At 38.7% G+C, this 72,089-nt stretch overlaps 1 protein-coding gene across 4 annotated transcripts; it reads right to left on the reverse strand.

Moving 5' to 3' along the window:
* Window positions 1-11,198: 11,198 nt before the first annotated feature.
* On the reverse strand, window positions 11,199-43,479 carry PAQR5 (progestin and adipoQ receptor family member 5). 4 transcript variants are annotated; one of them, XM_053718491.1, is made up of 10 exons: window positions 43,370-43,392; window positions 42,818-42,880; window positions 42,189-42,320; window positions 41,976-42,103; window positions 41,616-41,821; window positions 37,407-37,533; window positions 35,073-35,117; window positions 30,385-30,481; window positions 15,522-15,666; window positions 11,199-12,336 (listed from the first exon to the last, which is right to left on the reverse strand). In XM_053718491.1, exons 2-10 carry the CDS (start codon window positions 42,839-42,841, stop codon window positions 12,095-12,097), a joined length of 1,146 nt encoding a protein of 381 aa, XP_053574466.1. In that variant the 5' UTR covers window positions 42,842-42,880; window positions 43,370-43,392; the 3' UTR covers window positions 11,199-12,094. The 4 variants fall into 4 exon arrangements, with proteins under 4 accessions (XP_053574466.1, XP_053574468.1, XP_053574465.1 ...); XM_053718493.1 differs by lacking the exon at window positions 42,818-42,880 and having other exon boundaries at window positions 43,370-43,479; XM_053718490.1 differs by lacking the exon at window positions 43,370-43,392 and having other exon boundaries at window positions 42,818-43,336.
* Window positions 43,480-72,089: the final 28,610 nt, after the last annotated feature.

Below are 72,089 nucleotides of genomic sequence, written 5' to 3' on the forward strand. Positions count from 1 at the left end.
AAACACATCTTCCTATTATTCTCCACAACATTCTATGCATTCTACGAGAACGAATAATGATAGTTATAATAGACCTGTTTGGCACAACTCAAATTCTAGGAGCGACACTGATAACAGACGAGAGTTTAATAGAAGAGATTCATATGACCACCCCATATGTCCTAATATTCCAATATCTAATAGATTTGAAATATTAAATGAGCCCATGGCCCCTTTAAGGGCTGATATGGGAAGACAAACAATATCAGCGAATAATGAGACTTTTAATGAGAGGACCCACCCAATAGAAGTAGAGAATACTGTTTTTTTAGAACAAAGACAGAGACCACAATCTTGGTCTCAGAGAAAAATTGCAAGTTATTTAGAGCCAATTACCACGCAGACTCAATTCCAAAAAGGAAAACGACCTTACACAGACGGGGGTGCAGAGGGCGTGGGACCACCCACAAAAAAACAAGACTACAAAAATTAAGTAAGGGTATATACAATTTATCAACTCATAACTTGACTGACGATGAGATACGAGTATTGGGAAAGGGATTATCTTACAGCCCTTCAAACTTGCATAACCCCTTTAATTTGTTTGTGGATCTAAATAGATACATACAGAAGCTCACAATGCAAAAATATTTCGCTGAGAAGAGTCTAAAGGAATCTAATGCTTTACCTATCTTGACAGATACTATGGAAGCCAGAATTACTTCTGGTTTTCCAACTTATGAACCAGATACTCTTTTGGAACAACTAAATGAGGGCTTTATACAGACAAGCTTTAGAAATAAGTCAAACTTTAACCCACAGATTTCTAACGACTCTTATATTGAAATTTTTAAAGAACTTGTCCTAGAAGAGTTAGAACAGCTTCCCAAAAACATTTCTAATCGAAATTTATTTCCAAATGAATTAAAAGCTTTAGATACCTTAAAAAATAATACCGAACTGATAATCCGCCAGGCCGACAAAGGGGGCGGCATTGTCTTACAGAATCGTAGTGACTATATAAAAGAAGCTAATCGTATTTTGGAGGACAAGACCTATTATTCACTTCTTACAGAAGATCCTACACCTAGGTATTTACAGACTCTCACGGGCTTAATTAATTTTGCCCATCAGGAGGGTATAGTATCCAAAAGAGAGAGTGAATTTTTGATCCCAAAGGAACCTGCCTGCGCATTCTATTACCACTTGCCGAAAATCCATAAGGATACGGCTAACCCCCCGGGAAGACCTATAATAGCGGGCATAGGCAGCCTCACAGAAAATGTATCTGCATACATAGACTTCTTCCTCCAGAAATATGTCACTAATCTCGAATCATATATTAGAGATTCATCTGACCTTCTGGAGAAACTTACACATATTCCCATCACAGATGATCTATTATGGATAACCTGTGATGTAGAAGCGCTCTATTCCAACATCCCTCACAATCAAGGTGTAATAGCAATTTCCAACTACTTGGAAGAAGATCTATACATTCCACCATTGCAAAAACAATTTATTTTACAATTCATTTTATTTGTTTTACAACACAATTATTTTTTGTTTCAAGATAAATATTTTTTACAGATTAAAGGAACCGCCATGGGCACCAGGTTCGCCCCTAGTTTTGCAAATTTGTATATGGGAAGTTTTGAGAATCAATTTATCTACCAATCTGAATTCGGGGCGAACCTGGTGTTCTATGGTAGGTTCATAGATGACCTTATATTTTTGTGGAATGGTACTAAAGACAAAGCAGTAGAATTCACAAATCATTTAAATAACAATGATAGGGGACTTAGATTTACAAGCTGTATTCATTCAGAGAGTGTAGTCTTTTTGGACTTGAGTTTGTGTTTTAATGGCAACGGTGGAATCGACAGTTCTACCCACTTCAAAACTGTGGATAGTAACAGTTACTTAGATTACTCAAGCAACCATTACTATCCTTGGAAAAGGAATGTCCCATATGGGCAATTTAAAAGAATAAGGAGAAATTGTAGTTTACTAACAGATTATGACAAACAAAGCCTTATTCTCAAAGAGAGATTCAAGGAAAAACATTATCCTATGGAACTTATTGAGTCCAGTTATCAAAGAGCAAGAAATGAAAGAAGGGAAAATTATTTTGTCCAGGTAAAGGACAATAAACAAACAAAATTAGGAGCTGACAAACCAATGGAGATTAGATTCATTACACAATTTAACAATAATCATAAGGAAATTAAAAATATATTCCAGAAACACTGGAGAATTCTAAAGAGAGACCCCATTCTTAATGATTTGATTGGTGATAGTCCATCTATAGTATACAAAAGGGCCCCTACCCTGAAAAATATTTTAGCACCTAGTAAGGTTGTCAGACATCAAACTAATAAGGCTTGTAAAACCACGCATAGACCAAATAATAATCAAAATAATAGTTGTTCAATTATGAATAGGGGTGCTTACAAATGTAGGATCCCTAGATGTAAAATGTGTGACCATATTGGTCATGGCACACTCTATTTTCGTTCTCATGTAGATACCAAAACCTATAGAATTAAAAGTAGGATGACCTGTGCTTCCAATTATGTTATATATTTAATATCCTGTGAATGTGGGGTTCAATATATTGGTCGCACAATCAGACGTTTGAGTCATCGTTGGTCTGAACACTATTGTAGTATCCTTAGAAACAAGAAATCTCATAGTGTTATTAAACACTGCTACAAAAAACATGGAGGAAATCCCAACTGTTACACGATAGTGCCGATAGAGGAGATTGAACCCTCCAACTTATACAGTAGATTCCTGAGGTTGAGGCAGAGAGAGACATACTGGATTCACAAACTGAAGACCATGCATCCTCTGGGTCTCAATCTTAATGTGGATCTAGCAGCTTTTTAAGATCCATCTACTCACAATCTAAGGTGTGTGTCTCTCTCTGCCTGATCCTGCAGGTATTATCATCATACATTATATTTTATCTTCTATTCCAGATGTTTGTTTAGAATAGCTTGGAATTGGTATCCCCAAACACATATATATTCTGAATTACACATATATATATATCATACACAAGTATATTCACAAAACACATATATATTCTGAATTACACATATACATATTATACACAGGTATATTCACAAACTTTTTTACCAACTTTTTTACCAATTTCTTCTACCAAGTTAACTCAATGTCACACTATATGGACATTTCACCATACACTCTAAACCATTAGACATTTATAAGTATAGCAACACTAATTATTTGTTGCATCACTTTTTTGTAATTTTTTCACAACACTCTAATCATCATCAGACACCACCCATTTTTAGCTATATATTTTTTTTTATTTTATTTATTATTATTACTAGTAGTAGTATTTTACAATTCCTTGGTTACACTTAGAATTAATTAGCACTACCCTTAGATTAATGTCACTTATAGATTCACTACATTAAGGGTACATACATTAAATTAGGGTCCATTTTCACACAACCCCTATAACCTTGATTCACACTAACATCTAGAATATTTCTTCTTCGATATTCACTACACAGAGGATATACTTTTAGGTATAGGTTTTATAGGAATTATAGTATTATATCATAGAATTTCAAACCTCATTACAATGTTATCGATGCTATTACAAATTTATTAAAAACACGGAGGGCTCGAAACTGTAATTTGGGAACAGTTAGAATTTTTTATTATTGTTCAGAATTTTTTATTATTGTTTAGATTTAAATAACAGAATGTTATTATCTCCTAAACTAAATTGGTCTAGATCCAAAATATTTAGAAACATATAGAGATCTATTACATTTAAAACGAATATCATAACATTTAATTACCATCTCAATACATTATGTTATTAAGTAGAAACCGTACCTGTATGATGTATGGCATCATGTATGTAAGCATTATAGTAATAACACAGTGAGGGTCTTATACACGCAGAGCATATATATATATATATAAAGCAGGGGTGATCCCCTGAAATTCAGAATCTAGAGGACATTTACTAGTACATATCATGTATATAAAATTTAGACCATTGTACATATGTCGTGTATTAAATATAAGACGAGTCATTATGTCTATCTGTAATACGTCGTTTGATGTTGCTAAAAATGTATATATTGATATGTTATTTGTTGACAGCTAAGATATAATTCTGTTAGTTATTTAGTATTTGTGAGAGACGTAGCACCTAATTAATTAACACACATGTTATGGTGGGTGTGTAACATATAAACCATCTCCATTGGTGGGAGAGTTATGGTGGGTGTGTAATACACAAACCATTCCCATTGGTTAACTCAGCCTTTTTAAGACAGCAAGGTAGTTCACTAAATTTATGAGCCTGATGAAACGGCGTGCAGCCGAGAAACGCGTAGCGAAGTTTTAAGTATTTTAATAAAAGTTTTTATATTGTTCTACCTTGCTTTGAACTATTCTTTTCCACCGGATGTTTGAGAGTACCAGCTATCTTTTTGGGAAGTCAGCCGAACGGCTTTATAAAGTTTCGGTCCGCTCGATATTGCACTGATTGTGCATACACGTTTGTGAGTATATACATTTACCCACTGTTAGCAGTCCCATATTGGTAAGGGTTATCTGCACCAAAGGTGTTCTATGCTTCATTTCTCCTAGGGGCCTGAATACTGCCGGGAGCATATCGGGAGAGAAAGAGTCAGCCGAACGGCTCTGAAGTTTCGGCTTGTGGATTATTGCACTGGAAGTGCAAATACCTTTGTGAGTACTAGTATTTTTTCTTTTGGAATTCTCACTTATTATTGTTGGGTTTATCTGCACCAGAGCGCCTCTTCTTTTTTTGTCATTCCCAGGACCAAGTTTTATCTTCACGTACATTTTGGAGAGAGCTGCTGTTGTTCTGGGGATATCTACATTGCACTACTCCTCAGGAATTGTGGGACTTTCAGTATACTGAACATATATGGACATTTCGTTTGCTGTATATCAATACTAAGGAATCTATTAAGTACCCATTTGTTATTATTGATCATTTATTATATATATATATAATTTTATAGTTGTATTATTGTTGTTTTATATATATTTTTCACACAAAAAAACAGAAAATATCATAATTAGAACCTCCAACTTAGGAATAGCATTGAATAGGCGCACCTCTCTTTTTTTCTAAACACACTTTGTTAGTGTTGTTCCTTCAATACTGTACTTGTTTGTGTATGCAATACACATGTATCTAATAGGGTTTAGGTCTGGAGACATGCTTGGCCAGTCCATCACCTTTTCCCTCAGCTTCTTTAGCAAGGCAGTGGTCACCTTGGAGGTGTGTTTGGGGTCGTTATCATGTTGGAATACTGCCCTATGGCCCAGTCTCTGAAGGGAGGGGATCATGCTCTGCTTCAGTATGTCACAGTAAATGTTGGCATTCATGGTTCCCTCAATGAACTGTAGCTCCTTAGTGCCGGCAGCACTCATGCAGGCCCAGACCATGACACTCCCACCAACATGCTTGACTGTAGGCAAGACACACTTGTCTTTGTACTCCTCACCTGGTTGCCGCCACACATGCTTGACATCCTCTGAAACAAATAAGTTTATCTTGATCTCATCAGACCAAAGGGCTTGGTTCCAGTAATCCATGTCCTTAGTCTGTTTGTCTTCAGCAAACTGCAGGCTTTCTTGTGCATCATCTTTAGAAGAGGCTTCCTTCTGAGACGACAGTCATGCAGACCAATTTGATGCAGTGTGCGGCATATGGTCTGAGCACTGACAGGCTGACCCACCCCTTTAACCTCTGCAGCAATGCTTGCAGCACTTATACGTCTATTTCCCAAAGACAACCTCTGGATATGACGCTGAGCATGTGCACTCAACTCCTTTGGTTGACCATGGCGAGGCCTATTCTGACTGGAACCTGTCCTGTGAAACTGCTGTATGGTCTTGCCCACCGTGCTGCAGCTCAGTTTCAGGGTCTTGGCAATCTTCTTATAGCCTAGGCCATCGTTATGTAGAGCAACAATTCTTTTTTTCAGATCCTTTGGCATGTTGTGCCATGTTGAACTTCCATTGACCAGTATGAGAGGGTGTGAGAGCGATAACACCAAATTACCAAATTTAACACACCTGCTCCCCATTCACACCTGAGACCTTGTAACACTAACGAGTCACATGACACCGGGGAGGGAAAATGGCTAATTGGGCCCAATTTGGACATTTCCACTTAGGGGTGTACTCACTTTTGTTGCCAATGGTTTAGACATTAATGGCTGTGTTTTGAGTTATTTGAAGGGGACAGCAAATTTACACTGTTATACAGGCTGTACACTCAGCACTTTACATTGTAGCAAAGTGTCATTTCTTCAGTGTTGTCATATGAAAAGATATAATAAAATATTTACAAAAATGTGAGGGGTGTACTCACTTTTGTGGGATACTGTATAAAAAACATAATATCTGCCAAAAGGGCACCTACCATTTGTGTATTGAGGAGGAAACATGTCTGCATGGTTTTAAATATAGAATTTCTACATTGTCAAATAATCATAAATACACTGCTGCATATTGCAAAAAAACAAAATTTATGCTTACCTGATAAATTTCTTTCTCTTGTGGTGTATCCAGTCCACGGGTTCATCCATTACTTGTGGGATATTCTCCTTCCCAACAGGAAGCTGCAAGAGGACACCCACAGCAGAGCTGTCTATATAGCTCCTCCCCTAACTGCCACCCCCAGTCATTCGACCGAAGACAAGCAAGAAAAAAGGACAAACTATACGGTGCAGTGGTGACTGTAGTTTAAAAATAAAAAACACCTGCCTTCAAAGTGACAGGGCGGGCCATGGACTGGATACACCACAAGAGAAAGAAATTTATCAGGTAAGCATAAATTTTGTTTTCTCTTGTAAGGTGTATCCAGTCCACGGGTTCATCCATTACTTGTGGGATAACAATACCAAAGCTTTAGGACACGGATGAAGGGAGGGACAAGGCAGGAACTTAAACAGAAGGCACCACTGCCTGCAAGACCTTTCTCAAAAATAGCCCCAGAGGAAGCAAAAGTATCAAATTTGTAGAATTTAGAAAAAGTATGAAGCAAAGACCAAGTCGCCGCCTTACAAATCTGTTCAACAGAGGCCTCATTTTTAAAAGCCCATGTGGAAGCTACCGCTCTAGTGGAATGAGCTGTAATTCTTTCAGGAGGCTGCTGGCCAGCAGTCTCATAAGCTAAACGGATTATGCTTCTCAGCCAAAAAGAAAGAGAAGATGCCGAAGCCTTTTGGCCTCTCCTCTGTCGAGAGTAGACAACAAACAATGCAGATGTTTGATGAAAATCTTTAGTAGCTGGTAAATAAAACTTTAAAGCACGAACCACATCAAGATTGTGTAATAGACGTTCCTTCTTTGAAGAAGGGTTAGGACACAGTAACGGAACAACAATCTCCTGATTGATATTCTTATTAGATACCACCTTAGGAAGAAACCCAGGTTTGGTACGCAAAACTACCTTATCTGCATGGAAGATCAGATAAGGGGAATCACACTGTAAGGCAGATAACTCTGAAACTCTTCGAGCCGAAGAGATAGCTACCAAAAACAGAACTTTCCAAGATAAAAGCTTGATATCTATGGAATGCAGAGGTTCAAACAGAACCCCTTGAAGAACTTTAAGAACTAAATTTAAACTCCATGGCGGAGCAACAGGTTTAAACACAGGCTTGATTCTAACTAAAGCCTGACAAAACGCCTGAACGTCTGGAACATCTGCCAGACGCTTGTGCAGAAGAATAGACAGAGCAGAAATCTGTCCCTTTAAGGAACTAGCTGACAATCCCTTCTCCAATCCTTCTTGGAGAAAGGATAATATCCTAGGAATCCTGACCTTACTCCATGAGTAACCCTTGGATTCACACCAATGAAGATATTTACACCATATCTTATGATAGATTTTCCTGGTGACAGGCTTTCGAGCCTGAATCAAGGTATCAATGACCGACTCAGAGAAACCACGTTTTGATAAAATCAAGCTTTCAATCTCCAAGCAGTCAGCCGCAGAGAAATTAGATTTGGATGTTTGAATGGGCGTTGGAGTAGAAGGTTCTGCCTCAGCGGCAGAGTCCATGGTGAAAAGGATGACATGTCCACCAGATCTGCATACCAAGTCCTGCGTGGCCACGCAGGTGCTATCAAAATCACAGAAGCTCTCTCCTGCTTGATCTTGGCAATCAGACGAGGGAGGAGAGGAAATGGTGGGAACACATAAGCCAGGCTGAAGGACCAGGGCACTGCTAGAGCATCTATCAGCGCTGCCTGGGGATCCCTTGACCTGGATCCGTAACAAGGAAGCTTGGCGTTCTGACGAGACGCCATCAGATCCAGTTCTGGTTTGCCCCATAGTTGGATCAGCTGGGCAAATACCTCCGGATGGAGCTCCCACTCCCCCGGATGAAAAGTCTGCCGACTTAAAAAATCCGCCTCCCAGTTCTCTACTCCTGGGATATGGATAGCTGAGAGATGGCAAGAGTGAACCTCTGCCCATAGAATTATCTTTGAAACCTCCAACATTGCCAGGGGGCTTCTTGTTCCCCCTGATGGTTGATATAGGCTACAGTCGTGATATTGTCCGACTGAAATCTGATGAACCTGACCGCAGCTAGTTGAGGCCAAGCCTGAAGAGCATTGAATATCGCTCTCAGTTCCAGAATGTTTATCGGAAGAAGGGCTTCCTCCCGAGTCCACGAACCCTGAGCCTTCAGGGAGTTCCAGACTGCACCCCAGCCCAGAAGGCTGGCATCTGTCGTCACTATAGTCCACTCTGGCCTGCGCAAACTCATTCCCCTGGACAGATGGACCCGAGATAACCACCAGAGAAGAGAATCCCTGGTCTCTTGATCCAGATTTAGCAGAGGGGACAAATCTGTGTAGTCCATATTCCACTGATTGAGCATGCAAAGTTGCAGTGGTCTGAGATGTAGGCGGGCAAACGGAACTATGTCCATTGCCGCTAACATAAGGCCGATTACTTCCATACACTGAGCCACTGACGGCCGAGAAGTGGAATGAAGAGCACGGCAGAAAGTTAGAAGCTTTGATAACCTGACCTCTGTCAGAACATTTTTAATTTCTACTGAATCTATCAGTGTTCCTAGGAAGGAAACTCTTGTGAGAGGGGAGAGAGAACTCTTTTCTTCGTTCACCTTCCACCCGTGAGACCTCAGAAAGGCCAGAACAATGTCCGTATGGGACTTGGCGATTTGAAAAGTTGACGCCTGTATCAGAATGTCGTCTAGGTAAGGAGCCACCGCTATGCCTCGTGGCCTTAGAACCGCCAGTAGGGACGCTAGAACCTTCGTAAAGATTCTTGGTGCCGTGGCTAGCCCGAAGGGGAGAGCCACAAACTGGTAATGCCTGTCTAGGAAGGCGAACCTGAGGAACTGACGATGATCTCTGTGAATCGGAATGTGGAGATAAGCATCCTTTAAGTCCACGGTAGTCATAAATTGACCCTCCTGGATCATAGGGAGGATGGTTTGGATAGTCTCCATCTTGAAGGATGGGACTCTGAGAAATTTGTTTAGGATCTTGAGATCCAAGATTGGTCTGAAAGTTCCCTCTTTTTTGGGAATTATAAACAGATTTGAATAGAAGCCCTGCCCCTGTTCTTCCCTTGGAACTGGGTGGATCACTCCCATAACCAGTAGGTCTTGAACACAACGTAAGAATGCCTCTCTCTCTCTATCTTGTTGAGAGCTGCAAGAGAATGACTGGGGGTGGCAGTTAGGGGAGGAGCTATATAGACAGCTCTGCTGTGGGTGTCCTCTTGCAGCTTCCTGTTGGGAAGGAGAATATCCCACAAGTAATGGATGAACCCGTGGACTGGATACACCTTACAAGAGAAAAATATGTTTTTATGGACCCCTTGCCCCACCACACATCTACTACACTAAAGTTACAATCTGAAATTGCACAAATAAATAAAAAATATTTACTAAGTCTTAGTGATCTGCCGCCAGACTCTGGCACACACTGTACAAACTGAAGTGCCAAGTCTGTCTCACACTGTGCATAGTGGCTTAGTGCACACTCAGAAATCTTCTCAAATGCTAATGCTTTACTCATGCTCAATACTCATGCTCAATAGCACTCTGCTGTAGTGCCCTCTGGTGGCTGCCAAAATGTAAAAAAATATTTTTTTAAATAATAGTTGTGCTTGCCACATGGGGACCCCTGGCCCACTGGGCCCCTGACAGGAGTCACCCTATTCTCACCCAGATGGCGGCCCTTGCTCCATCGATCATGTTTACTTTTAACTTGTAATATGAGCGCTATATCTGATACGTGCAATTTGCCGTGTTCATCCCGATATCGCTTGCTCGTAACTATTAGTACGCCACTCATAATCTGGCCCTTAACTTACCAAACAATAGTTGTGTGTTGAAATTTGATTTATATATTAAAAATGTGTTAAAACTGTATATGTATGTTTTCATAAATCATACTTCACTAGGCCTCCGAACAAATGCTGAGGGCCACCAGCCACAAGAGGAGAATATTCAGCATTCCTATACACATATGGTGGCAGGTTTTTCTATACAACACTGTGGCAACCATTTTGGAAATGCTGCCACCATATTTTTAAAAGTGGATCCATACACCTTCAGTACACACAATGAGTCCTGTTTTGTAGGATGGAGGCACACAAAGGGACCATACATGATGCAAGCAAACTCCTGACCCCACCAGGCCCCCTGTAACAACATCACTGCTTATTGCCATGCCAGATGAGCCTCCTAAATGTGAGAGCCTGGTCTCAATTGATTTCTCTAAGACCCATGTAGTTACATCTCTGCTTTGGAGGCAGTGCCTCCATGTTGTGTTTTTAGTATTTGCTACTTTTCATTTGTTAGTGAGTGCCAGCTGTTTTTTGCAGTTTTGCTGTAATAATCCTTTGTGGATTTTGCACACAGTCTACTTTGGGGTTAGCTGCCTCTGTAAAGGATGTGCACCCAGTTTACTCTGATAGTGTTCTCCAGGTTTTTATGGAACATTAATTCTGTTTAAGAGATCCTGATGTCTTCATCTGTAGTTGATCTGAAGTAAAACTACAGTCCTTACTGCTACCTTACTCCATATGGGTACAAACAGAACTTTAGATGGCACATGCATACATACACACACACATACTAGGTGCTTTTTTTATATCTTTGTATAATCATATCCATAAAAAATGTGCACACTTTTTTTTTTTTAAATAAATATATTTTGTTAGTTATATAACAAAAAATAATATTCATATAAAACCCAGCCTTTATAAACAGATCACAATGTACAGTCAATGATTAAGATTGGTTGTGTGATCTGACCTAGAATCATTAATGTAATGAACAGTTATCTCAGCCTTTGGACGGCTGCAAGACATCCCAAAGAAACTGCGTAGTGAGTGATACCAAGATAGTACAAGTTCCTATCATAGTTATTGTTTTGTTGTGCTATCCATAGAATATGCCCCTGAAATTAACAGGTTCTTGTTAAAATGCCCATATGAGCTTGTGCCCAGCTAATAGAGAAGTTCCTGGATTGTGTTGCTATTGGAACTTTTAACCTTCACTTGTCAGATTTGATGCATCTAATGAGCTTAGGAGTGTGATGAATGTGTATAAGGTCACATACGTTAGTGCAATATGTAGTCCTAGACATTTAAGAGTACTAGATATGAAGGCACCAATGCCTGCAACTTGGCATGATACTGATATGTGGATGCTATCAGTGCAAAAGTCTTTATAGAAGGACAGATGTAAGAAAACAGACAGATTGCTAGTGAGCCAATTTAGAGGGTGAATACAGAAGGACTTGGAACAGTAGCAGATGAACTTAGTAGCAAAGGTTTGGATAAAGTAATATCTTTTGTTGACTGTGCTGTATACTCTGGTACTTGTAGTGCAGTTCTGCAGACATAATGGTGCACATCTTGTATTGTTTATGTCACCAATGACAGTTAAGTTCCATGTGATTTTCATGTTAAACAACGTGGCAGAGACATCAGAATACTTGTAGTATTGACATACGTACTAAATCAGAGTATTTGTACACAAATATGCCGCATAACTTAAATAACTTTCAATATCCAACCATTTCAGTTGTTTTGCTTCTTCCTTTGTGTGACAGGCTTCCAATAGAGACCCCAGGAGAAGGCCATGATGACTAGCAGACTTATGGCCATCCCTGTGCTCCATGCTCCCAGGGTGCTAGAGAATGATGGAACAGGTGAACTTTCAAGTAGCCAATCCCGGCGCAGAGTCATATCCTTAATCAGAGCTTCCAACTGGAAATAAGTGCCCAAAACAGCGCACACATGGAACAGCTGATGGCTGTGACCTGTGAGTGGGAAAGAAATGCACAGGGTATAGTGGCACAGTACACAGTAACTTCTGCATGCTATGAACTCTGCCTTCTAGTCATGTATTTAAAACTCTGTGTTGTTCTTTGGATGGTTAAATAAATATATTAACATCTTAAAAGGGACATTAAACATCTCTTGCTTTCTTCTAAGAATTGCGCTTGCCCCATGCAACCTACAAAGGTTGAAAACGGATTCTATAACCTAAGTTTTCTTAAGCATGCTGCCAATCAAAAAGCTAGTTTAAGCAATTTGCAGCATTTTGAAGAAAACCAAAATTACTTTTTGGCCTCTCCATGGAGAGTGGGACATAGTTTGGTTTTTTACACAAAAGCAAGATGTGTTTAATTTCCCTTTAAACAACTAATTGTACATTTGAGATAATTATGGTTTAAAGGGACAATACACTTCTTGGTACAACTATGGTTACTACTCTACATGTTGTTGTATTTGCTGCTGTGCTTGCAGCAAAAGCCATTCTTCTATTTTACATCAAAAGGTACCAGATGCTGAAGTGTGGCTTCTTCATACTGGACGCTGCCATCTTGGAGCACACAAATTCTTACAACCTGTGACAGAACTGGCGCACACTCACAGATCAGTGTTGTTACTGTTTTGTTTTTAAGTTGTATAATTTGCTTAAGGTTAGCATACATGATACAGAGTGGAAACTTTACATTTTTACATTTAAAGGGACAGTAAAGTCAAAATCCAAAAGCTTGTGCAATTTTAAAACAATTTCCAATTTGCATCTATTATCCAATTTGCTTTGTTTTCTTGGTATCCTTTGTTGATAAGCACACATCTTTAGACTCAGGAGCAGCATGTGTATACCTCTTATCATTGGCTCCCCAGCTAACTCTCTGGATAAAGCAAATTGGAAAATAGAAGTAAATTGGAAAGTTGTTTAAAATTGTATACTCTATCTGAATCATGAAATAAAATTTTGGGATTTCATTTTATGTCATAAAATATTTTTTTTCTTTATCTATGAATACATACAGCTTCTGTCAAGGGTGTGAGATTAGAATATCTAAGCTCTAAGATGGACAGAATGTAGATATGAAACTTCATCATTTGAACAGCTCCGAATAAAGCTGCAGGCACAGGAGGAAAAAAAAACTATATCATAGGGAGCATTATCTAGTTGTGCCCAGCAGTTTAATGTCCCTTTAAATAAATCTAATCTAAATAAAGTAGGCGGGGTCATATTGAAGCAGTGGGGAATAATTTGAGGAGGACACGATAGCATAGAGCCTTGTAGCTCAACCAGTGGTGCATGTATTCCTAGGGGTATCCGCAGCATTGGCAAGGGGTACTCAGTGATGTGCCCTCAGTATTTTTCAGTTCTATTCTCAAGAGCCCCTAACAGGCCATGCCCGAGCTGCTCACTCACTGTGATTGGCTCACTTATACTCATGTTGGGAAGTCCTTAGAATCTGACCTCATAGTCCCGTTTGAGGACTGTAGTTAAGAAATGCTGACATAAAGTTTGTCAAAGTGAAGGTGGCCAGGTAAAGTGTATAGCACTGTCAAAAAGTGTCATAGCACCAGATATAGAGCCATGGTGAAATGCGTGAGGTAACTGTACCTTACCCACATATGTCACAATGAAATAAGTCAGAAAGCTGCGTATGTGATGAAGTTAGATGTAAAAATGTGGTAACATATTTCTTCCCTCATATTTTTTTTCTATTGTAAGTAATATGATATTAAAGCACTATGTGTGTGTTTACATTAAGTAAATACATAAAAATATATCTGGTAGCGATTTCTCACATACTGGGCTACGCATGCTTGCCTCTTATTTAGCAACCTAATAATATTTACATGTTACAGTTGGGGGTCGCATGCTTGCCGCTTATTTAGCAACCTAATAATATTTACATGTTACAGTTGGGGGTCGCATGCTTGCCGCTTATTTAGCAACCTAATAATATTTACATGTTACAGTTGGGGGTCGCATGCTTGCCGCTTATTTAGCAACCTAATAATATTTACATGTTACAGTTGGGGGTCGCATGCTTGCCTCTTATTTAGCAACCTAATAATATTTACATGTTACAGTTGGGGGTCGCATGCTTGCCGCTTATTTAGCAACCTAATAATATTTACATGTTACAGTTGGGGGTCGCATGCTTGCCGCTTATTTAGCAACCTAATAATATTTACATGTTACAGTTGGGGGTAATTAGAGCAACAATGTTTGCCTGTATGGGTACTTGCCACAAAAAATGGTGACAAACAGTGGTGCAGAGTGTAGAGAGTAATATATTTAGCAATATCTTAAGGGACATAAAACCCACATTTTTTTCTTTCATGATTTAGATAGAACATAAAAGTTTAAACAACTTTCTAATTTACTTCTATTATCATATTTTCTTTGTTTTCTTGTTAGCCTTTGTTGAAAAGCAGAAATGTAAGCTCAAGAGTGTGCACGTGTCTGCAGCAGTTTTGCAACAATGTTATACATTTGCAGAAGCACTAGATGGCAGCACTATTTCCCGTCATGTAGTGTTTCAAGCATGTGCACGCTACCTACCTAGGTATCTATTCAACAAAGAATAATATGAGAATGAAATAAATTTGATAATAGAAGTAAATTGGAATCTTTTTAAAAATTGTATTCTCTATCAGAATCTTGAAAGAAACATTTTGGGTTTAATGTCCCTTTAAGGTTTAAAGAGATAGTAACGTCAAAATTAAACATAAATGGATTGGAAAAAGCAAGAATTTCTAAACAACTTTCCAATGTATTTCTATTATAAAATGTGCTTAGTTCTCTTGTTATCCTTTATTAATGAGTTAATCTGTGTGAGCTCAGGAGTGTACACGTGTCTCTAGCCATCTGGCTACAGTGTTTGCATCAATATTTATACAGTGTTGTACATAGTTGCAAACACTGCTGCCATAGACTGCTAAAGACATGTGCACACTCCAAAGCTCCTACTTCTTTCAGCCTACCTAGATTTACTCTTCAACAATGGATGCCAAGAGAACACAGCAAACTTGATAACAGAAGTAAACTGGAAAGTTGTATAAATTTAATTTTCTATCTGAACCATTAACGTTTCATTTTTATTTTACTGCGCCTTTAAAAGGCAGCAGGCAATCAGGCATCTATGTGTGCGGAACAAGTCACCCTGCAACCCATTGTACCTACCCACATAATCAAAGTGTCCAGGGGCCAACCTTTCCGGTAGATGTGTGGAGAACAGGAAAGCCGTAAGGAATGCGAAGATAGTGTGCCATTTGTGTATTATGATGGAAGCATTCTGTGTGCAACCACTGCCAGAGCACAGGAACAGCTGCACATAAAAGAAATATACATTGCATTAATAGTTATACCTGAAACATAAAATATTATACTTAAAAGTTGCAAGGCTTATGACTCACAAGCAATACTTTACCTATGCATTTAACCCCTTTGCATGGAATTAAACACATAGTAATCTACGCTTGCTAATGTAAAAATGATATGCTCTAAATATTTAGAATGTCCATTTAACTCCTTGTGCCATATGGATGTAGGTTCTACATCCCACAGTAGTTTACCAAGTGTATTATGTTCACATAGTATCTACGTTCAACACAGAAGCGCATGTTGCATTCTCCGCTGTCAGCTTAGACAGCGGGAGCCACAACCAGAGGGCAGAAGGCATTTGCCTTTATCTGTGTCAGTCACTGTAAAGATCCTCTGTTGGTGCTGAGTGGGAGCAGTGGGGGGAAAGAGTGAGGCAGGTGGGCGGACAGTGGAGGAGGGGAGAGGGAGGGACAAGGTTCCATATGGTGTGGACAAAATGTTAGGCAGGGGGAGAGGGAAGGATGGGAGTTGGGACCCTGCACTGCAGAAAATTGTTTGGAGGGGAAGGGAGAGATGGGGCCCTATACTACTACTGATCTTGGAGGGGGGTCCTTATGCCACAGAAGAAAAAAAAAAGATATTAAAAAATAAAAAATAAATAAAATAGAAGCAACTTGTTATGGACAGACTAAAGCACAATTTTATCTATATGGCACACATGAACTAGTGCTATCTTGCTGTGAAAAATTGTCAAAATGCAGAGATAAAAGGCAGTGTTTGCAACTATGAATAACATTGTTATAAACATTGTTGCTAACGTGCACAATCCTGGGCTTACCTAGGATTACTCTTTAACAAAGAATACCAATAGAACTAAGCAACATTGATAATAAAGCAAATTGAATAATTATTTAAAATAGTATGCTCTATCAGATTTATTAGTTTAATTTTGACTATATTGTCACTTTAAATTGGAAGGGAAATTTGCTTCACATGTTGTAATTCTGTGTTTTTTAGTGTATATAACACAGTACTAGCAAATAGACGTGCATTTTCTTTTTACTTTGTTATTCATTGATATCCAATTATTTTTTTATTAAAAAAATAATAATAAACAATAAAATTGAGGCCTTTCCTGTAACAAGTGCAGGCTCCAGACATAACGCTGCTATTTTCCACATAGTCATTGGTTGTACAAACTAGTGACTCATTTATAGCTGTTCTTGATTGGCTTCAGAAAACCCTAGGTTACAACATGTTGGTGCCCATTCCTTGGAGCAAAAACTGAATTCTCCCTGTTAGAGAATCGCTGTGTGTTAACCCAGTATAAAGCGGAAAATCAGAGATGTTGGATATCCAATTTGCATATTTTACCCAGAATTGTCTTGTGCATTGGTAACAGTGTATATGGAGTGTTACTGGGTAAAAGAAAGCGGGGATACTTGCCTAGATATGCTAATTTCCTATGCAACAATTTATATTGATTATGTCTAAATACATATATACACATAGAAATACATTAATACATATGCACACACACATAACACACACATATATATATATATAAAAATATACACACACACACATACATACATATATAGACATGTATATGTATGTATTTCATTGTTAAAGCCGTTGCCTATCTTTTATTCTAACACCTGAGACCTCATGTCTATGAGCCCTTATAACATTTTTTGTGCAATATTTTTTTTAAATAATTTTTATTAGATGGTGTTATTATGTGTGTAACTGTACTTTGTAATGTATTTTGGATGTGTTTTGTGACACTTTTTTTGTTTCGCAAAACAGTTAAATAATATTCTGAGGTCGAGCTAACCCGATGAGTATTAATTTCAACTGCGCTCAAGCGATTGCATTTACTTTCAGTTTTGAGCGATAAACTTGACGCGTGCAAACACCTGCGATAAACTTCTTTTCGATCATGTGTAACTGTTAGCGCTACACTCATAATCTAGCTCTAAAACTTTACACTTATTTTTTAAATATTTAAACAACACATATCATTAAAAAGTACATCTGGGGGGGCGGAGCTAACTGCCGGTGAATGCAGTCGCATTATTTCTGAGCTCCACAAAAATTTGATGAATAACAGCTATTTTTTAGTTAAATAGAGGAGTAAATCCACTAATATCGGTGCAGGAGACCATCCGGAACTGTAGGCTGATTGTGTTTAACAAGCGGAGTGCATCACAAACTTTGTTACCTACACACCTCCGGAACGGCAGCAGGAAAGACCGTGGCTGCGGCCTACTACGGGTGACACTTGCGCTCAGAGAGACAGCCAACTTCCCCCGGTTGGAGAGACAGATCGATTAGGAGGTGCCGTGCATATTAAAGGGTGAGACAATTCGTGGACGGTTTGCTTGAAGCTGGGGTCCACAAACCGCCTCATTTTAGAGCTTGAGTTAAATTGTATGGGCAAGACTTACACGATCACTCAAGACATAGTTTTGGGCCACGCAACAACATATTTGGGGTATAGTGAGACCCAACTCCATTCAGGATTCAGTGGGAGCGATATAAACAGATACCTGCAAAATATAAATTTGGTGCTAGGAATTTGGCGCGAAACGCCATTCATAAGGTATGCCACCAAACTCTGAGTGATAGTAATTGCGGGGATCACATTTAATGAAACGATTCACATAATAACATCAGGCCTCCGAATACATTATAGAGACATCTTCAAATAAGGGAATAAGTTCATAGACTGTGTATAGGGTATATATGTATATATGCCATAGGGTTGCTAGAAAAGGAACAGCTTGTGTGTGGACTATCTAATAAATACTTCAAGGGAGAGGCCTAACTTTCGGTGCCACATATCACAAAACCTGTGCACATTACTATTAAAGTTAAATAAGCTACTGGACTTCGCATTGGCTCCTCTCCCTTTTCCTGCCAGTGGTAGTGCTGGTGGGTTATATCCCAGTTCCCTTTTCCGAGATCGCCCTTTGAGGGCAACCTTTCCCGAGGAGCTGAGTGCTACTTTGATTGCTGCTGTACACAGGAACATTGCAGAAGACATGTTTGCTAAATAACTGATTGACAGATTGGTACAATAACAATAGCTGGTCATTCGCTGCTCTCTCATCCTGAAGTCTGAATGCTCTCTGGGTGACAAGGATTCCATGAGAGGCATTTATAGCAGGTCCCAATTCACCCCACTCTGTCATTGTTGTCTTCAAATTTTGATCTGGGAGATTATGTTCTAAGTCCAAATGACATAACTACTGCAAGTTTCAGGCATGACTGAATAATAAGCAAGGTAAAGATGGATCTGTCTGAGATACTGGTAATCTCAACCGTTATAATGGTGGGAGGATAGTGTTGTCTTGAGAAAAGTAGCTACATACCTGGATCCTAGATCATATCTAGTACAAGACACAGAAGCCTTCTTCATATTTTACTCCAAATCTCATCCTATCATGAAGAGCCGTACACAATCGGTCAAGGAATGCTTGTCTAAGTCACAACAAAAGAGAAACAGGCATTGCTGGAGTCTTCACAGTCTATAGAGCAAGATGATGATACCACAAATCATCCTCCATCTCCATCTAAGACATCTATATCGAACGAGTCACTATTAAAGCAAATGTTCCATGAAGAAATGAGAGCAGCTCTTTCAGAACTGAAACAAGACATCACAGATATTGGTGAGAGAAATGCATCACTAGAAGACAAAGTAGATGATATATCAGAGGAGATTCCAGAATAACAGGCTACTGTGGCCTCGCAGCAAACCCAGATTCTGAAATTAGAGGAAAATCTTGAAGATCTAGAAAACAGATCTAGAAGATCCAACATTCGCATTCGTAATTTACCTGAAAAGTACAATGATCTTTCAGATGTCATAACACAGATTTTCCAGCAATTACTTCCTGATGAATATACATCACTCTTTTTTATGGAGTACACCGAGCTCTGACCAAACCACCAAACTCTGGGGCTTCCAGAGATGTTATCACTAAACTCCATTATTACCATATTAAAGACAGAATTATGCAAGTCGTCCGAGGAGTTTCAGAAATAACTTTTGAGGGGCACAAGATTCAATTATTTGCTGACCTTTCACCCATCATTTTAAAAAAGAGAAGAGACTTTAAAGCAATTGTGACAGCACTCGCTAAAGCTCAGATAAGATATAGATGGGGGTTTTCCTTTCCATCTATCCTTTACGGTGGACAAAACCTCTCTTTCTCATGTGTAACAGTGGAGGAAGGTCAAGCTATCTTAAATAAGCTCCAGATTTCTAAATCACTGACAGATCAATCATCTAAACCACAGCGGAAGGCACTGGAACGCAGCTGGACACCAGTTAACAAACATGGAAGGGCACAAAAGCACAGCCAAGGAGCAGAGAGTCCGACATGAGCTGTTTTAAGAAGCTTCTCGTCTTGCATACAATACAGCTTAATCCCCATTGGAGGGGGTTGAGGAACTTATCTCAGAAGTACAAACCCAAAGGGGTTGTTCCAGATTGCAGGAATGGAATCCTGCTAATAACTTTGTTATAAAATATCACAATATGTTATTCTTGACAGAGAGATCCACCTTTACTCTAATTTTTCTTTTAAAATGTACTTAGTATTTTAGTCATGTATATTTTAGTCATGTATGCCTGAATATCTTTTACTTTTACCCTCTCTTTTTGTTGTTTTTGATTTTTTCTTGCCATATGTTTGAGCCTAAACTTAGGGTTCTGACCAAGTATGGTCACTTGTTGTGTGTTTGTTATGGTTCTTTGTTATACTAATGATTATTTATTGTTTTTCCAATTTAATAATAAGTAAGGTCTGCGTAGGCAAGTTCTGTTTCTTGCAAGACCTGAGGTTCATGTCCAGGTACATTGTATTGCCGTGGGGGAGGGGGCCCAGCCTGCTAGACTTGGGTAAGTTCAAGTATCTGTTTTATGTTAGCATCTCATATTTACCTGAAAGATGTCGATAGATGTAGTTTCACACAATGTTAGAGGGTTGCATTCTAATGTTAAGAGACGTAAGGCATTAGATGTTTATAAATCACTATTTTCCCACATAGTATTGATGCAGGAAACCCATTTTACAAAAGTAAACACTCCTAAGCATTGGGGCAGAAGCTATCCCACACAGTTTCATGCTACTTGCAAATCTAAAAAGTGCGGTGTATCTATATTGATTCATTTTAACCTTAAAATTTAAAGAAGACGAACTGATAGTGGATAAGGCTGGACGTTATGTTGTTGTTAAGGGTAGAATCCATGACACACGTGATAATAGGGAATATTTACGCACCTAACGAATCTCAAACTGGTTTTCTGTCTAAGATAGGAAAATTATTAACTACATGGAATAAGTCTCGTTTAATTGTGGGGGTGATTTTAATTTGGTAGTCAATTCAGAAATAGATAAGTCATCAGTCCCACAATCTATATCATCCCGAACCTTCAAAAAAACGTATGCATGATTTTATCCTGGACCATAATTTGTTTGACAGCTGGAGATATCACAATCCAAAAGTCAGAGATTATACTTTTTATTCCACATCACATAAAGGTATACTCCAGAATAGACTATATCCTGGTCAGTCAGATTATGTCCCCACTTATAATGGCTTCAGATATTTTACCAGCCACATGGTCTGATCATAACATTGTGAAGACGACAATATCAGGCTTAATTTATCCCGCTAGAGGTAGGAGTTGGACATTGAATCCAACGTTGTACAAAGATAAATTATTTACACAGACCTTGCAGACAGAGGTAGCACAATTCCTAGCGATAAATCATAATTCTGTATCAAACCCCATGCATATTTGGGGGGCACTTAAAGCGTTTACAAGGGTATTTTGATAAGAGAATCTAACAAACAGAAAAAGAACTACTTGCTACAAGTTCAACAACTTAAACAGGAGATCATAAATCTACAATCGAAACATTAAAGACATATGAGGGAGAGACCCTTAGATTATTAAATGATAAAAAAAACATTCTCTGGATAAGCTACTGACATCTGATGCAGCTAGGTCTTTTTTTTTTTTAAATAATTTTTATTGAGGTTACATATACAATATAATAGACAGATGAAAATTCAAGTGTCATACAAAAATGTAAAGAAAAGAACACATCAAGCACGTTGCCCAACATAAATATAATCATCTCCGTTACATCACGGTTTTACTAAACATGTTAAGATTGAACCTCACATTTTCTATTTTTTCTTAGAAAGACGGGATTGTCCTCCCCACTCTCAGTAGGTCATTTATGGACCACAACCAACTATTACAAGATAACAGCGGGAGAACAAAGCTATTAGCAAAAAAACAATATTGGATACAAATATATATAGAAGATAATTAGACAAGTTTGAATAAAAATATATATAAAAGATAATTAGACTTGTTTAAAGTACATATAAGTAAATTTGGAATAACCGTATATATAACTCCATAAGAGTCTGCTATCCTGTATTCTATATATTGACTTACACAAGACCCTATGTATAATGAAATAGATAAGATAGAATACTTTTTTATGGCACTTAATATGGAACTGCTGTTCTATAAATATGTGTTTACTTAGGGATGAGCAGATTCTGAATGTGATATAGCTAAGTAAACAGTCTTTGTGATAGCTCCTGATGTAAAATATACTATATAATAAATTGAAAGGTATAAGTATAGTGAATTACGAAAAATAAAATTGGTGCGATATACAATATAGAGATAGGGCAGGAAAAATAAACTGGGTTATTCATATTAAACTATATTTTGAATACTATGAAAGGCCGCAATTTAGTCTCTGGTATCAAAATAGGTATATCCAGAGAACTATAAGAATTTGTGGGGGGGGGAGAGATATATAGATAAACAATCAAATAGATAAACAACCATGCAGCGAGATGATTTATGCTCTATAAGTTTATAACATACCTGTAAATGTTATTGGACAGAATTGTGATAAATAAAATTAGCTTGTACATTAACTGAGCCACTAACTGATGATGTTCCTGAAAACATATTTTATAGGCGCACCTATGTTGTCAGAGATACATGGTCCATGCTAGTTGTTTAACTATAAATGTAAACATAGCTATAAATAGAATATGCAGCAGAGGTTAATTAATATAGGATGGTAAAGAAAACAGATTCATCATGTGGTCCCATAGTAATAAAAGGTCACTATCAGCAGCTAAGGTGTATTGGCAGAAACTGGGAAAAATACACACAGTCTAACTCGAAATATAAAATGAACATGAGAACAATAAAATGACTAAAATGCATATAACAAAAACTGGCTAGCTTCTGTATCTAACATCAAACATGAATATCTTCATTAACGGTAATTTGTATATAACACAGAACCTTTGGAAGGTCTATAGCTTAAGACATCAGAACCTTCGCCATGTAAGCTGACTGCATACCATCACAGTCCGCATAGTATTTTATTGCAAACCTCATCCTATGCCGGATTTGATGTAGAGAGGCTGGATGGTCGCCGCAGTAAGCTCAATATGCATCTAGAATATTATCAGTTAAATCTACTAGCAAGGCTTTCTACTGTCATATGCTAGACAAACCTGCCGTGTGGACACGGGCCCTATGTCCCACAGCAAGGTAAAATATAATATTAGGCATATATGGTACACACAACTCACAATGGTCTCTGTTGTTCCACTTTACATATAGCATATTACAAACACGGCAACCACAAAGGCATTAGACAAGTGTTGCAGGCTAGGTGTAAGCCCCCTTGAACAGGTATATGAACTTAACTAACTTAACATGGTAGTCCATCTTAGTATGACATTGCAACAATTAGTCACCAAAGGTTAGTTAATACTAAACTAATAGAATAACTGATCAATTAAAATGTAGGACCAGCAAGCCTTAATATGCATAAAAATGTAAAGTAATGACATAAATAGTATGAAACATTATTTCACACATTTCACCATGAAGCAAGAAAACTGGGAATTACTATGAGAAGAGCTATGATAGGGTTAATTTCTGTTTTCAACATTTACATAAATCTAATACATAACCACTCTCATTCCTCTTTTTTCTCTTTTTTTCTTTTTCCCTATTTCTTTTTTTCTCTTTCCCTTTAAACCTTGATATGAAGAGACAATCAAAGAAGTTTTAAATAGTTATGTGGTCATTGGCAATAATTAGAATACATTTGGAGGCAAACATTTCACTCATAGCATAGTAAGTAAATCGTTTGTGGACTATTAATCTAAAATGACTATTCTATGCCTTTATCCAATGCCGAATCTAACTAGGAGGCATCACCGGCTCATAATGTTCCAAACTAGGGTATCAAATTCTACTGTATTGAGCTTAATGTGTATAAAAGGAGTGTCCCATCTATATATATGCCTCCAGGGTCCCAACTCCTGGTATCAATATCCATATCGCAAAGGTCATGCATAGTGGATTTAAAGAGGATGTCAGGGTGAGAAGCGCTTCTGGTCTTAATGTCCAGACCTGACAAAGCTATGTATGCAACCTGTATCTTGACACCGGAGCTGCTGTTACTCAGATTAAACCCCATAGCGTTTTGTTGAGGTGTAGGAACAGATTGAGGCTAAAGCTCCTGTAGTGATGTTTCCTCAGCTTTGAGACCTTTAATAACGGGGTTGATATTATCAGTCAGTGGCAGTCCCTCATTCATCTCATAGATAGTTAGCTGCTTTTCTACCAGTTTCTTCTGCTGAAGGTATGAAGGCTCTATCAGGTTCTGCAGGACCCCCAAAGGACCAGAGTTTTCAGGCACGCTCGTGCAGTTATCTGCATCATAGGTAGCCTGTAGAGCATGCTTAGAAGAAAACACTGAGTCAGCAGGCTGATGTGTTAAAGTTATAGGAATAGGTAAGGCGATAGCTCTATCTACATATAGCTTCTTAACGCCGCAAGTCGCCTCTTTTTGGTATCTGCGTTCCGTGCACTCTGCTATGCTTTGATCCGATAATTGAAGCGAGTGTCCCCACATCCCTAGGTCAACAACTCCCGACATTGCCGCTAGCATGCTCACCTCCAGTCTATGAAAATGCGCGTTTATTAGGGAATCCAAGGATTCTAGCAGAGTTAGCAGCATATGCTCCATCATAGAACCTCAGAAAAAATTATTCCTTCAATGTAAACAGCTGCTAGGCCTGGTCAGTCAGGAGAGTAAGAATGAGTGAAACAAAGCTCCGGCTGATGATAGGCCTCTGCTACGCACTTATTCCTTTTGGATCAGCCAGAGCGGAATTTTTGTATAAAAATGTTGCCAAGTTGCTCTCCAGGTACCCTTTGTCTCATGGATTATAAGAGAAACATAAGGCAGTAGGTTTATGCGGGGTAAGCAGCAGTTTTATCTGCTCCGTTGGTAAGCCATAATTTTAAAGCTGCCATCTTGGTTGCTGGTTAGACACGCCCCCCAGCAGCTCGGTCTTTAAAACTCATTCATACCCAATACTTTATACAGGCAAATAAACCCGATAAAATGTTGGCCCATAAATTGAAGGAGATTTCTAGAGTGACATCAGTGCCGCAAATTCAGAAGCACGATGGGCAGATTTCTAACCATCCTCAGGCCATTGCGGATACTTTTGCCCATTACTATCAAAAATTATATGCTCTTCCTACACATAATAATCCCCCACAGTTGGACATAGAAACGGATGCTTTTTTACAGCATTGTAACTTAACCAAAATTGATACTGGAGACCTGAACAAATTAAATTCGAACATAACCCTACTGGAAGTGAAACAAGCAATTCACGAATTAAAGATGGGCAAGGCACCTGGTCCGGATGGCTACTCTGGTATATTTTATATAACCCTATCACAAGAGGTTAGCCCCATTTTAGCTACTATAGTCAATCATATTATGGAAGGAGGACACATTCCTCCAGAATTATTAGAGGCCCATATATATCAGTACTGCCAAAGCCTGGTAAAAGTAAACAGCACTGCCAAAATTATCGGCCCATTTCATTGATTAATTTGGATATTAAGCTATTTACCAAGATTCTAGCAACTAGGCTGAAAAATATATTGCCTAAGCTTATTCATCCAGATCAGGTGCGGTTTATCTGTAACCGAGAGGCCCCTGACAATGTACAAAAAATTATAGATTTAATTGACTTCTCAACAAAACAAAAAGGTGCCTTCTCTGTTTCTGTCTTTGGACACAGAGAAGGCATTTGACCGAGTAAGATGGGGTTTCCGCGACTCAGTGCTGAAATCTATGGGTTTACGGGTAATTTTTGTGCAGAAATTTCCTCAATATATTCTAGCCCAGCTGCATTTATTAAAATTGCGGGCTATAAGTCAAAAGCTATCAACATATCAAATGGAACGAGACAGGGATGTCCACTATTGCCTTTATTATTCGCCCTATGCATCGAGCCTCTAGCGGCCAGTATTAGGCGAGATGTGGACTTCTCAGGAATTAAATTACACACACAGGAACATAAAATTAGCCTATTTGCGGACGATGTTATACTTTCTATCACGAAACTTATGATTTCTCTCCCTTTGATATACTCAATCATTAGTAAGTTTGCCACAATTTTGGGATATAAGATTAACAACGAGAAATGCGAGGTAGTTAGTGTGCATCTTCCAGAACACACAAAAAAATTATTTACTCTAAACTTTGACTTTAAATGGTCAGATAAGGGCATGAAATATCTGGGCATTACTATTCCCAGTGACCTAGATCTCCTTTACAAACTTAATTATTCTCCCCTATTTATACAAAATGGAGTAAGCTTAACATCTCCCTTTACGGCAGATTGATTTCGGTCAAGATGACAGTTTTGCCTAAGATTCTATACTTATTTCGTTCATTGCCTGTGATTGTTCCCATCTCAGTTTTACAAAAAATCCATAAGGATTTGATAGCATTTATATGGAAGTATCAAAGGGTTAGAGTTAATAAAAAAAACACTTACTCGACATAGGTCAGGGGGAGGGATGGGGCTCCCAGATTTGCTTTCTTACTTTCATGCTGCTAAAATGGCACAATCCTCTTTATGGCATAATCAATCAGATAGGATTCAGTGGGTCCAAATCGAATCAGATATGATGATGATAAGTCCCATTTACAAGTTGCTTTGGTCTGCCAAAAACGAAAGACCCCCTAAATGGCGATCATATATCACTGTTTCACACACTTTGTCATTATGGGATTCTTTGACGGTTAGATATTCCTTGATTACATTGTCAACTGATTATGATAAGATCACAGAAGAGAAGTGGGTGAACAAAGGTCTATACCGCATTGCGGACGCTTTTATAGGCACTAAACTGTTGTCCTTCCATCAATATATGGAACTAAATAGACAAGAACAATCTAGCTGGTTTCATTATCTCCAGTTGAGGGCTAGAGTGAACATGGTTATGGGGGACAGTGGGCCAATCCCTAAAACATATTTAGAGCACATTTGTTTAGCTTCTGGGCGTACTAGAGGTGCCATTTCCAATCTATATATTCAGTTTAATGCTCCTCCCAAATTGAATAAATTACAGTTTATGCTAAAATGGGAATCTGATTTTAATTTTGACTGGTCAGCCGAGAAATGGTGTGACATATTAATGAAGGGCACTTCCGTATCAATTTGTACTCATTTAAAAGAAAATTTTGTTAAAGTAGCCTTTAGATGGTATTTTCATCAATCTAGAATACATAATAAAGAACATACTAGCACTAACTGTTGGCGTGGGTGCACAGAGAGGGGCACATATCCACATATGTGGTGGCATTGCAGTCAGGTATCTAATATTTGGTCCCAAACTTCGGCTCTACTGAGCGATATACTAGACAGGCCAGTTGAATTGACCCCATCCCAGGCTTTCCTGCACAATCCTCTCCCAGGTATAAATTCTAGGGCAAATAAATTGGTGGCCATCATCTGCACCATAACCAAATTAAGCATAGCAAGATACTGGAAAACTATGATTCTGTCATTTTCAATAATTAGAAGCAAAATTGAATATTATTTTTTGATGAGCGTTGCTTCTGCAGGCATATTAGGCAACAAAGAGCAGTTCCTCATGATCTGGGAGCCTTGGATTATGTATGCTGAGAATAGGAATAGACAGCAGGTTAGGGGGTTACTTATTTAGAAGTCACTTAGATATATGGGGCAGATTACTTCTCCTGCCTCTTCCGCTCCCGTCCAACCTGATTGGATGGGTCATTTCATACTTCCTTTTCCCCTTCTTGAGAATCGTATCCCATATTCCCAGAGGCAGGAAACGATTCTCCAAGTTAGACAGGTGAGATAAGTGAGATTTTTTTGCGGGCTGGCCCCTCCCCTACTCTGGAAAGAGATTATATGTAGTGATGTCGCAAACCTAAAAATTTGGGTTCGCGAACGGCGGACGCGAACTTCCGCAAAAGTTTGCGAACTGGCGAACCGGGCGAACCGCCATAGACTTCAATAGGCAGGCAAATTTTAAAACCCACAGGGACTCTTTCTGGCCACAATAGTGATGGAAAAGTTGTTTCAAGGGCACTAACACCTGGACTGTGGCATGCCGGAGGCGGATCCATGGCAAAACTCCCATGGAAAATTACATAGTTGATGCAGAGTCTGGTTTTAATCCATAAAGGGCATAAATCACCTAACATTCCTAAATTGTTTGGAATAACGTGCTTTAAAACATCAGGTATGATGTTGTATCGATCAGGTAGTGTAAGGGTTACGTGTAAGGGTTACACCCGCTTCACAGTGCGCAGTGTAGGTGATATACCTGCCCTGACCATGCTTTGCAGACCAGGTATCAGTGGTCAGATGGACCCTTGCCCCAACACTGTGTGCCAGACATGCCATTATAGCAGACTTATATGGCTTTGGCGTTGCTTTTTGGTAATTAGAAGGCTGCTAAATGCCACTGCGCATCACACGTGTTTTATGCCCAGCAGTGAAGGGGTTAATTAGGGAGCTTGTAGAGTTAATTTTAGCTTAAGTGTAGTGTAGTAGACAACCCAAAGTATTGATCTAGGCCCATTTTGGTATATTTCATGCCACCATTTCACCGCCAAATGCGATCAAATAAAAAAAAATTGTTCACTTTTTCACAAACTTTAGGTTTCTCACAGAAATTATTTACAAACAACTTATGCAATTATGGCATAAATGGTTGTAAATGCTTCTCTGGGATCCCCTTTGTTCAGAAATAGCAGACTTATATGGCTTTGGCATTGCTTTTTGGTAATTAGAAGGCTTCTAAATGCCACTGCGCACCACACATGTTTTATGCCCAGCAGTGAAGAGGTTAATTAGGGAGCATGTAGGCAGCTTGTAGAGTTAATTTTAGCTTAAGTGTAGTGTAGAAGACAACCCAAAGTATTGATCTAGGCCCATTTTGGTATATTTCATGCCACCCTTTCACCTCCAAATGCAATCAAATGTAAAAAAAAAACTTAATTTTTTTGCAATTTTAGGTTTCTCACTGAAATTATTTACAAACAGCTTGTGCAATTACGGCACAAATGGTTGTAAATGCTTCTCTGGGATCCCCTTTGTTCAGAAATAGCAGACATATATGACTTTGGCGTTGCTTTCTGGTAATTAGAAGGCCGCTAAATGCTGCTGCGCATCACACGTGTATTATGGCTAGCAGTGAAGGGGTTAATTAGGTAGTTTGTAGGGAGCTTGCAGGGTTAATTTTAGCTTTAGTGTGGAGATCAGCCTCCCATCTGACACATCAGACCCCCTGATCCCTCCCAAACAGCTCCCTTCCCTCCCCCACAGCACAATTGTCCCCGCCATCTTAAGTACTGGCAGAAAGTCTGCCAGTACTAAAATAAAAGGTTTTTAAAAAAAAATTAAAAAAAAATTATAGCATATTTACATATGCTGTGGTGTAGCATCCCCCCTTAGCCCCCAACCTCCCTGATCCCCCCCAAAACAGCTCTCTAACCCTCCCCATCTGCCTTATTGGCGGCCATCTTGGGTACTGGCAGCTGTCTGCTATTATTTCACAGTCAAAAAAGTGTTGTTTTTTTTAAATGTACACTACTGTTACACCAGATATGAGTGGTGGCACTGGGCAAGTGGGCACAGTATACGCTGTGAGACTGACACACACGCTGGCAGGCAGGCAACTGCAATTAGATTACACAGGAAAAAAAAAACAAGCAGACTGATGTTCTAGCCCTAAAAAGGGCTTTTTGGGGTGCTGTCCTTACAGCAGAGATCAGATGAGTCCTTCAGGACTGTAGTGGACACTGAATACACTAGCCTAGCTATCGATTTCCCTATTAAATCAGCAGCAGCTACACTGTCCCTCCTCTCACTAAGAATGCAGCTTCCAAATGAATCTAAAATGGATGCTGTTTAGGAGGTGGGAGGGTCTGGGAGGGAGGGTCTGCTGCTGATTGACTGTAATGTGTATTCTGACTGTGAGGTACAGGGTCAAATTTTACTCAATGATGACGAATAGGGGGCGGATCGAACATCGCATATGTTTGCCCGCCGAGGCAAACGCGAACATGCTATGTTCGCCGAGAACTATTCGCCGGCGAGCTATTCATGACATCACTAATTATATGTCCTGAAATAAATGTTACAGTACGGCATCGCTAAGTTGGATTGTATAAACGTTGCTTTCAGTTAAGATAAGATAGATATGTTTAAAAAATGTGAATTTGATGGTAATTATTATTCATTATGTTATGTATGCATTTCTTTATAAATGGAAAATTCAATATCCAGATCTTACCCTGTAAAATAAGGGAAGGCTGTCAAACAAGTAGGGGTATGCAAAGGCTCCTGTGCGCAGAACCTTGCTAAGGCGTGGGCGGGTTTCCTCCTGGAACCTTAAAGGACAGAAAACATCAGTTCAGAAGTAACAAAAACAACAGCATACGCTGGTCAAATTTGGGTGCAATAATAAAAAAAAAAAAAGAATTTTAATAAATACAAAACATGACATTTATTTGGCAAAGTGCAAACTTTAAACTCTTTGGGGACCATCACTGTTAGACAATGTTATCCTACTAATTTTTCTACTTTACAAATAACTGTTCATCTCTCATTTTTTTGGTAAAATTAACAACTGTCTTTGGGATCTATCTCACCTAAATGATGCCTCCTTTTACCATGTAAAAACACCCTCTTCTAGTTGGCTACAGTTTAACAATGTAGTTAAGTAAGGACATTCTAGAAGACAATTAACAGTGACTTAAAAATTAGGGAAGCTCTTCCTACAAAATTCTGATTGCAAACAAGCTAATACATTGAGGCTGACCAGGTTGGAAGCCTTAAACAATTGTTAAACTGAAATTGTATTGTATCTTGGCAAAAGTTGGAAAGCTAGAGACTTAATCGAATGAACCCTAGCTTTGAAATGTGCAGTCTTCTAACTGAGTACATGCCCCCCTCAAAAAACAACAACTCAACAACAACAAAACGAAAATTTAACAAATCTAAATGGCCAAAGAAGCTTTGGGAGCTTTTTTGTTTTACTTTCTTGGATTCAGAATGAAGAACCAATATACAGTGTATACAAACTCATTTATTTGGTAGCTTATTTTTACCTCAAACTTCATCAAGCCTGCAAAACATTAGGAAAAATAACAGATCATTAATGGACTATCTTTGGTAAAAAAAAAAAAAAAAGATTGCCCATTGAGTTCAACCTATTCAAATCTTAAAATTTATCTACAACAAAAGCTACAGTTGATCTTAAATTAATCTCATTAAAAGGTGACCCATTTAATACTGATTACAAAGTTATAAAGAACTGTTTCTGGCACATTTATTGGCTTTTTGCAGGTTTTCCAAAAGGCAATTTGCGATAACTCTAGAAAACTATATATATGGGAAATTTCCAGAAAAAAGTCCTCATAGAAGTCTACATAAGTAAAAAAATAAACAGGTTTCAAGCTGCAGAAAATCTACAGACTATAGCCAACAAGAATGGTTTTCATATAGGAAGAGGAGGTATCTTAAAAAAATCTCCTGTAAACTATGGTATAAAGCCTGTAGTACCATATATGTTGGCAAGAGATGTATATTTTCTACTACTACAGAAACATTACATATATCAATAGCCTTGGTAGAGACGTATAATCATGGTCAAACACTTCCTGTAATATGCATACTGATTGGGGCTATACAACTTACATAGTAGTCTACCGGAATGCCAAAGTGACTGAAAAGGAGTATAGGAAGGATTACAAAGCTATGTTTGTATAATGCAAATTGCCCTAGTGCAGGTAGGTAGGTATACCCTCTGCAAATAGAACAGTGTCAGAGAAGGTACATATACCACATGCATATAGGTCAGGGTTTTAGTTCAGCGTTTCTTTGTTTATGTGTATTCTTTGTATATAACTCAGTGTTTCTAAATCCCTTGTATACATCTCAGTGTTTAAACGTGTATATATATATATATATATATATATATATATATATATATATATATATATATATAATAGCTTTATGTAACTGGGTGTTTATATGTATATCCTTTATAGACATGGCACATTATGTCCCTGCGTGTATATCCTTTGTGTATACATTATTTGGCCAAAAGTTTGTGGACACTTGCTCATCATACCTATATGAGCTTGTTGGATATCCTATTCCAAAACCATGGGCATTAATGGGGAGTACCCCTCTACCCCCCCCCCCCCCTTTGTGTCTTTAACAGCCTCCACCTGGGAAGACAAGATTTTGGAGTGTCATTTGGCATTTGTACGGTCAGGCATTGATGTTGGATGAGAAGGTTTGGCTTGCAATTGCTGTTCCAAAACAACCTATAGGTGTTCAATGGGGTTAAGATAGGGGTCTGTGCAGGCCACTTGAGTTTCTCCACACAAATCTCGTCAAACAATATCTTCATGGACCTTGCTTTGTACACAGGGCACAGTCATGCTGAAACAAGAAAGGGCCTTCCCACAAAGTTGAAAACACTCTATCCCTCCTCTACCAAACTTTAGAGTAGACACTATGCATTCTGGTAAGTACTGTTCTCCTGGCATCCACCATACCAAGATTCTTCAATCAGAATGCCAGATAGTGAAGCGTGATTCATCACTCCAGACAACACATTTTCCCTGCTGCAGAGTCCAGTGGTGGTGTGATTTACACCACTCCAGCTGACACTTGGCATTATACATGTTGTGATGTTTGGCCATAGAATCACATATCATGAAGCTACACACACAGTTATTGTGCTGATGTTGCTTCTTGAGGTACTTTGGAACTCTGTAGTGAATGATGCAACAGATGATATGTGTCTTTTACACACAATGGCGCATCAGCACTTGTTGGACCCACTTTGTGTGTTTGTGTGGTCTACCTAGTGTTGCCACCTTGACCATGTTTTCCTGGACACTTATGAGTTACACATGCTGCAGGATGCGCAGGGAGGAACATGAATAGTGCTGTTCTGGGTCACTATTTTTGTGCTGTCCAGCAGCACAATGCATGTTTTCCTCTGCAAACCCTGCAGCATGTTTAACTTATAAGTGTCCAGGAAAACATGGCCGAAGTGGCAACCCTGTGTGTGTGTGTGTATATATATATATATATATATATATATATATATATATGTGTGATATATATATATATATATATATATATATATATATATATATATATACACACAGTATGTGTGTGTGTGCTCTCTCTATATACATCATGTATTTCTATTCCCTCTCACTCTTACGAATAACAATGTACTATTATGACTATATAGTGTCTTATACTGTTATCTAGTTACATCATGTTCATTCATTTTATAGTTGTATTTGAGGAACTTCTTATTGATTCCAAATTAGAGGTGAATTTGTTTGATCTTTTATGTTAAAACCTCACCATCCTTGTGTTGGCTACAATAGAGTGTCTCAGTCATTCTGACACGCTTTATTCTAATACATATAATAATAATAATAATAATAATAATAATAATAATAAGCCATTAAAATATAATAGGCAATTTTTAATATGTCGAAAATTTACAACATTGTAAACATGAGCAAATACTGGGTCATAACAATAATGATATTTTTTTTCTTAAAGGGACACTGTACCCAAAAAAAATCTTTTGTGATTCAGATTGAGCATGAAATTTTAAACAACTTTCTAATTTACTCCTATTATCAAATTTTCTTCATTCTCTTGGTATCTTTATTTGAAATGCAAGAATGTAAGTTTAGATGCCGGCCCATTTTTGTGAACAACCTGGGTTGTCCTTGCTGATTGGTGGATAAATTCATCCACCAATAAAAAAGTGCTGTCCAGAGTACTGAAACAAAAAAAAAAAGCTTAGATGCCTTCTTTTTCAAATAATGATAGCAAGAGAACGAAGAAAAATTGATAATAGGAGTAAATTAGAAAGTTGCTTAAAATTGCATGCTCTTTCTGAATTACAAAAGAAAAAATTTGGGTTCAGTGTCGCTTTAATTAAAAAGGTGCAGTCCCCTCATAATAAACACAAACTGTTGTGTGAAATTTCAATTATTTTAATGTATTTCAAATATTTTTTTTCTTTAATAAATCTATTATAAACAGGCAGTGGCCATTTTTGTGTTGCAAAAAAAATGCGGTCTTTTAAGGGACATTTTTTGTGGGTTTTTGAAAACTAGCTGTCCCTGTACTGAAAATGTAACATTTATTGTTCTTAGGCTTATGGAGCATGTCACTGTCAACCAAAAGTGGGAGTGTTCCTTATCAGCCAATGAGCTCCTATCCAACAGACCAGTTGCGGATTTCCTGTTAGTTTCAAAATCAAAATAAATGGCTTTATCTTTTTTTTTTTTCCATACAAAAACATTATGTTTTACATTTTTAAACAGTGCTCTTCATATGCATGGCAGAATTTCTTTTTTTTAATTTAGTGTCCATTTAAAGGGACACTGAACCTAAATTTTTTTCTTTCGTGATTCAGATAGAGCATGTAATTTTAAGCAACTTTCTTATTTACTCCTATTATCAAATTTTCTTCATTCTCTTGCTATCTTTATTTGAAAAGCAAGAATGTAAGTTTAGATGCCGGCCCATTTTTGGTGAACAACCTGGGATACATTCACCCACCAATAAACAAGTGCTGTCCAGGGTCCTTAGCATAGATGTCTTCTTTTTCAAATAAAGATAGCAAGAGAACGAAGAAAAAATGATAATGGGAGTAAATTAGAAAGTTACTTAAAATTGCATGCTCTATCTGAATCATGCAAGAAAAAAAAATGGGTTCAGTGTCCCTTTAAGTCCTTTAGTTATACAAGGAGACGGTCATGAGATAAGACATTGTTTTTTGTTATTTGGTTAATTTGGGAGAAAGGACTGCACCTGAAATTGATTGGTTTAAGATTCCCTTTATTTAATTCAGATGTTGGAACCTGGGGTGGAAGCACAGATAGGCAGTGAGTTGTTGCTCTAAGCTGCCTACTCATCAGTCATTACCTTTCTATCAGGAACTTGTTATAGTGCAGGACAGGAGCCCCCAGTCTGTCGGTAACAGTTACAGAAGCAAATGTCAGAACAAGATCAGAACAATACAAGTGGTCTAAAAAACATTGAATTAAAAATATGGCAATACATCCCTATGGTTTTTCTGTGCATCAATATATAACCAGGACAGTTTTCTCGTACAATGCCGCAGTTATCCTTTTTTCCCTAATTAGAAGGACATGCTTTTTATTTCATGGTACATATAGAGTGTAAAGTTTCCAATTTACTTCTGTTATCAAATGTATTTTGTTCTCATGGTATTCTTGTTTAAAAAACACAGACACAATGTATAGATCACTATATGGCAGAAAAATACTTAACAGTCCTATACATTGTGAAAATACTGCAGACATCTAGTGCTGAAAAGCATTCTTGCAAAATTATTACCATATAGTTCTCTAGTCACGTGTCTACCTACACGCTACCTACCTAGGGATTTATTTGAACAAAAATACCATGAGAGCAAAGTAAATTTGAAACATTTTTTATATTATTGTATGCCCTTTAAAAGGGACATAAAACCCAAAACTTTTCTTTCATGATTAGGATAGGGCATACAATTTTAAACAACTTTCCAATTTACTTCCATTATCAAATTTTCTTCATTTTCTTGTTATCCTTTGTTGAAAAGCAGGGAAGTAGGATCAGGAGTGTGCACGTGTCTGCAGCATTATATGGTAGCAGTTTCACATCAATGTTTTACATTAAAGGGACACTGAACACATTTTTTTTTATTTTGTGATTCAGATAGAGCATCCAATTTTAAACAACTTTCCAATTTACTCCTATTAGCAAATGTTCTTCATTCTCTTGGTATCTTTATTTGAAAGGCAAGAATGTAAGTTTACATGCCGGCCAATTTTTGGCGAACAACCTGGGTTGTTCTTGCTGATTGGTGGATACATTCATCCACCAATAAACAAGTGCTATCCAGGGTCCTGGACTTTCTTTATCAAATGAAGATAGCAAGAGAACAAAGAAAAATTGATAATAGGAGTAAATTAGAAAGTTGCTTAAAATTGCATGCTCTATCTGAATCACAAAAGAAAAAAAATTTGGGTTTAGTATTCCTTTAACAAGAGCACTTGATGGCATCACTATTTCCTGTCATGCAGTGCTTCAGGCATGTACACGTTACCTATCTAGATATCTCTTTAACAAAGAATAACATTAAAATGACGCAAATTTGATTATAAAAGTAATTGGTTTAAAATGTTATTCTCTATCTGAATCATAAAAGAAAAAGATGGTGATTTATGTCCCTTTAAAGGGTCAGTCAACAGTAAAATTGTTATTGTTTAAAAATATAGATGATGCCTTTACTACCCATTCCCCAGCTTTGCACAACCAACATTGTTAGATTAATATACTTTATAACATTTAAACCTCTAAATTTCTGCCTGTGGGTTCTGCACAACACAGCTAAAATGCAAGTCAGTAGATAATAAATAAAAAGTCATGTGATCAGGGGGCTATATCAAAAGAGGCTTAGATAAAAAGGTAATCACAGAGGTTAAAAGTATATTAATATAACCATGTTGGTTGTGCAAAACTGTGGAATGGGTAATAAAGGTGTTAGCTATGTTTTTTAACAATAACAATTTTTGAGTTGACTGTGCCTTTAATTTACCAACACTGCTTCTTGCTCATCTTTGTCTACCTTTGACATTTTATCCCATCACAGAATCAGACCTTTCTCAAAAGCTAGTCTTTAAATACAGCAGTTTTAATTTGTCAACGTATACTGAAACATAGTACTAAGTTGCTGAAACATACTCTGTAGTAGGTACTGAAACATACTCTGTAGTACTAAGTTGCTGAAACATACTCTGTAGTAGGTACTGAAACATACTCTGTAGTACTAAGTTGCTGAAACATACTCTGTAGTAGGTACTGAAACATACTCTGTAGTACTAAGTTGCTGAAACATACTCTGTAGTACTAAGTTGCTGAAACATACTCTGTAGTAGGTACTGAAACATACTCTGTAGTACTAAGTTGCTGAAACATACTCTGTAGTAGGTACTGAAACATACTCTGTAGTACTAAGTTGCTGAAACATACTCTGTAGTAGGTACTAAAACATACTCTGTAGTACTAAGTTGCTGAAACATACTCTGTAGTAGGTACTGAAACATACTCTGTAGTACTAAGTTGCTGAAACATACTCTGTAGTAGGTACTGAAACATAGTCTGAAGTACTAAGTTGCTGCTCTCAGTTGCAGCCAGGGGTTAAAAACATAATATCATTTGTCTGTACTTTTATATCTGCCCCATCTCTCATACCTGGAGTAGCACGACAATCCTGTGCAGATGACGGTATTTAGCACAGCACATGTCACATACCAGCGATGGAAGGGACTGTTCACCCACCGGTCCGGAAAAACATATGCAGAATAAGCAACGGCTGATCCTGCAATTCAAACCCAAACTTTACACACACCAAATGGTAATGGAACAAAAAACAATGTGCAGATCATATCAAACAATATACAGTTCGGATTTAAATAGTTTTAAAGAGACAGTCAACACTAATATTGTTATTGTTTAAAAAAGTTAAATAATGCCTTTACTACCCATTCCCCAGCTTTGTACAACCGACATTGTTATATTAATATACTTTATAACATTTAAACCTCTAAATTTCTGCCTGTTTCTAAGCCACTACAGGCAGCCTCTTATCACATGCTTTTTTTTTTTAAATTTGCTTTTCACAACAAGAGACTGCTAGCTCACATGGGCCATATAGATAAACATTGTGCTCACGCCTGCTGAGTTATTTAAAAGTCAGTGCAACACAGCACTAATTGTCTAAAATGCAAGTCAATAGATAATAAATAAAAAGTCATGTGATCAGGGGGCTGTCAGAAGAGGCTTAGATACAAGGTAATCATATTAGTAAAAAGTATATTAATATAACTGTGTTGGTTATGGAAAATTGGGGAATGGGTAATACAATTAATGTATTGCAAGACTATAGAACTATACATTAAATCTTCTTGATCAGCATTGATACTCTAAGGGTAAAGAATAGTTTAGGACAAGTCAAAGGCAACTTTTATGATCAATTTGAATCATGAAAGAAAAAAAAGTGTTTTATGTGCCTTTAAATCTAACTAGTTAGTAAGCTTTGGAGTTAAACATGTATTTAAGCTCAGATGGGTTAAACTAAATCATTCATTCAGTTGCCAATTAATACACCTGACCACAAGTTAGGTAGCCCATGGGCCTGAAGCACATTTGTTTGGTAAGATTTAAACTGCACTGAGCTGTTACCAAGGCCAGGAGTCAACTGTAAGCTACCTGATTATAAGGACATTAAACACTAAATAAATGCTAGCCATTATGTATTCCAGGCAATTCTCAGATGTATTTTTAAATAAAAATGGAATTCATTGTTTAAATATTGAAATATGTGTAAAGTTTTAGTTTCCTGTAGAGTAATGGGCCCTGTCATGTTGTAACCTAGGTTTCTCTTTATTTAAAAGCTTGCTCTCTTTATTTTTACCTTCTATGCAGAGGCAAGATAGGGACAGTTATAAACTAGTTACTATAGCAACAACCTCACAGTGCTTAATGTCCATTTAAAGCTGAGCTGTAATAATGAAGTTTAAGGAAACACAGACACTTTTAACACTTAAAGGGACAGTCTAGGCCAAAATAAACTTTCATGATTCAGATAGAGCATGTAATTTTAAACAATTTTCCAATTTAGTTTTTATCACCAATTTTGCTTTGTTTTCTTGGTATTCTTAGTTGAAAGCTTAACCTAGGAGGTTCATATGCTAATTTCTTAGACCTTGAAGCCCACCTGCATTTTAACAGTTTTTCACCACTAGAGGGTGTCAGTTCACATATTTCATATAGATAACACTGTGCACGTGAAGTAATCTGGGAGCAGGCACTGATTGGCTAGACTGCAAGTCTGTCAAAAGAACTGAAAAAAGGGGCAGTTTGCAGAGGCTTAGATACAAGATAATCACAGAGGTTAAAAGTGTATTAATAAAACTGTGTTGGTTATGCAAAACTGGGAAAGGGTAATAAAGGGATTATCTATCTTTTAAAACAATAAAAATTCTGGTGTAGACTGTCCCTTTAATACATACACATTTGAGATGCATCTTGTGCAAATGGTTTCATAGTTTATATGGCAGGGAACTACAATTAGGCATCTCAAATATTGTTTCACTTAGGCAGAAAACTCTAATGCAAAGAATAAACAGTTCTAATTATTTTTGAAAATAACAAATGATCACAAAGGTGCACCATGTGTTTTGGTATATCCACAAATCAGTTCCCTGTATTTAAAGGTAAATGTGAAGTATATTAACCCCTTAACGACACGCGTCGTACAGGGTACGTCTTGCACAAACTGGTCTTTAAAGACCAGCGACGTACCCTGTACGACGTTGGGGTTGAAAGCGGCTGGAAGCGATCCTGATCGCTTCCAGCCGCTTTCCGGTTATTGTAGTGATGCCTCGATATCGAGGCATCACTGCAATAACATTTTTCCCCATCCGATGCAGAGAGAGCCACTCTGTGGCCCTCTCTGCACCGGACATCGATGCCGCGATCGTTGGTGGGTGGGAGCAGACGTGGGAGGCGGGTGGGCGGCGATCGATGATGACCGGTGGGCGGGATCGTGGGCGGGATCGTGGGCGGGATTGCTGGGGGGCGCGCACGGACGCGCGCGCGTGCACAGGGGAGGCGGGCGGGCGCGTGCACGGGGAGGGAGCGGGTGGGAACCGTTACACTATGGAACAGTGGTTTATATTTAGAGGGAGAGAGGGGGGATAAATATGTTAATCGAAGGGATCTGGGAGGGGGTGGGGGTTTAGTCTTGGGGGGGGGAAGCTACACTACAGAAAAGTGGGGAAAAATTAAAAAATATACTTTAAAAAAAAATATATTTTTTTTGTAAACTGGGTACTGGCAGACAGCTGCCAGTACCCAAGATGGCTCCCAATAATGTAGAGGGGGAGGGTTAGAGAGCTGTTTGGGGGGGGATCAGGGAGGTTTGGGGCTAAGAGGGATCCTACACAGCAGCATATGTAAATATGCTCCCAAAAAAAAAAAGAAAAAAAAAAAAGATACCTTTTATTTTAGTACTGGCAGACTTTCTGCCAGTACTTAAGATGGCGGGGACAATTGTGGGGTGGGGGAGGGAAGAGAGCTGTTTGGGAGGGATCAGTGGGTCTGATGTGTCAGGTGGGAGGCTGATCTCTACACTAAAGCTAAAATTAACCCTGCAAGCTCCCTACAAGATCCCTAATTAACCCCTTCACTGCTAGCCATAATACACGTGTGATGTGCAGCGGCATTTAGCAGCCTTCTAATTACCAAAAAGCATTGCCAAAGCCATATATGTCTGCTATTTCTGAACAAAGGGGATACCAGAGAAGCATTTACAACCATTTGTGCTATAATTGCACAAGCTGTTTGTAAATAATTTCAGTGAGAAACCTAAAATTGCGAAAAAAATTACGTTTTTTTTTTAATTTGATCGCATTTGGCGGTGAAATGGTGGCATTAAATTTACCAAAATGGGCCTAGATCAATACTTTGGGTTGTCTACTACACTACACTAAAGCTAAAATTAACTCTACAAGCTCCCTACATGCTCCCTAATTAACCCCTTCACTGCTGGGCATAAAACACGTGTGGCGCGCAGTGGCATTTAGCAGCCTTCTAATTACCAAAAAGCAACGCCAAAGCCATATAAGTCTGCTATTTCTGAACAAAGGGGATCCCAGAGAAGCACTTACAACCATTTATGCCATAATTGCACAAGTTGTTTGTAAATAATTTCTGTGAGAAACCTAAAGTTTGTGAAAAAGTGAACATTTTTTTTTATTTGATCGCATTTGGCGGTGAAATGGTGGCATGAAATATACCAAAATGGGCCTAGATCAATACTTTGGGATGTCTTCTAAAAAAAAATATATACATGTCAAGGGATATTTAGGTATTCCTGACAGATATCAGGGTTCCAATGTAACTAGCGCTCATTTTGAAAAAAAGTGGTTTTGAAATAGCAAAGTGCTACTTGTATTTATGGCCCTATAACTTGCAAAAAAAGCAAAGAATATGTAAACATTGGGTATTTCTAAACTCAGGACAAATTTTAGAAACTATTTAGCATGGTTGTTTTTTGGTGGTTGTAGATGTGTAACAGATTTTGGGGGTCAAAGTTAGAAAAAGTGTGTTTTTTTCCATTTTTTCCTCATATTTTATAATATTTTTAATAGTAAATTATAAGATATGATGAAAATAATGGTATCTTTAGAAAGTCCATTTAGTGGCGAGAAAAACGGTATATAATATGTGTGGGTACAGTAAACGAGTAAGAGGAAAATTACAGCTAAACACAAACACCGCAGAAATGTAAAAATAGCCCTGGTCCTTAAGGGAAAGAAATTTAAAAATGGCCGTGTCCTTAAGGGGTTAAATGCTGTGCTTTGATTGGTTCATGGCAAGTCTAGTATATTAATTTACCCAAACTATATAGACTAACTGCTCCATAATCCAGGAAGAAGCAGATGTGCCGGGCCTGGACGGACATGACGCTGAAGGTATGAGCGCAGCTTGATGTCAAGGGGTAGATGCAGCAAGACAGGAGAAAAACCAGGAGAGGCCATAAGAATGGGTCGTCCCAGGAGCCAGGAGAATACAGAAGCGTTAACATCCTCCATAGGAAGTACCTGTATACAAAAAGCAAGGAAGACAGGATTAATACTCTGGCTTCTTAGTTTATATTATATTATGTTTAATAGTTCAGAAGATGTCATTTGCATTTAATGAGAGTAAAGGGCATATTATAGATGCTAACTCAGTAGACCAAAATCATCATCTTACCAGGTGGGTATGAAATGTGTCCAGATGTTTAGAGTCTCATTGGTCATCTGGAATAGACTGAGGACACATGCAGTGGCTGAGCTCCTTGGGGAGCGATATCCACTGATAATGCTTTCTTCATGGAACACCTAGTATAGGAATAATAGACCTGTTAAATTGCCAGTATAAAGGGATTGAGTTATGGACCCTACATTCTGTGCAAGTGACACTTACTTTTGGAACTTGCTGGACTGTCAGTAATCGTGGTAGCTTCCAGGATAACATGGTCCTGACTCGTAGATTGTACCTCACTCCCCTGTGCTGTTCTTTTTGATCTCTGGTTTCCCTACTGAACTCCTGTTGACTCTGCAGGACATATATGTACCAGGGAGGCTGACTTGTTTAACTCCTTCAGTGAACAAACTATAGCAATCTGTAAATTATCACTTCTGGTGTGGAAAAATTCTTGCATCACATTCATTCCACACTGCACTATATCTGTTTGCTCTTGTTTCTCCTTCAGTCACTTGCTGAATGGTGAAGTGGCAGATAAAGTGCCAGTGATAAGGCGTGCAAGGCTCAGTATGTGTACAGGCTCTCAGACCTTAACACATAGGGCACTATATGGCACATACTGGTGTCTGAAGCCTAACGGGAGAGCTTCAAACTGTCAGATATGGAAAGTCATTATTAAATGGTAAATTGGGAGCAGACTGCTTGTAACTGTTTTGTGCAGTTATTGGGTATTAACTTTGTAAAAATTACCTAAAATTAATTTTACATGGGTTCTAGAAATTTAATTTTACCAAATAAATTCTGATCAGAGGTGTGTACAGGGGTTACCTTCTCAGCCCATTTCCTACCTTACGTGATGTCTCTGTTTCCATTTAATCCCACGCTTTGCTTTGTGCAGAGTTCAGGCTGACCTTCTCAAAAATAAATCAGAGTCCCTCGCTGGAAACAGTGCAACGTTACACTTAGAATCAAACCACCACTCCCCTTTCTGTGACAATCAAGCCCAATCTGCAGAGACTTTTATTTATTTATAATTCAATGTCAAGTTAAAAAAAAAAAAAAAGTTTTAAATCCCAGGAAAATATTTCATGGTTTAATAAGTAACCAGTATGGGATGGGTTAGTTAAAGAGTAATCTGAATACCAACACCCAAACCAGCCTCACATTTACCTGCAAAGATCTAGAAATCGAAATCAGGAAAATATTTAATATGAACGGTTTAAACGTTATCCTTATTAAAAATACAGTCTGACTGGCTACACTCAGGTTTGTGAGAAATCATAACTTAGAAGCAACCCTGCTGCACATCATTTTAATAAAATATCCCCATAATGAAGACCCTGTCACCCTAACTCAGTCACAAGCACACACACACACACACAATTGCACACACTTTTTACCCAACGTGCAGAAATAATGCTGTGTGTCACTCCTTCTTCATTCTCTTTATTGTACTATGTGTTATCCTCTGGTTACTCTGAAGATACCTTCCCTCCTCCTTTGGCTGTTTTGACGCCTCCTAATATGTCACTGATTTCTATTTGTTGCCCCAAACACTAGGGACTTGTTATACAGGTTTGCGGCATGACACTAGCCTAACACCAACAAATCTGGAGGAACTACCCTCATAGTGACTCAGCAACAGCACCAATGGCTAGTTAAAACTTTTTTTTTTTTATACATTTAAGGTAGATATTTAATTATGTGTAAAACACTATCTAAACTAACTCTACCAGAACACACCCTGCCCTGGTATTTACAAGCAATTGTCTTTACAATTCCTAAGCATTGTTTTGTTTTTATTCAGATGAAATGCTCAGTAGAATGTGTTACTGTTGGCATTGTAAGCAGCCTGTTGCCTTGTGTCTGCTGTCTGTGTGTTAGGAGGAGCTGAGAAGTGTGTGAGCCGGTGTTGGCTTATTAGAAAAAGCCACGAGGGTCTGATGTTTGTACAACTACAGATCACTGTCATATTGTGTATCAAAGGGACATAAATGTGTAAGACAATAATGATCTGTCATATATTAAAGGGACATAAAACAATATAAAAGAGTGACTGGGGGATTGTGGGTAGGGGAGTGATATTTAACAGCTTTACTGTGGTGCTGTTTGCTGCCTCCTGCTGGCCAGAAGTGATATATTCCCAACAGTAATTGATGATCCGTGGACTCACCGTGTCATTAGAAAAAAATACACTGTTTCTGTAAGCAGTAGTACAATTATAAAATGCTCTGTGTGTTTAACCCCTGCAAAGAACCTAACTGAACACAACTAGTGAGCCAAATATCAGGCATATGGGCACAGCCACAAATCTGCAGCTCCTGAGCCTACCTAGATATGATTTTCAACAAATGATTATAAGAGCATGAAGTGATAATATAAGTAAATTGAAACCTGTCTAACAATTGCATTCTCCAAATCATAAATATTTCATTTTTAATTTTGACTTTCGTATCCCTTTAAGATGAAATGAGGAGTATCCTTTATATGTATTAGGAGGTTCATGTCATTTCTGCCTGGTATTGTAGGAAATGTAGAAGTGCAGGCCCTGATGTATGTACATTACATCTCACCTACTTCTATGTATCCTTGCTGTTTGTGTCTTAAAGGGATAGTATAGTCAAAATTAAACTTTCATGATTCAGATAGAGCATGCAATTTTAAGGAACTTTCTAATTTACACCTATTATACATTTTTCTTCGTTCTCTTGGTATCGTTATTTGAAAAAGCTGGAATGTAATCTTAGGAGCCGGCCCATTTTTGGTTCAGCACCCTGGGTAGCGCTTGCTGATTGGTGGCTACATTTACACACCAATCAGCAAGTATAAAAATGGTAAATGTTACATTTTTATAAAGACACAATACTTAGCTGTAAAGCACATTCATTTCTACTACGGCAAAAGGGATCTGGTCGGTCCGGCGAAGCCGACACAGTTTCAGCAGAGAATGATAGAGCCACTCAGAAGGCGTCTGGTCCCACCATTACCTTTCTATTGCAAGTGGTTCTACTCTGCTTGTCTGCCCAGCTTTTTGAATGAGGGACTGTGCATGTGCAACCTATTTGCTGAGCAGACAGACAAAACCAGGAGCAAGCAGTCAGGAAGAGAATGGGGTGGGATATGAAAAAATGTTCTTGCATGGGGGCGGCCTCGGGAACCTTGCTGGAGCTTTTTAATTCCTTTGTTGTAGCAGCAATAAATGTGCTTTTATAGCTGACTGTGTATCTTATAGATATTTAACATTTACTGCCCCTTTAACATGTAGAGCTCTTTACATACGTGTTATAGCTATTGCCCAGTAGTGCATTGCTGAACATAGGTACATATGCTTTTCAGCAAATAATACAAAGAGAACAAAGCAAATTTGATAATAGAAGTGAATTTAAGGGTCTTAAAAATTTTGTTCTTTTTGAATCATGCAAGTTTAAAGGGACAGTCTACTCCAGAATTGTTATTGTTTAAAAAGATAGTATATTATCTAATTACCCATTCCCCAGTTTTGCATAACCAACACAGTTATAATAATATACTTTCTACCTCTGTGATTACCTTGTATCTAAGCCTCTGCAAACTGCCCCCTTATTTCAGTTCTTTTGACAGACTTGCATTTTTAGCCAATCACTGCTGACTCCTAGGAGCTTCACGTGCAAGAGCTCAATGTTATCTATGTGAAACACATAAACTAACGCCCTCTAGTGGTGAAAAACTGTCAATGCTTTCAGATTAGAGGCGGCCTTCAAGGTCTAAGAAATTAGCATATGAACCTCCTAAGTTTATCTTTCAACTAAGAATACCAAGAGAACAAAGCAAAATTGGTAATAAAAGTAAATTGGAAAGTTGTTTAAAATTACGTGTCCTATTTAAATCATGAGTGTTTTTTTTTACTTGACTGTCCCTTTAATATACTTTTTACCTCTGTGATTACATTGTATCTTAGCCTCTGCAAACTGCCCCCTTATTTCAGTTCTTTTGATAGCCCTTATTGGCTAAAATACAAGTCTAACGTCTAGGTTACGCCACGTGCATGAGCACAATGTTATCTTTGTCACACATGAACTAATGCCCTCTAGCTGTGAAAAAACTGAGAAATGCATTCAGATAAGAGGCAGCCTTCAAGGGCTTAGAAATTATGATAAAAGTAAATTGGAAACTTGTTTAAAATTGCATGCCCTATCTGAATCATGAAAATTAAATTTTGACTAGACTGTCCCTTTTTAATTTTGGCTTTACTATCTCTTTAATGTGTCCCAATGCTTGTATATAATAACGAAGACATAAGATATGAGTCCTTGTTACACGTGTGGTTTTATATCAGTATATTAAAGGTGCTGGCAAATATGTATCAGGAGAAAAAAAAAAAAGGATGATTATGAAATGTGTTTACCAGGAAAAATAAAATGTAGCAGCCAGAGCAAGGTGCATTTTGGCCTAACCCAATTTGGGTTGTGCCTAGAGCAGCATAATTTAGGAGGCAACACATTTTGAAACATATTTCTGCCTTCCCTCTCCTTTATACTCCAGATAGTTTATTAATATTATAACAAATCAGTGATCATGTGACTTGCTTCCCGATGCAATCAATAATGATGCAAATATAAGCTTGAGGGGGGCAGCACAAAAACTAAACCTCTGAGTGAGAAGTTTGCAAATTGATTTCTTTCCACATTAGAAAAAGTGTAGATTATGTACCTCTAATATCTGGGGTTGGCATTTATGTCTCTGGAACATGTATATCTGAATGAAAAAAACACTGTTTGCTTTCTTCTCATCATTTTGTTTACATCACAAGTCAGACATGTGCCTGATATTGCTGTAATGTTTGTGCAAATGAACATAAACCTGTAATAATCAGCATCACAAACCAGCATATTCAGTACAGGTTGAGTCAGGAAGGGCTGGTGCACAAGTAATCAGATTTCTCCTCCTTAGTTACCAAGTAACACTAATTCTTCAAACTATTTCATTTTATCAAAGCATAAGATTAACCTGTGAACAAGTCTAGTTGCACAAAAATGCCACAGGGCACGCTTCCAAGCACTGCAGGGTACATAAAATATGAACATTGTGGAGGGTGGGGGGGTACTAGGAATGTGTCATAGGTTTAATGTGTTGTTCTATTAAATAGAACAGAGTCACAAGACACTGCAGCGTGAACACATTTGCATTGCAATTGCTACAGGCCTTAGACTGGCTGGTTTGTAGTAGTACAAGCCTGTGCTCTGTACTCCAGTCCACAAGTACCTGTAATAGGCCAGATTTTACATATTTCCCTCAGGGGATGATCGGTTGCTTTATTACTGTCTTTAACTCAAGTAGGTAAATACTTATAAGGTTCATGAAACCCAAAAAATGTTTCTTTCATGACTAAAATGGCACATACAATAAAAAAAAAAATCCAGTTTACTTTTATTTACAAATTTACTTGTTTTTCATAGTATTTTTTGCTGAACAGAATACCCCTCGGTAGGTAGTGTGCACTTGTCTAGACTAGAGAACTATATGGCAGCAGCTTTGCAAAAAATGCTTTTGACCACTAGTTGGCAGCAGTGTTTGCACAATTTTTTAACATTCTTAAAGGGACAGTCTACACTAGAATTTGTATTGTTTTAAAAGATAGCTAATCCCTTTTATTACCCATTCCCCAGTTTTGCATAACCAACAGATATATTAATATACTTTTTACCTCTGTTATTACCTTGTATCTAAGCATCTTCTGAGAAGTGTAAGAAGAGTAGTTTATAGAAAAGGGCGCTCTAAATAGAGCTAATATCTTATGGGGATTTTTAAAATATGAAAATATAAAAAAATATATATAAAAATGTAAATAGAAATCTATTCTATGACACCAGATAAGATTTTATACAGAATAAAAATGTATTTTATTTTAGTAAAAACAAAAGTTTTTTTTTTAAAACATGTGAGTTTGAGATTCTTATGTACAAATGAATCTGATAGGTTGGCCGACCTTGTAATCTAATCTTAAATTGATCTAATATTAATTTCTTGCGTATCAGTATCAATATTTGACAAATTTCAATACAGCAATATTTGACAAATTTCAACAAAGCAATTTGTTATGAAAAAGGCTGGTTATCACAGCTGAAACGCGTTGTACTGATCCTTCATCCCTAACACCTGGTTAACACAGGAGCCGCAGAGCAGAGGAAGCATAAGCAGACTGAGTAAGCTAAGAATACGGTGCCACCAAACTCTGCCAAAAACGCTTCCAAAAATGGGATCCAGGATCGGCATCTGTAGAAGTGAACTGATCCATCTACTCCTTTTTATTACGGACAATCCGAAGTCCTACAGGATACCTACTATTGGAAATAACAGTAGAAGTGCAGAAGTCCCTAACCCGCTACATTATATACAAAGACTCAGCCCCCATAAGACATAGGAGGCGGATTTGTGTATCACACCACTTAAAGATCAAGCAAGAAAAGCTGGTCACAAAAACGTCTCTCAGCAAGGATAATAAGGTTAGATCTACACACCTGCTTACCTTACCGCATTTGATATAGGTACATAGTACCCTAAAAAAATATCTTCTATAAACTTAGGCTGCAGCCAAGAAAATTTCTTATAAACATCATAGACTCTCATATTGGGTATTACCTAAGGGTTACCTCGAGATGGACTTTTAATCACGTTTTGAAATACATACTCTATAAACTTAATTTGCAAATTGCAATTGTGTTTATACAATTTTAATTCAGGTATATAGTCCTAAACTCCTGTTAGATCAACAGCCTATCATATAACTGTGAGTTTTAAAATTGCTTTTTTGAAAATTGCTTTGTTGAAATTTGTTAAATATTGCTGCATTGAAATTTGTCAAATATTGATACTGATACGCAAGAAATCAATATTAGATTAATTCTGTACAAAATATTATCTGGTGTCATAGAATAGATTTCTATTTACTTTATATATATATATATATATATATATATATATATATATATATATATATATATATATATATATATATATATATATATATTCATATTTTAAAAACCTACATAAGGTATTAGCTCTATTTAGAGCGCCCTTTCCTATAAACTACTCTTCTTACAATTCCCCCTGAGAAGCATAGAGGAAGCTTCTAATAGTGAAAGGAGCTTATGCCCACTAGCGCAAAATCTATATATCTTTTGACATATCTGAGCATCTTCTGACAGCCCCCTGATGACATGACTTTTTATTTATTATCTATTGCATTTTAGCCAATTAGTGCTGTGTTGTGCTAACTCTTAACATTGTGCTCACGCCCGTGAAGTTATTTATCTATATGGCCCACATGAACTTGCAGTCTACTGAAAAGCTAATAAAAAAAGCATGTGTAGTGGCCTAGAAACTGGCAGAAATTTAGAGGTTTAAATATTATAAAGTATATTAATATAACAATGTTGGGGGGATGGGTAGTAAAGGCATTGTCTTTCTTTTTAAACAATGACAATTTTGGTGTTGACTGTCCCTTTAAAAGCATTATTGGAAAAACTGCTACCCTATAGTACTCCAAACAAATGTACACTCCTGAGCTTACCTACTTTTTTGACAAAGGATAACAAAAGAACAAAGTACAATTCATAACAAAAGCCCATTTTTAATTGTATGCTCATGAAAGATAATATTTGGGGTTATGTCCCTTTAAATCTGGTTTTTTTTAAAGACTGGTATTGAGAAATAGTTAGGCATAAGGAATGTGTCACAGCTATAGCATAACACTATAGCATAACACTAAACATTAAACCATTCATATAGCTGTCATGGAAGCAGCAATCACAATGTATAGCATTAGTAACTGTTTATATTACTTCTGACTGAAATACATTTTTACTTGAAGGAACCAGGTAAATAAAATTAAGATGTATGATGTCAGACAATTTCAGTTTTGGATAGAAGCATTATTTTCCTTCAAGTAAAAGCTATCTATTTTGGTGACAGTTTTCACACAGCACAAGTTGTCTCTGATAGATATAATATTCATATTACCAACTACCAAGCACTACAATGTAAAGGATCTACATACAAAATATCTTATGACCATTTAAATGTAGCTTTTTTTTTTTTTTTTAATCAAAATTTGCATGGGTTTGTTGTCTCTTACCATAGTAAAGAAGATACTTTTATCTAAACATTAATGTATGTGGACAGCCTTACTAATAATTGAGTTCAGGTGTTTCAGCCACACCCATTGCTGACAGGTACATAAAATCCAGGACATAAATACTAATTAAATCTACAAAGACAAACATTGGCAGTATAATGGATTGCACTGAGAACTCACTGATAGTCTAGTCAAAATTAGACTTATGATTCAGACAGGGAATGCAATTTTAAACAACTTTCCAATTCACCTTTATCATCAAATTTGCTTTTCTTCTATAAGGTACGACGAGTCCACGGATTCATCCTTTTACTTGTGGGATATTATCCTCCTGCTAACAGGAAGTAGCAAAGAGCACCACAGCAGAGCTGTCTATATAGCTCCTCCCCCCGTCATTCTCTTTGCCTACTCTAAGTACTAGGAAGGGTAAAGTGAAACAGGTGATAAAATATTAGTTTTTAATTTCTTCAAGCAAGGGTTTTTTGTTTTAAATGGTACTGGTATGTACTATTTACTCTCAGGCAGCAGATGGATGAAGACTTCTGCCTGGAGGATGATGATCTTAGCATTTGTAACTAAGATCCAGTGCTGTTCCTACAGAGGCTGAGGAGTACAGAAAACTTCAGTGTGAGGAACGTTGTCATGCTATATAGCAGTGAGGTATGTTCAGTCATTTTTTTCTGGAGAGACTGTGTATTTCAGAAAGGCTGACAGTATCCCCATGAGGGTAAGGGTAAGCAGTAATCATAAGAGCTATAGAAAGGCATTACTAAGCTTGCATAAGGGGCTAATTAAAAAATGGTTGACACTGAGTTTTGAATGTTTGTGGGCAAACGTTTTTTGAACTGGGAGTGCTGTTAACGTTTTGTGGGCAATAAGGTTTTTTGGGCAACTTTATTGAGGGTACACTGGGCTTATATTTTGGGTCTCAGAACCTACATGGCTAGTTTAAAACCGCTCTGATGCGGTTCTTTGAGGCTGTAGAGACATCGAGTGAGATGGGCGGGGCCTATTTTCGTGCCTCAGATGCGCAGTTGTTTTCATTCAGCAAGCTCCAACTCCAGAGGGCCCTTGTGGATGTTTTAGACCAAATCGAAGCTTTAACCCCATATTTACAATCCCTGAGGGCAGGTAGGTGCCACAGCAGGGCTGTGGCAAGGTGCTGGGGGTGTTTTTTTCTCTCTCCAGATTTAGGCCTTAATTCAATCCGGGTTGCACAATAAAGGGTTAAATGTTCAATTTTCTTGTGGGGCAAACTTAACTACACATCTGTTATCAAAAAATTGAAAAATTTGGTGCATTTTAAAGCAGTTTTGCAGAACGTGTATGCTTTTTTTCTCTTAAAGGCGCAGTACCTTTTTTAAGATTGTTGTTTTTTTCACTAAATAAAGTGTTTTCATGCTTATTTGTAGTCATTACTAGCCTGTTCAACATGTCTGACATTGAGGAAAGTCATTGTTCAATATGTTTAGCAGCCATTGCGGAACCCCCACTTAGAATGTGTCCCTCATGCACTGAAAGGTCAATAAATTGGAAAGAACATATTTTAGCTACTGAAAGTATGTCGCAGGATGATTCTCAGTCAGAAGGGAATCGGGTTATGCCATCTACTTCTCCCCAAGTGTCACAACCATTAACGCCCGCTCAAGCGACGCCAAGTACTTCTAGTGCGTCTAATTCTTTCACCCTGCAAGATATGGCCGCAGTTATGAATACTACCCTCACAGAGGTTTTATCTAAGCTGCCTGGGTTGCTGGGGAAGCGCAGTAGGTCTGGTGTGAGAACAAATACTGAGCCCTCTGATGCTTTATTAGCCATATCCAATGTACCCTCACAATGTTCTGAGTTGGGGGTTAGGGATTTGCTGTCTGAGGGAGAGATTTCTGATTCAGGAAAGATGTTCCCTCAGACAGACTCAGATATGACGGCTTTTAAATTTAAACTACAACACCTCTGCTTATTGCTCAGGGAGGTTTTAGCGACTCTGGATGATTGTGACCCTATTGTAGTTCCAGAGAAATTGTGTAAAATGGACAGATTTCTAGAGGTTCCTGTTTACACTGATGTTTTTCCGGTCCCTAAGAGGATTTCTGACATTGTTACTAAGGAGTGGGATAGACCAGGTATTCTGTTCGCTCCCCCTCCTACTTTTAAGAAAATGTTTCCCATATCAGACACCATGCATGACTTGTGGCAGACGGTCCCTAAGGTGGAGGGCGCTATTTCTACCCTGGCTAAGTCTACAACTATACCTATTGAGGACAGTTGTGCTTTCAAAGATCCTATGGATAAAAAATTAGAGGGTCTCCTAAAGAAAATATTTGTTCATCAGGGTTTTCTTCTCCAACCTATAGCATGCATTGTTCCCGTAACTACTGCAGCTGCTTTTTGGTTCGAGGCTCTGGAGGAGGCTCTTCAGGTTGAGACCCCATTAGATGATATTCTGGATAGAATTCAGGTTTTGCCATTTTAGAGTGTTATGGCTTAAGTCCTGGTCTGCTGATGTGTCATCAAAATCTAAGCTTTTAGCCATCCCTTACAAGGGTAAGACCCTATTCGGGCCTGAACTGAAAGAGATCATTTCAGATATCACTGGAGGGAAAGGCCATGCCCTTCCTCAGGATAAGACAAATAAGATGAGGACCAAACAAAATAATTTTCGTTCCTTTCGAAACTTCAAAGGTGGTCCCTCTACCTCTTCCCTGCTGCAAAGCAAGAGGGGAATTTTGCTCAATCCAAGTCAGTCTGGAGACCTAACCAGACTTGGAACAAAGGTAAACAAGCCAAGAAGCCCGCTGCTGCCACCAAGACAGCATGAAGGGGTAGCCCCCGATCTGGGACCGGATCTAGTAGGGGGCAGACTTTCTCTCTTTGCTCAGGCTTGGGCAAGAGACGTTCAGGACTCCTGGGCTTTAGAAATCATAACCCAGGGGTATCTTCTAGATTTCAAAGATTCTCCTCCAAGGGGGAGATTCCATCTTTCTCAATTGTCTGTAAACCAGACAAAAAGAGAGGCGTTCTTACGCTGTGTAGAAGACCTATATACCATGGGAGTGATCTGCCCAGTTCTGAAAACAGAACATGGGCAGGGGTTCTACTCCAATCTGTTTGTGGTTCCCAAAAAAGAGGGAACCTTCAGACCAATTTTAGATCTCAAGATCCTAAACAAATTCCTCAGAGTCACATCCTTCAAGATGGAGACCATTCAGACTATTTTAGAAATGATCCGGGAGGGTCAATATATGACCACTGTGGACTTAAAGGATGCGTATCTACACATCCCTATCCACAAAGATCATCACCAGTTCCTCAGGTTCGCCATTCTGGACAATTATTTCCAGTTTGTGGCTCTTCCCTTCGGGTTGGCTACAGCTCCCAGAATTTTCACAAAGGTGCTAGGGTCCCTTCTGGCGGTTCTAAGGCCACGGGGCATAGCAGTGGCGCCTTATCTGGATGATATCTTAATTCAGGCGTCGACTTACCAACTAGCCAAATCTCACATGGACATTGTCTTGGCTTTTCTAAGATCTCACAGTTGGAAGGTGAACGTAAAAAAGAGTTCACTTATCCCTCTCACAAGAGTTCCATACCTGGGAACTCTGATAGATTCGGTAGACATGAAAATTTTTCTGACGGAGGTCAGGAAATCAAAGATTTTAACCACCTGCCGAGCTCTTCATTCCATTCCTCGGCCGTCAGTGGCTCAGTGTATGGAGGTAATCGGACTAATGGTAGTGGCAATGGACATAGTTCCGTTTGCTCGCTTGCATCTCAGACCACTGCAACTATGCATGCTCAAACAGTGGAATGGGGATTATGCAGATTTATCTCCTCAGATAAATCTGGATCAAGAGGCCAGAGAGTCTCTTCTTTGGTGGTTGTCACAGGATCATCTGTCCCAGGGAATGTGTTTCCGCAGGCCAGCATGGGTCATAGTGACGACGGACGCAAGCCTATTGGGCTGGGGAAGTCTGGAATTCCCTGAAAGCACAGGGTTTGTGGATAAATATTCTAGAACTGAGAGTGATATTCAACGCACTTCAGGCATGGCCTCAGCTGGCTTCGGCCAGATTCATAAGATTCCAGTCGGACAATATCACGACTGTAGCATATATCAATCATCAGGGGGGGAACAAAGAGTTCTCTAGCGATGATAGAGGTTACCAAAATAATTCGATGGGCAGAGACTTACTCTTGCCATCTATCAGCAATCTATATCCCAGGAGTGGAGAACTGGGAAGTGGATTTTCTAAGTCAGACTTTTCATCCAGGGGAGTGGGAACTCCATCCGGAGGTGTTTGCACACACAATTGATTCAGCAATGGGGCACACCAGAATTGGATCTGATGGCGTCTCGTCAGAACGCCAAACTTTCTTGTTACGGGTCCAGGTCAAGGGATCCTTAGGCAGTACTGATAGATGCTCTAGCAGTACCCTGGTCGTTCAACCTGGCTTATGTGTTTCCACCATTTCCTCTCCTTCCTCGTTTGATTGCCAGAATCAAACAGGAGAGAGCTTCTGTGATTTTGATAGCGCCTCCGTGGCCACGCAGGACTTGGTATGCAGACCTGGTGGACATGTCATCTCTTCCACCATGGACTCTGCCACTGAGACAGGACCTTCTGATTCAAGGTCTGTTCCAGCATCCAAATCTAGTTTCTCTGCTGCTGACTGCTTGAAGATTGAACGCTTGATTTTATCCAAGCGGGGTTTCTCTGAGTCGGTCATAGATACCTTGATTCAGGCTTGTAAGCCTGTCACTAGGAAAATTTATCATAAGATATGGCATAAGTATCTTTATTGGTGCGAATCCAATGGCTACTCATGGAGTAAGGTCAGGATTCCTAGGATTTTGTCCTTTCTCCAAGAAGGATTGGAGAAGGGGATATCAGATATTTCCTTAAAGGGACAGATATCTGCTTTATCAATTCTACTGCACAAGGGTCTGGCAGATGTTCCAGACGTTCAGTCGTTCTGTCAGGCTTTAGTTAGAATCAAGCCTGTGTTTAAACCTGTTGCTTCGCCATGGAGTCTGAATTTGGTTCTTAAAGTTCTTCAAGGGGTTCCGTTTGAACCTATGCATTCCATAGATATTAAGCTTCTATCTTGGAAAGTTCTGTTTTAGTTGCTATCTCTTTGGCTTGAAGATTTTCTGAACTATCTGCGTTGCGATGCGACTCGCCTTATCTTGTTTTCCATGCTGATAAGGTGGTTTTGCATACAAAACCTGGATTCCTTCCTAAGGTTGTTACTAATAGGAATATTAATCAGGAAATTGTTGTTCCTTCTCTGTGTCCTAATCCTTCCTCTAAGAAGGAGCGTCTGTTGCACAACTTGGACGTGGTTCGTGCTTTGAAGTTTTACTTGCAAGCAACCAAGGATTTCTGTCAAACATCTTGTTTGTTGTCTATTCTGGAAAACTTAGAGGTCAAAAAGCTACGGCTACCTCTCTTTCTTTTTAGCTGTAAAGCATCATCCGTTTGGCATACGAGACTGCTGGACAGCAGCCTCCTGAAAGGATTACAGCTCACTCTACTAGAGCGGTGGCTTCCACATGGGCTTTGAAAAATGCTTCTGTTGAACAGATTTGTAAGGCTGCGACTTGGTCTTCGCTTCATACATTTTCCAAATTTGATACTTTCTTTCATGTAATTAACAAGAGTCCATGAGCTAGTGACGTATGGGATATACATTCCTACCAGGAGGGGCAAAGTTTCCCAAACCTTAAAATGCCTATAAATACACCCCTCACCACACCCACAAATCAGTTTTACAAACTTTGCCTCCGATGGAGGTGGTGAAGTAAGTTTGTGCTAGATTCTACGTTGATATGCGCTCCGCAGCAAGTTGGAGCCCGGTTTTCCTCTCAGCGTGCAGTGAATGTCAGAGGGATGTGAGGAGAGTATTGCCTATTGAATGCAGTGATCTCCTTCTACGGGGTCTATTTCATAAGGTTCTCTGTTATCGGTCGTAGAGATTCATCTCTTACCTCCCTTTTCAGATCGACGATATACTCTTATATTTACCATTTCCTCTACTGATTCTCGTTTCAGTACTGGTTTGGCTTTCTACAAACATGTAGATGAGTGTCCTGGGGTAAGTAAGTCTTATTTTCTGTGACACTCTAAGCTATGGTTGGGCACTTTATTTATAAAGTTCTAAATATATGTATTCAAACATTTATTTGCCTTGACTCAGAATGTTCAACTTTCCTTATTTCCAGACAGTCAGTTTCATATTTGGGATTATGCTTTAATTATCATATTTTTCTTACCTCAAAAAATTTTGACTTTTTTCCCTGTGGGCTGTTAGGCTCGCGGGGGCTGAAAATGCTTCATTTTATTGCGTCATTCTTGGCGCGGACTTTTTTGGCGCAAAAATTCATTTCCGTTTCCGGCGTCATACGTGTCGCCGGAAGTTGCGTCATTTTTTTGACGTTATTTTGCGCCAAAAATGTCGGCGTTCCGGATGTGGCGTCATTTTTGGCGCCAAAAGCATTTAGGCGCCAAATAATGTGGGCGTCTTATTTGGCGCCAAAAAAAAAAATATGGGCGTCGCTTTTGTCTCCACATTATTTCAGTCTCATTTTTTATTTGCTTCTGGTTGCTAGAAGCTTGATGTTTGGCATTTTTTTCCCATTCCTGAAACTGTCTTATAAGGAATTTGATCTATTTTGCTTTATATGTTGTTTTTTCTCTTACATATTGCAAGATGTCTCACGTTGCATCTGAGCCAGAAGATACTACAGGAAAACCTCTGCCTGCTGGATCTACCAAAGCTAAGTGTATCTGCTGTAAACTTTTGGTAGCTATTCCTCCAGCTGTTGTTTGTATTAAATGTCATGACAAACTTGTTAATGCAGATAATATTTCCTTTAGTGATGTACCATTGCCTGTTGCAGTTCCCTCAACATCTAAGGTGCAGAATGTTCCTGATAACATAAGAGATTTTGTTTCTGAATCCATAAAGAAGGCTTTGTCTGTTATTTCTCCTTCTAGTAAACGTAAAAAGTCTTTTAAATCTTCTCTCTCTACAGATGAATTTTTAAATGAACACCATCATTCTGATTCTTTGGACTCTTCTGGTTCAGAGGATTCTGTCTCAGAGATTGATGCTGATAAATCTTCATATTTATTTAAGATGGAATTTATTCGCTCTTTACTTAAAGAAGTACTAATTGCTTTAGAAATAGAGGATTCTAGTCCTCTTGATACTAATTCTATTCGTTTGGATAAGGTTTTTAAAGCTCCTGCGGTTATTCCAGAAGTCTTTCCTGTTCCTAATGCTATTTCTGCAGTAATTGCTAAGGAATGGGATAGATTGGGTAATTCATTTACTCCTTCTAAACGTTTTAAGCAATTATATCCTGTTCCGCCTGACAGATTAGAATTTTGGGACAAAATCCCTAAAGTTGATGGGGCTATTTCTACCCTTGCTAAACGTACTACCATTCCTACATCAGATGGTACCTCGTTTAAGGATCCTTTAGATAGAAAAATTGAATCTTTTCTAAGAAAAGCTTATCTATGTTCAGGTAATCTTCTTAGACCTGCTATATCATTGGCTGATGTTGCTGCAGCTTCAACTTTTTGGTTGGAAACTCTAGCGCAACAAGTAACAAATCGTGATTCTCATGATATTATTATTCTTCTCCAGCATGCTAATAATTTCATCCAGGGCCGGATTTACATCTCAGGTGCCTGTAGGCACAAAAACCTGAAGCGCCCCCCCCACCCCCCCACCCCCCCTAGAAAAAAGTGGAAAAAATGAGGACTTTTTTTTATTATTATTTAGGACAACTAAAAATAAATATTAGATGTAAAATTACATTTTCCCTTTTATGGAGATACACAAATACACACACCAATTGCAATATTTGTTGTAATGGAAGCTACACCAAAAATCAATATTCACTTGACTCAAATGGCCATACAATTTCTATTATGTATAACAAAAACAAATCATGTTAAACTTTTAATGCAAAATATTCTAAAGAAAACCCTATTTAAAGGGACATCAAATGTGACAGTTTGCTGGGCATTTTATTATTGCACTAGTGCTTGCAGAGAAGTGTGTTAGCCTCTTGCAAAAGAGTTAAACACATAGTCAATGTCAGTTCTGAGACAGCAATACACATCTGTGCAGACCCAGATGGGCTCATAGGACATGTTTATTGACAAGCCATTAGTGTATTGCTTTTCTGGAGATGACTTTGACTATGTGCTTAACATTTTGTTGGAGTCAAACACAGTTTTGTGTAAACAATAGCAATATTAAAACTAGCAGCATGCAAGCTCATCACCATCAACAACCTGTGCAGCCAGTGGAAGAAAATATAAAATGTAGGGAAAAAAATCTTGTAAACTCTGATATTTTTGGTACAAACACACACAGATGTTACATTTATTTTGTTCTGAAATATAAATATCATATGATGTTGCTCTCAAAGGAAAACATGGAATGTTGTAGATTATATGTAATCCAGGGGTCAACAAATGTGTTTAAAATTAGAATTTAGAAATTCAATGGGAGGGGTTTAGTTTTAATCTTTGCCCCTCTCTCCTTCATGGCTCCCTCAACTGCTGTAACATATTCCCAATGAAACACTCGACTTTGTAGGCACCTGGCAGCACAATTCTTACTAAAATAAATGCCCTCATAAAAAAAAAAAAAAAAAAAAAAAAAAAATTTTTTTTTTTTTTTTTTTTTTTTATTATTGACAGGCAGGCGCCCCTCACTGCAAGGCGCCTGTAGGCACATGCCTACTGTGCCTAATGGGAAATCCGGCCCTGATTTCATCTGTGATGCCATTTTTGATATTATTAGAGTTGATGTTAGATTTATGTCTCTGGCTATCTTAGCCAGAAGAGCTTTATGGCTTAAGACTTGGAATGCTGATATGGCTTCTAAATCAACTCTACTTTCCATTTCTTTCCAGGGAAACAAATTATTTGGTTCTCAGTTGGATTCTATTATTTCAACTGTTACTGGTGGGAAAGGAACTTTTTTACCACAGGATAAAAAGTCTAAAGGTAAAAACAGGGCTAACAATCGTTTTCGTTCCTTTCGTTTCAACAAAGAACAAAAGCCTGATCCTTCGTCCTCAGGAGCAGTTTCAGTTTGGAAACCATCCCCAGTCTGGAATAAATCCAAGCCTGCTAGAAAGGCAAAGCCTGCTTCTAAGTTCACATGAAGGTACGGCCCTCATTCCAGTTCAGCTGGTAGGGGGCAGGTTACGTTTTTTCAAAGAAATTTGGATCAGTTCTGTTCACAATCTTTGGATTCAGAACATTGTTTCAGAAGGGTACAGAATTGGTTTCAAGATGAGACCTCCTGCAAAGAGATTTTTTCTTTCCCATGTCCCAGTAAATCCAGTGAAAGCTCAAGCATTTCTGAATTGTGTTTCAGATCTAGAGTTGGCTGGAGTAATTATGCCAGTTCCAGTTCCGGAACAGGGGATGGGGTTTTATTCAAATCTCTTCATTGTACCAAAGAAGGAGAATTCCTTCAGACCAGTTCTGGATCTAAAATTATTGAATCGTTATGTAAGGATACCAACGTTCAAGATGGTAACTGTAAGGACTATATTGCCTTTTGTTCAGCAAGGGAATTATATGTCCACAATAGATTTACAGGATGCATATCTGCATATTCCGATTCATCCAGATCATTATCAGTTCCTGAGATTCTCTTTTCTAGACAAGCATTACCAATTTGTGGCTCTACCGTTTGGCCTTGCTACAGCTCCAAGAATTTTCACAAAGATTCTCGGTGCCCTTCTATCTGTAATCAGAGAACAGGGTATTGTGGTATTTCCTTATTTGGACGATATCTTGGTACTTGCTCCGTCTTTACATTTAGCAGAGTCTCATACGAATCGACTTGTGTTGTTTCTTCAAGATCATGGTTGGAGGATCAATTTACCAAAAAGTTCTTTGATTCCTCAAACAAGGGTAACCTTTCTGGGTTTCCAGATAGATTCAGTGTCCATGACTTTGTCTTTAACAGACAAGAGACGTCTAAAATTGATTACAGCCTGTCGAAACCTTCAGTCTCAATCATTCCCTTCGGTAGCCTTATGCATGGAAATTCTAGGTCTTATGACTGCTGCATCGGACGCGATCCCCTTTGCTCGTTTTCACATGCGACCTCTTCAGCTCTGTATGCTGAACCAATGGTGCAGGGATTACACGAAGATATATCAATTAATATCTTTAAAACCGATTGTTCGGCACTCTCTGACGTGGTGGACAGATCACCATCGTTTAATTCAGGGGGCTTCTTTTGTTCTTCCGACCTGGACTGTAATTTCAACAGATGCAAGTCTCACAGGTTGGGGAGCTGTGTGGGGATCTCTGACGGCACAAGGAGTTTGGGAATCTCAGGAGGTGAGATTACCGATCAATATCTTGGAACTCCGTGCAGTTTTCAGAGCTCTTCAGTTTTGGCCTCTTCTGAAGAGAGAATCGTTCATTTGTTTTCAGACAGACAATGTCACAACTGTGGCATACATCAATCATCAAGGAGGGACTCACAGTCCTCTGGCTATGAAAGAAGTATCTCGAATTTTGGTTTGGGCGGAATCCAGCTCCTGTCTAATCTCTGCGGTTCATATCCCAGGTGTAGACAATTGGGAAGCGGATTATCTCAGTCGCCAAACGTTGCATCCGGGCGAATGGTCTCTTCACCCAGAGGTATTTCTTCAGATTGTTCAAATGTGGGGGCTCCCAGAGATAGATCTGATGGCCTCTCATCTAATCAAGAAACTTCCCAGGTATCTGTCCAGATCCCGGGATCCTCAGGCGGAGGCAGTGGATGCATTATCACTTCCTTGGAAGTATCATCCTGCCTATATCTTTCCGCCTCTAGTTCTTCTTCCAAGAGTAATCTCCAAGATTCTGAGGGAATGCTCGTTTGTTCTGCTAATAGCTCCGGCATGGCCTCACAGGTTTTGGTATGCGGATCTTGTCCGGATGGCATCTTGCCAACCATGGACTCTTCCGTTAAGACCAGACCTTCTGTCTCAAGGTCCTTTTTTCCATCCGGATCTGAAATCCTTAAATTTAAAGGTATGGAGATTGAACGCTTGATTCTTGGTCATAGAGGTTTCTCTGACTCCGTGATTAATACTATGTTACAGGCTCGTAAATCTGTATCTCGAGAGATATATTATAGAGTCTGGAAGACTTATATTTCTTGGTGTCTTTCTCATCATTTTTCTTGGCATTCTTTTAGAATACCGAGAATTTTACAGTTTCTTCAGGATGGTTTAGATAAGGGTTTGTCCGCGAGTTCTTTGAAAGGACAAATCTCCGCTCTTTCTGTTCTTTTTCACAGAAAGATTGCTATTCTTCCTGATATTCATTGTTTTGTACAAGCTTTGGTTCGTATGAAACCTGTCATTAAGTCAATTTCTCCTCCATGGAGTTTGAATTTGGTTTTGGGAGCTCTTCAAGCTCCTCCGTTTGAACCTATGCATTCATTGGACATTAAATTACTTTCTTGGAAAGTTTTGTTCCTTTTGGCCATCTCTTCTGCTAGAAGAGTTTCTGAATTATCTGCTCTTTCGTGTGAGTCTCCTTTTCTGATTTTTCATCAGGATAAGGCGGTGTTGCGAACTTCTTTTGAATTTTTACCTAAAGTTGTGAATTCCAACAACATTAGTAGAGAAATTGTGGTTCCTTCATTATGTCCTAATCCTAAGAATTCTAAGGAGAAATCATTGCATTCTTTGGATGTTGTTAGAGCTTTGAAATATTATGTTGAAGCTACGAAATCTTTCCGTAAGACTTCTAGTCTATTTGTTATCTTTTCCGGTTCTAGGAAAGGCCAGAAAGCTTCTGCCATTTCTTTGGCATCTTGGTTGAAATCTTTAATTCATCTTGCCTATGTTGAGTCGGGTAAAATTCTGCCTCAAAGAATTACAGCTCATTCTACTAGGTCAGTTTCTACTTCCTGGGCGTTTAGGAATGAAGCTTCGGTTGACCAGATCTGCAAAGCAGCAACTTGGTCCTCTTTGCATACTTTTACTAAATTCTACCATTTTGATGTATTTTCTTCTTCTGAAGCAGTTTTTGGTAGAAAAGTTCTTCAGGCAGCGGTTTCAGTTTGAATCTTCTGCTTATGTTTTTTGTTAAACTTTATTTTGGGTGTGGATTATTTTCAGCAGGAATTGGCTGTCTTTATTTTATCCCTCCCTCTCTAGTGACTCTTGTGTGGAAAGATCCACATCTTGGGTAGTCATTATCCCATACGTCACTAGCTCATGGACTCTTGTTAATTACATGAAAGAAAACATAATTTATGTAAGAACTTACCTGATAAATTCATTTCTTTCATATTAACAAGAGTCCATGAGGCCCACCCTTTTTTGTGGTGGTTATGATTTTTTTGTATAAAGCACAATTATTCCAATTCCTTATTTTATATGCTTCGCACTTTTTTTCTTATCACCCCACTTCTTGGCTATTCGTTAAACTGATTTGTGGGTGTGGTGAGGGGTGTATTTATAGGCATTTTAAGGTTTGGGAAACTTTGCCCCTCCTGGTAGGAATGTATATCCCATACGTCACTAGCTCATGGACTCTTGTTAATATGAAAGAAATGAATTTATCAGGTAAGTTCTTACATAAATTATGTTTTTGCTTCTTCGGAGGCTATTTTTGGGAGAAAACTTCTTCAAGCAGTGGTGCCTTCTGTTTAACCATCTGTCTTGTCCCTCCCGTTCATCCGTGTCCTGTAGCTTTAGTATTGTATCCCACAAGTAAAGGATGAATCCGTGGACTCGTTGTACCTTATAGAAGAAAAGTAAATTTATGCTTACCTGGTAAATTAATTTTTTCTATGGTACGACGAGTCCACGGCCCGCCCTGTCATTTTAAGACAGATTATATTTTTTGATTTTAAACTTCTCACCTCTGCACCTTTTAGTTTCTCCTTTTTCTTCCTGTACCTTTGGTCGAATTACTGGGGGGTGGAGCTAAGGGTGGCGCTATATAGACAGCTCTGCTGTGGTGCTCTTTGCCACTTCCTGTTAGCAGGAGGATAATATCCCCCAAGTAAAGGATGAATCCGTGGACTCGTCGTACCATAGAAGAAATTAATTTATCAGGTAAGCATAAATTTACTTTTTTCTCTTGGTATTCTTTGTTGAAAGCTAAACCTAGGTAGGCTCCTATGCTAATTTCTAAACCATTGAAGACCTTTTATCTCAAAGCTTTTTCACAGGGCATTAGTTTGTGTGCCATATAGATAATTGTGCTCATGCCCGTGGAGTTACTTATGAGAGGGCAGTGATTGGCTAAAATGCAAGTCTCTAAAAAGAACTGAAATAAGGGGGCAATCTGCAGAGGCTTAGATATAAGGTAATCAGAGGTAAAAAGTATTTTGTGAAATGTATCCCCTACTAGATCTCCCCCAGTCAACTGTAAACTCTGTTATTGTGAAGTGGAAGTGTCTAGGAGCAATCAGCCATGAAGTGGTAGACCATGTAAACTCAGAGTAGGTCTTCTGAAAGCTGAAGTGTTTCGCGAGTAAAAAATCTTGTACGATCTGTTGCATCACTCACTACATACAGTAGTTTCAAACTGCCTCTGGAAGCATCAGCAGAACTGTGCACAAAGAGTCTTGTGAAATGGGTTTCCGTGGCCGAGCAGCTGTACAGAAGCCTGACATCAACATGCGCAATGCCAACAGTCAGTGTAAAGCACTGGACAAAGCAATGAAAAAAAGGTTCTCCAGAGTGATTCATGACTTTTACTATCTGACAGTCTGGTGAAAGAATCTGGGTGTGGCAGTTGCCAGGAGAACTCTACCTACCAGAATGCATAATGCCTACTGTAAAATTTAGTAGACAAGGGATAATGGTCTGGAGCTATTTTTCAGGATTTTGGCTAGGCCCCTTAGTTCCTGTGAAGGGTCATCTTAATGCTACAGGATACAAAGACATTTTTAAGACAATTTGGTGCTTTCAACTTTGTAGCAACAGTTTGTGGAAGGTCCTTTCCTGTTCCTGCTTGACTGTGCATAAAACAAGGTCTATGAGGACATGGTTTGGTGTGGAGGAACTTGAGTGGCCTGCATAGAGCCCTGACCCATTGAACACCTTTGATATGAATTGCAACGCAGATTGAAAGCAAGACCTTCAAGTCCAACATCAGTGCCTGACCTCACCAACGCTCTTTTGGTTGAGTGGGCACAAATTCTCATAGAGACTCCAAAATCTTGTGGAAAGTCTTCCCAGAAGAGCTGAAAAGGGGGAGCGGGCAACTACATATTTCCATGATTTTTGAATGGGATATCCAACAAGTTCATATAGGTGTATAGTCAGGTGTCCACACACTTTTGGCCATATAGTATAAAACTGAGCTACATTGATCAAGCAATTGATATGTAGCATTTTAAAGAATGGGGATTATTAAGTCTGCAGTATAGACCTCAGCTTCTCTTAGGGGTGGAGGCAAATTAAAGGAAAGGTTTTGTAAAATAGATAAGGAAATTTATTTATTTAGTTTTTATTGGAAATTAATTTAAAATTATTGTTAAAGGACAACTAAAGTCAAAATTAAACTTTCCTTTTTTAGCACACAATTTTAAACAACTGTTCAATTCATATCCATTATCTAAATATGCACGGATCCACGGATCATCATCAATTACTTTTGGGAATATCACTCCTGGCCAGCAGGAGGAGGCAAAGAGCACCACAGCAAAGCTGTTAAATATCACTCCCCTACCCACAATCCCCCAGTCAGTCTCTTTGCCTGTAGTGCAAGGAGGAGGTGAAGTTTAGGTGTCTGATGAGAAGTTTTCTTCAATCAAGATATATATATATATATATATATATATATATATATATATATATATATATATATATATATATATATTTTAGCAGAGTAAGCTTACTCTGTTCTTTTCTGGGGTCTAGCCTAGTCCACATCAGTCTCTTCAGTAGGGCAGTGGTGGCTTTTGAGCACTTGAGAACTTGTGAGGTACAATCTGCTGCCCTAACTAGAAAACTTGAGTAGGTTTACTCAGTTTTTCTCTCTTCACAGGTCTACGTGAGGTGCTGCACCCTCTCAAACCAGGTGAGCTGTCCTGCTGCTGGACAGCACTTTCAGGTAAGTGCCATTTTAATTTTCTTTTGCAAGGAGATTGCTGGCACTTGTTACAGCTAAAAGCTGTCTTATTTAATATGGGACGTTATTAAACCTTCATGTTTGGGGTTTCTTTTAGGCAGTTTGGGCATTAAAACTGTGAGGTGATTTATGGTGGCTCAGTGTGTTATAGTAGTTTTTATACTTTAACTTTTGGTCATGGAGATTACTGTTGTAAGCCGTTTTTTTCAGCCGTTAGTGCTCTGTAACCGCTCTGTATTTTAAAAGGGGATTGTTTCTTCTGTGAGGGAAGTCGTTCTGTGAGCTGCAGGACAGGTAGGCACCTCAGTAAAGCTACTGAGGTGTATAGGTAGCCTGAGGTCTATTTGGTTTGTTGCGCTAACACACATTTCTATATAAAGACACAGTACACATTTATTTTTTTATTTTCAAATAAAGAATTTTTACACTTTATCCTTATTTATTACATAAGATGGATCAAGAGGATTTTCAAACCATTATCCCAGGCGAAGTTGCTGCTTGTCAGTTATGTTTTGATGCTCAGGTGGAACCCCCAGTTCCTTTTTGCTCCTCATGCATTGAGAGAGCTTTAAGTTATAGAGAGAAAATATTTGACCATGAGCCACCATTATTCCAGGCAAATGCTGTTCAGGTGTCTCCTGTTGCAGATATGCCGCAGCTTTCTCCTCAAGCGTCCCAACTTTTTCAGTCTCCACATACAGTCCCTGTGTTTCCTCTTGTAATCCTGTAGGATTTTCTCTACAAGAAATTGCTTCCCAGGTATCCCTTGCAGTATCTGAGGCCTTGTCAGCTTTCCCCATGTTGCAGGGAAGGCGTAAAAGAACATTTAAGGAAACGGTTAGTAAGGTTTCTGATCAAGTTCTGGCTATCCAGAGTGTCCCTTCCCATAAGCCAGAGGAAGAAGACATGTCGGTAGCATCTGAGGGGGATATCTCAGACAGTGTAATTCTTTCTTCTGATGCTGAAGTGGTATCCTTCAGATTTAAGCTAGAACACCATTGCTTATCACTTAAGGAGGTTTTGGCTACTTTGGACAACTCTGACACAACTATCGTAGTCAATTCTGAAATGTCTAGTAAATTGAACAAATTATTATTATTCCTTATTTATAAAGCGCCAACAGATTCCGCAGTGCTGCCCATGGGTACAAGGATAACAGTACAATGGAGAAACAATACGATAAATACTTTGTTGATGTTCCCTCAGCGGTGGAGGTTTTTCCTGTTCCTGACCGTGCTGCAGAGGTTATTGCTCGAGAATGGGAAGGACCTGGTATTCCCTTTTCTCCATCTCCAATTTTTAAGAAGATGTTTCCTATAGCGGATTCTATTAAGAAGTCGTGGCAGACAGTTCCTAAGGTAGAAGGAGCGATCTCCACTTTGGCCAAGAGGACTACTATTCCCATAGAGGATAGTTGTTCTTTTAAAGATCCAATGGATAAAAAATTGTAGGCTTTACTAAAAAAGTTGTATGTCCACCAGGGTCTACAATGGCAACCTGCAGTGTGTATCGCCACTGTTACCAGCACTGCAGCTTACTGGTTTGATGCGTTGTCTGAATCTCTTCAGACGGATACCCCTCTTGATGAGATCCAGGACAGGATTAAGGCTCTGAAGTTAGCAAATTCTTTCATTGCAGATGCTTCCTTACAGGCTAGTAAACTGGGAGCCAAAATTTCTGGCTTTGCGATCATAGCCCGCAGGGCCTTGTGATTGAAGTCCTGGTCTGCGGATGTTTCATCTAAATCTAAGCTCATGGCTATTCCTTACAAGGGTAAGGCCTTGTTTGGACCTGGTTTGGTGGAAATTATCTCGGATATTACTGGAGGGAAGGGTTCTTTTCTTCCTCAAGATAAAAAGAATAAGCAGAAGGGACGTCAGAGTAATTTTTGTTCCTTTCGTAAATTTAAAGGCAAGTCTTCCTCCCCTTCCTCCAAGCAAGATCAAGCCAAGCCTTCCTGGAAGCTCAACCAGTCCTGGAATAAGGGAAAGCAATCTAAAAAGCCTTCAGCTGATTCCAAGTCAACATGAAGGGTTGGCCCCCAATCCAGGAGCGGCTCTTGTAGGGGGCAAACTCTCTCTTTTTCCCCAGTCTTGGATAAGAGATGTACCGGATCTCTGGGTGGTGGACATTGTCTCCCAGGGATACAAAATAGACTTCAAATCTTTTCCTCCCAGAGGCAGGTTTCTACTCTCCAGATTATCTGTAGACCAGATAAAAAGAGAGGCGTTCTTTCATTGTGTCAAGGACCTTGCCGCCCTGAGGGTAATAGTTCCAGTTCCCTTTCAGGAAAGGGGTCTGAGATTTTACTTGAATCTGTTCGTAGTTCCCAAAAAGGAGAGAATTTTTCGACCAATCCTATATCTAAAATGTTTAAACAGGTTTCTCAAAGTGCCATCCTTCAAGATGGAGACTATGCGCTCCATTCTTCCCTTGGTACAAGAGGGTCAGTTCATGACAACCATAGACCTAAAGGATGCATACCTTCATGTTCCCATTCACAGGGACCATCACAAGTTTCTGAGATTCGCCTTTTTTTGGACAATCATTTCCAGTTCGTGGTCCTTCCATTCGGCCTTGCCACAGCTCCCAGAATTTTTTCAAAGGTTCTGGGGCTTTTTTAGCTGTGCTTCGATCTCGGGGAAATTGCAGAGGCACCTTATCTGGACGACATTCTGGTTCAGATGCCATCTTTTCAACAAGCAGACTCTCATATGGAGATCTTGTTGTCTTTTATTCGATCCCACGGATGGAAGGTGAATCGGGGGAAAAAAGTTCTCTGGTTTCCGCTACAAGGTTAGTATTTTTAGGGACCATAATAGACTCCCTGTTAATGAAGATTTTTCTGACGGAGGTTAGAAAAAGATTTTTGACTCTTGTCTTGCCCTTCAGTTCTCTCCACGGCCCTCAGTGGCTCAATGTATGGAGGTAATTGGTCTGATGGTGGCTTCCACGGACATCATTCCGTTTGCTCGGTTCCATCTCAGACCTCTGCAGTTATGCATGCTCATACATGGGAACGGGGACTATACGGACCTGTCTCCGTGTATAGCTATAGATCAGGCATCAATAGACTCTCTTCCGTGGTGGCTTTCTCAGGATCATCTCTCCCAGGGTACTTGCTTCCGCAGACCCTCCTGGGTGATTGTGACCACAGATGCCAGCCTTCTAGGTTGGGGAGCAGTATGGGACTCGTTGAAGGCTCAGGGCTTATACACCTGAACTCAGTTAGCCTTAGCCTGGTTTATTAGATTCCAGTTGGACAACATAACCTCGGTGGCCTACATCAACCACCAGGGGGGAACTCGGTTCCTTGGCCATGACAGAGGTGGCCCGAATTATAGAGTGGGCAGAGACCCACAACTGCTGTCTTTCTGTGATCCACATCCCAGGAGTGGACAATTGGGAAGCGGATTTTCTGAGCAGACAAACTTTTCATCCCAGGGAGTAGGATCTTCATTTGGATGTGTTTTCCAGCTTGACCCTCAAGTGGGGGCAGCCAGAGTTGGATCTCATGGCTTCTCATCAGAATGCCAAACTTCCGAGATACGGCTCGAGGTCAAGAGATCCGCAGGCATTTCTGATCGATGCTCTGGCAGTTACTTGGAACTTCAGTTTAGCATACCTGTTTCCTCCGTTCGCTCTCCTTCCAAGAGTCATTGCTCAAATCAAGCAGGAGAGGGCGCCTGTAATTCTCAAAACAGGATTTACCATAAGATCTGGCGTAAATACTTGTATTGGTGTGAATCCAAAGGATACTCTTAGTTAAGGATTCCTAGGATTTTGTCCTTTCTCCAGGATGGTCTGGAGAAGGGTTTGTCGGCAAGTACTCTAAAGGGTCAGATTTCGGCATTGTCTATTTTGTTACATAAGCGCTTGGTGGATGTGCCAGATGTGCAATCATTTTGTCAGGCCTTGGTTAGAATTCAGCCTGTGTTTAAACCTATTACTCCTCCATGGAGTCTTAACCTTCTTCTTAAAGTTTTGAGCCTATGCATTCTTTAGATATTAAGATGTTATCTTGGAAAGTTTTGTTTCTTGTTGCTATTTCCTCTGCTCAGAGAGTTTCTGAACTCTCTGCTTTACAGTGTGATTCCCCTTATCTTATATTTCACTCTGATAAAGTGGTTCTGCCAACTAAGTTTGGTTTCCTGCCAAAGAATATTAATCCGGAAATCGTTGTTCCTTCTTTGTGTCCTAATCCTCCTTCTCACAAAGAACACCTGTTGCATAGTCTAGATGTTGTGCGAGCGCTAAAATTTTATTTGCAGGCAACTAAGGACTTTTGTCAGTCTTCTGCATTGTTTGTTTGCTTTTCTGGGAAACGCAAGGGTCAGAAAGCTACGGATACTTCACTTTCCTTTTGGCTGAAGAGCGTTATTCACTTGGCATATGAGACTGCTGGACAGCAACCTCCTGAGAAAATCCCAGCTCATTCCACAAGGGCTGTTTCTTCTTCCTGGGCCTTCAAAAATGAAGCTTCTGTGGAACAGATTTACAAGGCTGCAACTTGGTCATCTTAGCACACTTTTTCCAGATTCTATAAATTTGATACTTTTTGCCTCTGCTGAGGCTTCTTTTGGGAGGAAGGTTCTTCAAGCAGTGGTGCCTTCTGTTTAGGTTCCTGTCTTACCCCTCCCTTATCATCTGTGTCCTCTGGCTTGGGTATTGGTTCCCAACAGTAATTTATGATGATCCGTGGACTCACCATGTCATTAGAAAGAAAACAAAATTTATGCTTACCTGATAAATTTATTTATTGACACGGTGGGTTAAAAAAAATTTGTTTCGGCAAATTAGTTATGTTAAGTTAAATCGTTTTTTTCGGATCCATTCTTTATTCATATGCATTATTCTGTTCTGAAGTTTAGAATAGAATAATGCATATAAATAAAGAATGGATCCGAAAAAAACGATTTAACTTAACATAACTAATATGCTGGCGATTGCCGAAATAAAATCATTTAAAACCACCACATCGCCGACACTAAATAAAGCTGTTAACCCCTAAACTGCTGTCCCCCCACATAGTTGACACTAAACCTATTAACCCCTAAACCACCGCCCTAAAGTTAACAGCTCTTTGCTAAAAAAAAACACCCCGACACCCACAAAATAAAAAAAACCTAACTAAAGAAAACCTAATCTACCCATTGCCCTGAAAAGGGCATTTGTGTGGACATTGCCCTTAAAAGGGCATTCAGCTTTTTTACTGCCCTTAAAAGGGCATTCAGCTCTTTTTCTGTCTATTAAAATAAAAAAAAAACCTAATCTAAAAGAAAAAAACCCCATAACACTAACCAACAACTGTGAGTACTGATTTTGGGAAGTCCGGCAAATGATCTTCATCCCAGCGGCAAAGCATCTTCATCCAGGTGGCTCCATCTTCATCAATCACAGGACCGGCATCTTCTTCATCCCTGCAGAGGTGGAACAGTCGATAGGCGGAGGTCCATTGGTCCGACGTGGAGGTCCTCTTCATGCAATCGTCTGCCACACACTGAGGATTCAATGCAAGGTACCCCTTTTTATATTGGGGTACCGTTGCATTCCTATTGGCTAAAAAATGAAGATCTTTTGCCGGACTTCACCAACTGTGAGTACTGATTTTGGGGTTAGTGTTGTTTTTTTTTTTTTTTAGGGCTTTTTTTATTGGCCGAAAAAGAGCTGAATGCCCTAAGGACAATGCCCATACAAATGCTCTTTTCAGGGCAATGGGTAGATTAGGTTTTTTTAGTTAGGTTTTTTTTTTTGTGAGTTTGTGGGGAGTGGGGGTTTGTAATGTTAGGGGGTGTTTCTTTTTATTTCTTTGCAAAAGAGCTGTTATCTTTAGGGCAATGCCATACAAAAGGCCCTTTTAGATTAGGGTTTTTTATTTTGGGGTGTGTTTTTTTTTTTGTTTTTTTTATAAAAGGGGTATTAGAATAGGAATATTTTTTTTTATTTTGGATAATTATTTTTTTTATAATGTTAGTTTTGTTTTTTTGTTTTTTTAATTTTAGTGTTTATTATTTTTTGTAATTATAGTTTTTTTTTAGTAATATTAGGTTTTTTATTTTTACTAATGTTAGGTTTTATTGTAAGTGTAAGCTTAGTTTTTATTTTTATTTCACAGGTAAGTTTGTATTTATTTTTAAATAGGTAGTTTAATAATTGGAACTTTAATTTAGGTCTATTTTAATTATGTTAAAGTTAGGTTTAGGGGTTAATAGTTTAATTTAGGATGTTGCGATGTGGAAGCCGGCGGTTTAGGGGTTAATAGGTTTAGTTAGTGTTGGCAGTGTTGGGAACTGCGGTTTAGGGGTTAATAGGTTTATTTTGTGCTTCAGTTAGTGTCGGCGATGTTGGAACTGTGGTTTAGGGGTTAATAGGTTTAGATAGTGTCGGGGAACTGCGGTTTAGGGGTTAATAGGTTTAGTTAGTGACAGGGAATTTAGGTTTAGGGGTTAATAGCTTTATTTTGTGATTTAGTTAGTGTCGGGGAACTGCGGTTTAGATTAGAATAATGAAAAATTACGAATATGAATAATGGATCTGAAAACTCGGAAACTGATTTATTAATTTTCAGGATTTTAGTTATGGTGCCAATTCGGATGCATTCTAATCTCTGAAAAGGCAAAAATTCATCCGAAAACAAAATTTGTCTGAAACCAAACACACATGTCTAGTTTGAACAGCGCTGCCCCCTGCTCATGCACAGGGTCGTCAATCAACCCAAGCGGACTATACTAGGGTAATTGCAAGCTGCCAGCTCAGAGCTGTGGTATAGGTTAGAAAGCAGCAGTCTGATGACAAGCCTGCGCCAAAGCTGCATCCACAGCTTTTTAAAAGGAAATCTAGTTCTCAAAAGAAAAGCCTTGAAATTAAACC

This window comes from Bombina bombina, chromosome 6 (genome assembly GCF_027579735.1).
Source record: "Bombina bombina isolate aBomBom1 chromosome 6, aBomBom1.pri, whole genome shotgun sequence".
NCBI classification, from domain to species: domain Eukaryota; kingdom Metazoa; phylum Chordata; class Amphibia; order Anura; family Bombinatoridae; genus Bombina; species Bombina bombina.

Coding starts and splice junctions, on each gene's coding strand:
- PAQR5 (XM_053718491.1), bottom strand. CDS start 42,841: ATGGAAACAGAGACATCACGTAAG. Junction 42,104..42,188: donor CAGTCCAGCAAGTTCCAAAA/GTAAGTGTCACT, acceptor TTCCTATACTAG/GTGTTCCATGAAGAAAGCAT. Junction 30,482..35,072: donor AACAAGTTCCTGATAGAAAG/GTAATGACTGAT, acceptor CTGTCCTTTAAG/GTTCCAGGAGGAAACCCGCC.